The sequence below is a fragment of the Akebia trifoliata genome, chromosome 16, assembly GCF_017979445.1.
Source record: "Akebia trifoliata isolate Shusen 1 chromosome 16, ASM1797944v1, whole genome shotgun sequence".
Classification (NCBI taxonomy): domain Eukaryota; kingdom Viridiplantae; phylum Streptophyta; class Magnoliopsida; order Ranunculales; family Lardizabalaceae; genus Akebia; species Akebia trifoliata.
Window position 1 is genome coordinate 17,677,587 of NC_141390.1, and position 60,948 is coordinate 17,738,534.

Consider the following 60,948-nt stretch of genomic DNA (forward strand, 5'->3'; position numbering starts at 1 on the left):
TCAGTTGCATATGCTTTCTTGTTAGGGGACCAGATCCACACTGAAACGCTGAGACCATAATTGGTGTTTGGAATTGAAGCCAGAGCGTGCTTCTCACACTTTTGGTACTGAAAAGTCCTTTTAGAAGCTGAGTTGTTTGGTAACAAGAATCGCATCATAGCTACATGCATCGCATTATAGCTACATGCATCGCATTTTCATTGGAAGCTGGAAATGCATTTCCACAAAGTGTCGTAGAACATAAGTTGGTCTCAAATTATAACATATTCTCCTTGAAATCTTTCTAGAAATTACACTCTCGTATTCATTAATTGAGTGACAGAATTATTAGGGAATTTTTTTTAACTTGGGGAAGAAGACTTACAGGCTTGGAATTTTTTTTCTTGCAGCAAAACCTACTTCTATGGAAGGAATTCGAATCTTATGATGCTAGTAACTGAACCAACTGTTGTTGCTGGTGGTGGTGTTGTGAGTTGGGAGTGAAAATGATGTCAACTACTCTCGCAGCAATTGCTTAAAATATGTGAGCTTTATAGATAGGTGCTTATTGACACACCATTGGCTCCATATTTCTCAGAATGCATTACTATGTGGTATGAGTTTTACAATTAGATTTGTTATTTCTGCAATTTCCTCATTATCTCTGTTGTGACCTTTATGTTGGACTTGGATGACATGAATATTGAAATCATGTGGAACACTCCTTTCAAGACGTACCTTCTATGGGTTATGTAACTTTTTCATAGTGGTCTCTCTTTTTTATGTCTGAATTCTCTCTTGGTATTACTGCATCTAATGCAGTGTTTTCCTATAGAAACTAGGGGGGAACAACTACAAATATTATTTCTGACCTCCTACCCTTTGAAGCTTATAGGTTTCTACCTATAATTATGGTTTGTCTGTTAAGTATGCAGCACACTGCTCATTGATTACATGAATTCTCAAAGACATAATAGAGGTAATTGCAATTGCCAACATGCTCTTTGATGGTAGATTTTCTCTCCTTTAACCTTCAAAAACTACATTGGTTTTGAAGATAGTTTGTAAAAGAGAAGTCAAGGTTTTTGGAAATTGGAAACAAAATCAACATATATCAACAAAAACAAAATCCACCTAGAATCTAGATATTCATTCCTTTTTTTTTAAGGACGCCACTTTCATTTCTTTTCCATGTAACTTATTAGATAGGGAGGGGCCAAAAGAAAAAAAATGAGATGGCATAAATAACAAAGTAGAAAAGAAATACGGATTGCTATTATTGGATTGCCTACAAACTTGAAAATGACAATGAATTCCCATCATTTTTTATCTTTCTTTTCTTTTTATTCTCTCTAACCTTTTCTTCTTATTCTCTTAATATGGTACCAATTATATTCAAAACTACACTCAGTTATAAGAAACACCCCACCTCTTCATCTTTCTTTAACACACTTTTTTTTTTTCATACAATCAGTACTTTTTCTTTTTCCCTTTTTATGTGTTTCACATGCAGGTTTTGGGTTCCCCAACAAGGGGGGAAATCAAGTGCATGAATCCCCACAACAAAATATAAATTCCCTCAAATTAAAAACTCACCCATGGCACAAGGTACTTATAATTCATTACCACTTGCGGGACTGGTTAAATGATTTAGAATGTCAACAAGACTGATGTGAAGGTTGATGCAAGGGACTGGTTAGGGAGGATGTAGAATTTCAACAGACTCGTTAGTTTGTACTAATTTACAAGTACAAACTTATAAACATAATTTCTAATGAAATTACATTCCTCTAATGCAATGAATTTGAAAGTGTATACAATTGCTAATGCATTGAATTGGCACAACTTCTGTGATTTTAGTTTTGTGGAGGCATCGAACGCATTACTAATAAATGCAAAGCCAGTTTCTGTGTTATAAGTTGTTCCACTATGAACACTTGTCTTGTTAAAAAAGGTTCCTGTTAAGGGCATGTAATTTTGGGATTCAAGCAATCATCTGTACCACTAACATCTTTTGTTACTCTTTTGATCCATCAGTGAATTTGCTTCACCGTTCTTAAATTCATTACCTAAACCATTGGTATCTGACAAGAAATATAATGGGTGAATGGAGTAAGATATTGCAGCAGGTATGTAGTTTCCACAATGAAATTGAATAATTTTAAATGATAACTTGTTTCTTCATTTTTTCATAATTATGTTCTTAAAAATGGAATGTAGATACACCATGATCTTACAATGTATGTAGTATTGAATGTTGGGAACACATCAATAGATCGATTTGTGTTAATTTTCACTCATTTTATTTGGAATTTTCTAATTTTCAGGTTAATTGTTTTTAATTATCTAGGGAATTTTCTAATTTTCAAATTGCAATTTTATATAGGGATTTTTTTTTTTTTTAATTATTTTTATTGCCGGCGGTTCGTAAACCGCCTCTAATTCATGATTTACCAGCGATTTCAACGAAATGCCGTTAATATTATGTATTAACGACGGTTTATTAAAGCGCCTCTAATTCATAATTTACCGGCCATTCCTAAGAAATGCCGTTACTATCATAATTTACCGGCAGTTACTTAAGCGCCTCTAATACAATATTTAACGGCGGTACCACAACAATGCCGTTAATATAGTATATTACCGGCAGTTTTGTAAGCGCCTCTAATACATTATTTCAGTGGCGGTTCATAAGAAGCGCCGTTTATAGTATGTATTGCCGGCTGTTCCTAACTGCCAGGAATAGAAAATACACGTGTACAAAAAAAGTTGTATCGGTATTTTATAACCGCCGGTAATTTGGTCCTAACATCGCCGGGAAATATATATTATTTCTAGCGGTTCTATAACCGCCGTAAAAAACGCCGCTATAGCTTTCCTCGACGCCACAATTGCAAGCTAAACGCTAACCGCCGTTGATATATAATACCGACGCTTTCTTAGCGTAAGGCGGCGATTTGAAAACGCCGGTGAAGACCGTTTATTTTGTAGTGAAATTTGGGCAATTTTGAAAAAAATGTAGATTTTTTAGTCAAAGACCTTAAGCCTTAATCTCTAACTTTTGTGGTATGTGCATTAATACAAGGATTTTAAGAAATATTTTGAAAAGGGTTTTCAACCTCTACTTTTTTAACCTAATCAAAGCCCAATCTATCGGAAGTAAAGGAGAATTTGAATCACATCTTAAGAGTCGATCTAAAAGAAAAATAAAAATAAAAGAAAGTGAGGGAAAAAGTAGAAAGAGAAATTATGGAAGAGGGAGAAGGAGGGATTATTTATTATTTTTTTCTTTTTTAGTCCATAATATACCTTGTTCTTCTTCTTTTTTGACTTTCTTCTTGATCTTCAAGTGATGAGCTTCTTTAAGTTTAGTTTTGATATGTGAGATATGTAGGATTGGTAATGTAGGGTAGAAATCTAGTGAAGCCTTGATAGACTCTGCTCTACTGACCCGAAGTCGCTCCCTCATCCCTTCAGTGTACGTTGGTGCAGTACCTATCAAGAATTCTTTGACGCTCAAGTTAAAGTTGCAGAAGAATCGTAATTACTGATAAAACTTCTTTCCCTTTCTCGATTGGCCAAAATATTGCCTAGCCTCCTTCCATTCATTCATTCATAGATATCTTCTTCGAATCAGGGTTTCCCTCTTCATCTAGCTGTGATCCTAGACAGAATTAGGGTCTCTAAGATTGGGTCTATGATTCCAATAAGATCTCCTCCGAGATTCCTGGACTTAGCATACATAAGTCAGGATTACACAAATATTCAAACCAAGCCTTCCCTGCCAGGCAAGTCAGGTCTCTACCAATGCTACCCTACCCTACCAACTAGGTTAGATGCCTTTTCTTGGCTTATCCAACTACTGAGCAGTGCTAGGAATATTGACTTACACATAGTACCAGATATCTTGTCATTATTATCCGCTACAATTACCCCCTTTCAAGGAGATGTGAAGTTTTGTTGTCTCCTTGAGACTTGTACTCTTCTTATGGTTGGTTACAGTGATCTTCTATCATTACGTCCGCTGCCAACAAATCAACGCATTTAATACAATGTCATTTTAAATCTTGTTTGACGACTAAGACGAATCATCTCTCATCTGTATCCGTCCACATGTCTCACTAATGTCTCTACCTAACCCAAATGTTGTGACGGTTAGGTTTGTTAAGGATGTCTTCGCAAGTGCACGTCATCCTCCTCTTCTTTCTATAAATAGGGGACTTCTACCATTTTTACTTTCTACTATGTTTTTGTCTCTACAACTTATTTTCTTTGTGCCTTCGAAGTTTTCCAGTCTTCTGGCCATTTTTACCTCTCTCATAGTAAGGTAATTTATGATCTAAATTTTCCTTTACTTCTTTGTAATTTTCATTTCTCAATGGTTGTCAACATCACACCACTTAATAGGGAACCATTTATCCCTATCTCTGTATCTGTCAGTGTAACACCCCGAATTTTTAATTCGTATCTCGAGGAAAAAATAAATAGTGGAATATTAAGAAAATCTTGAAAGTGGGATTTAGGGGTAAAACTTTAGGATATTTTTGATCATTTTTAATGGAATCTGACCTCACCAGTAGATTCAAAATGATCGAAAAACATAGTTTAGCCTGTAAGCACGCTCAAATACGAGTCCGAATATAAAAGTTGCAAAATCATCGATTATCGGGTCGGACTAGGCTAAAACAGTGACTTTTTGTTAGAGTAATAATTTTTAAAATTCGATCATACCATTGGGTTCATAACAAAAAATTATTCAACATAGACTATTTATTTGTCATTTTTGGAGATCAGGAAGTCGAATTATCACCAAAAACGAAAACGACATCAAGTTTAGGGGTCACATCAGGCTAAAAATGTAAATTTTTTATGGAGACATAATTTATAGAAATTTACTATACCATTAGATCCGGAACGAAAAATTAGGTGAAATAGAGTATTCATTTGTCAGTTTTGGAGTCCGGATGATCAAGTTATCATCGATCGAAACAATTGACAAAATATCGAATTCATCCCACATTTTATTTAAATAATAATTTAATTTTTTTTTAATATATGTCTGAAAGCGCCCTCGATCCGCGGGGTGCGCGGATCCGCTTTTGACCCTTGAGGTTGGGAGTCGCCACCTAGTTATTACGGTCTAGGAACCGATCAATGACTCTAAACGGATAAAAACTAATCTAAAACCAAGAAAACTGAATTCGGGGATCATGTTACGGGATTGGAAGGTGTTAGGCACCAATCCCGCCCGGTCAAAGCCGGTCTCTACTAAATTCCCAAGTAAATTACATTGCTTAAAACCTAGATAAAAATAAATAAAAAAAAATACCTTTCGACGATGCAAGGACTTTATTCCCTCAGATCTGACAAAAAGAGCTCCTTGTACCGTGCTCCCTTGCTTCGTTCTGTTTCCGGATTTGACTTCGGATCTCCGAGGCAAGGTATCTCCTTGTTTTTGAATCTAAACTCTTCAAGTTCGTTGAGGATTTGAGAGTGTTTTTAGAAGGCTTTTGGGTGTTTTCTAGACTAAAATTGAAAGGAGGGATGTTAGCTAAGGAGTTGGGGCTCCAAAAACTAGGCTTTATGGGGGGCTAGGGGGGCTTCTAGACCTACTTCTCTTAGGGTTTATGAGTTGATACGAAAATAGGGTGTGAGCACCTCTATTTATAGATGTTTTTAGGGGTTGATTTGGATAGAGTTAGTGTTTAATTAGAGATCTTTTAATTAGAGTTGTGTTTTAGTTAAAATTGTTTTAGGTAGAATTATGTTTTAATTAGAATTGTTTTAGGTAGAATTGTGTTTTAATTAGAATTGTTTTAGGTAGAATTATTTTTTAGTTAGAACTCTATTAGATAGAGTTATTATTTAATTAGATCTCTATTATGACTTTTGGTCTTATTTGATTGACTTTTTAATGTTTTGACTTTAGTCTTAATTGATTGACTTTCATATCTTGACTTTGGTCTTGCTTAATTGACTTTAATTTTGACTTCAGTCTCACTTGATTGACTTTAATACATTGACTTCAGTCTTGGTTGATTTACTTTTAATTTTTGGAGAACCCCCCTCCATTATTTCTTTAATTCTTTGGACCCCCAAAGGAGCGGTCCTTAAAGAAATATCCCACGAACCCTCAACAATTTTGCCTGAGAGTCCGATTAATCGATTTTTATGTTCAAAATTTTAAATTAATTTCATTAATGTTTAAATTTAATTATTTAATGTTTTATTTATTAATTTCGAATTTTTTAATTATGAAAATTATGAAATTACCGTTTTGCCCCCGGAGAGGATTTTTCACGTTTTAAGTCGGTTTTTAATGTTCTAAGATGTTTTAGAATCGATTTTTCGTAAGGAATTCAATGGAAATATTATTTTGTGTTATTTATGAAATTTTTTGGTGTGAAATGGTCGTGAACTTTATGAGGGGCATTTTCGTAATTTTGTCGAATTCTGTGCTGCTGTGAAAATTGACTAAATGATTTATTTGGTTTCGATTTGTTTCTTTTATGTGTTTGAATGAGTTTTCCTAAGCGTAACGTAGGCTCTAGGGTTGTTTTGAGATTAGGGGTATTTTGGTAATTTGATAGTTTTAGTGATTTTTATCGTGAAACTTCTTTTTGGTTTGCAAGATGATGATTTCTATGTTTCTGGGGTCGTATTTACCTAGCGTAGCGTGGTTTCTAAGGTTTTGTTAGTTTGAGATACCTCATCCAGATTTCTGAAACACATCTGGTAACAAAATAAAGCAATGGAATACACATCCATCATTGGGAATCATTGCGATCGGGTTGACGAGTTGATTAATCAGGCGGGTGCAAAAATGGGGTGGCTACAGATGCCCCTCTTTGGCAGAGGGTTGAAGCAAACTAGATGGCAAATCTATTTTGGTAGATAGTGCGATATCCGAATGCCAAAGCTAGTGACAGTTCATTTTGCAGCCTGATTTAGCAATTCGTCAGGGTGTTTGGATCCTTGAGCGTAAAACTCTCCCCGAACTAAAAGGTTGTCAGGTCCTCGAGCTTGAACTCTCACGGACGATGTCAGATCCTCGAATTTTAGAAAATTCTCCCTGACTGATGCAAAAGTGCACGTGTGTGCAATGGTGTGATGCTGTGTGTGAAACTGAGTAAAAAATGTGCCAGGTCTAGAGATCTTCTCTCACTGACAATAATGATTCAAAATTGATATGCACTTACGCAACGAAAACAATCATAGCAAGGTTTAACAAAGGTAATTGGAGTTATAACATTGTAGGAACTTCGTTAAATCCTATTTGAAATTTTTTTTAGAGTTCGAAAAAGTTTGAGTCTCATTTATCGGACTAGAGCCTATTGTAGCCAAGCTTCTCAGGCTAAGGAACTTAAACAATCCTATTAATTCAATATGATTTCAAACAAAGCTGGAGTCTCGTTTCTCGGACTCTGGCTAAGGTTTGCAGGAACTTAAACAATCCTATTAAAATTGAAGTCTCGTTTCTCGGACTCGAACTAAAGTTAATAGGCACTTCAAAAAGCCTATGATTCAAAATGTTGGAGTCTCATTTCTCGGACTCGAACTGAGGTTTATAGGCACTTCAAAAAGCCTATATATTATTCAAAAAGTTGGAGTCTCGTTTCTCGGACTCGAACTTAGGTTTGTAGGCACTTCAGAAAGCCTATTCATTCTATGATTCAAAAATTGGAGTCTCGTTTCTCGGACTCGAACTTAGGTTTGTAGGCACTTCAAAAAGCTTATTCATTCTATGATTCAAAAAGTTGGAGTCTCGTTTCTCGGACTCGAACTTAGGTTTGTAGGCACTTCAAAAAGCCTATTCATTCTATGATTCAAAAAGTTGGAGTCTCGTTTCTCGGACTCGAACTTAGGTTTGTAGGCACTTCAAAAAGCCTATTCATTCTATGATTCAACAAATTGGAGTCTCGTTTCTCGGACTCGAACTTAGGTTTGTAGGCACTTCAAAAAGCCTATTCATTCTATGATTCAAAAAGTTGGAATCTCGCTTCTCAGACTCGAATTTACTAAGCCACATTTCTCGAGCTTAGATTTATAGGAACTTAAACAATCCTATTAATTGATTATATGATTCAAAATCGAGCTCAAAGTTTGAAAGATCAGGCCTTTATTGGCTTATCATGCATCTAGATTCGTAATTATCATTGGGTTTCGCCGGACTTTTAAGCTTTTGTATGATTTTCTTTTTATCATGTGATTAAGAACAAAAACTTTGGAATTAAATGACCTTAAAAAATGCCCCTAGTTTCAAGGTTGGCTTTAACTAGGACTTGACTACGAGACTGATGGAATGGATTACGCTTGAAAAATATGGACTCTGATGTATGATAGATAGAAGAACTGACATTCTCTTAAATTTAAGACTCTTAAGATTATCATATGTGCAATAAAGAATTGATCATTTTATTTCGAATTTCTTTTGAAAAATGCTTGAGCTGGACTTAAAAAATCTTGATAAATTTAGAATAAAAGATCTTCCTCTTCAAAGTGGTTGATGATTCTACATCTTCCATTAGCGAACACTTGAACAAGTAAACATACTTTTGAAGATCCTACAATGTTCAAGATGACTTCTGATTTTTTCGACTTCAATATTGTCTTTGTCGGATGTAACCTCTTGGCTAAAAGATAAATATCGTGGCTTGAATGGTTCTGCAGTTTCTGCACAAGCTTCCTTCTTATTTTTCTTCTTGACGGGACCTTCCTCCCATTTGATGATGCCCTATTTTTGCCTAGATCGCCTCTTTAGGTTTTCAATCTAGCGGGCTTTGTTTTTCTTTTTCTGATGATGCCTTGATTTTTACCTAGGTCGTCTTTTCAGGTTTTCAACCTAACAGGCTTTCTTTTTTATGGTTATGCCCTAAATTTTGCCTAAGCCGCCTTTTCAGGTTTTCGACTTAGCGGGCTTCTCTTTTTTTTTCTTGATGATCTTGTATAACCAACTCGACAACTTCTCAGTTCCCTGCACCTTAACCGAGTCAATTAGCCTACAGGAGGACTTAATAGGTGGGCTTAGGATATGCTTTAGAAAGAAAAGATATAAGGCTCAACTTCCCAAAATGCCCCTAGTTTGATATTCTCTCTTTCCTATCAATTATTTTGATTTTTTTTCTAAATGCCCCTAGTTTGGCATTCTTTTTTTTTATCAATTCTTTTGATTCTTTTTTCTAATGCCCTTAGTTGGCATTCTTTTCTTTTGAACATTTCAATAGTAGATTTTTCTTTTGGATGACACTTTCCTTAAGAGAATACATTTTTCTTTTAATGACCGGGCCTGAAGTAACTTCTCAGGTTGCCTACGTACCCCAAATATTTCTTTTTTTCCTTTTGGGATCAGGTCAAAACGTAGTTCATACTAAGATTCCCTCCCAAGGTTGGTTGGTGTGGTTTAGAAAGAAATAGGCTATTTGATTTTTTTAGAGGCTGCAAGGGGCTAAAGAAGGTTTTCTTTTTCTTGGTAAGACAGGAAAATGGTTCGACCAAAGAGGCCTCCTTTGGTGAATGTTGCTTGACTTGGTCAAAGTTTCAGGAATTCGATATCTGAATTGCTCTGTCGAGCAAGGTCTTCTTTTGAGAATGAATATTCTTCAGTCTTCTTTTGTGAAATCGAGTATGATTGAGTTTTCTAACTCTAAAACTTCGAGAAAATCTTTTATTCTCTTATGAATGAAAATTCTCCTCTTTTGAGTGAGAAACCTGGTAGATCCACTTGTAAGTCTTAGTGTCTTTGTCGATGCTTTCAGCTATATCATTTTTGACCAATAATCTTTGACTTTGAAATCACTCAACTTTATGTCTTGATCTATATTTTTATACAATCCATCCATATATCCTTATGAGACCATGCAAGAAATATTGTTGAATTTCTCAAGTAAGTTTACTATGCTCTCATGTTCTCCTGAGGATAATGTATCACCAATTTGCACTTCTTGAGTGTACTCTTTAATTCCAATATTTATCAAATTTGATTAGTGAGCTTTAAGTCATTTCTCATGTTAGATTTTATGTTCACATCATTATTGCACACATGATAATCAAAAGCTTCTTTATTAGAATAAAAAAGAACACAAACTGACAAACCTAAAAAAAATAAAGATGGCTAACTGAATTCAAAGACTGACGCAATTGAAGCTAAAAAAAAAAAGAAGAAAACTTAAAAGATGACATCATTATGAATAGAGGGACACAAATCTAGAGTCTATGCCACTTCGGTTATCTTCGATGGATGACTTGAACTTGCCTGCTTTTACTATCTCTTCATATTTTGATTCAAGCCTCTGTCATATGCGCGACAATCCGTTGCTTCAATAATTTCCCTGTTCTTCAGTTCTGTCGTTGCCTTAGGTAGTTGTGCTCATTCTGGCATGGAGCGAATGCACTGTTAAGACCCATTGGGTGAATGAAGGAAACTGGATCAATTGATTCGGGTTTGGATATGGATATTAGGTTCAGAGTAGGAGGGGGTTGATTTTGAAAAGTAGGCAAAGGGTTAGTCTTAACATTGGGAGTAGTAGGAGTGGGTATGGTGACTTTTCCTTGCTCAATAAGGTCTTGGATAGCATGTCTGAGAGTAATACACCTGTCAAGAACATGACCAGGCATCTGATGGAATTCACAGAATTGCCCATTATCCATGTTTGGAGGAGGAGGATTAGGCAAATGCTTAGGTTGTAAAGGCGTCAACAATCCCCTTTTCATCAATTTTTGATAAGCAACACTAAGGGACATTCCAAGATTGGCAAACTGTCTCCTAGGCTTAGTTTGTGAAGGTTGAGTAGCTTGAGGAGATAGTGCGAATGAGGTGTTGGCCACTTATAAGGAATTGACATTAGGCTTGAAATGTTTGGGTTTTGACTCAGACGAGTTACCAAAAAGTCCCGAAGAGTAGGCATCCTCAACTTGATTTCCAACCTCAAGGAGGGATTGAAAAGTAGGAAGGTACTGAGGCATCAAGTACTTGGCATAATTTGGAGTGAGATTCCTAAGGATAATCTTAACTTATTCATTCTCTTGAGGTCGGTCCCACAGTTGAGCGGCTTTAGCTCTCCATCGAGCAATGAACTCAGTGAAAGTTTCCCCAGGTTTTTGTTTAGTAGTTTCTAAATCTCTTCTTGTGAGTTCAATATCCGTGTTGAATGAATATCGACCAATAAACTCTTTCATCAATTCATGCCATGTTCTTACCCGAGATGAGTCCAATGACATTAACCAGCGTAGTGCAGGACCTGTCAGGGTTCTTTGAAAAAGTTGAGCCATCTGTTCTTCATTTAGACCCTGAGATTGCATTATGTCGACATATACTTTTAAGTGAGTCCTAGGGCATCCAATACCATCAAACTTCTCCATATCTGGCATTGTGAACTTTTCTGGTAGACGGACCGTGGGAAACAAGGTCATTGACCCTAACCCAAGAGTAAGATCATCAGGGTCTTTGATGTTCTTCAAAGCAGTTTCAACTTGAGTTATTTGATGAGCTAGGACAGGGTCAACGTGTAACTGATCATCTTCTTGGTTTTCAACGAGGTCAAACACATCCTGAGGTTCTATAGCTTTATCTTTTCCCTTTTCAATTTTCAGGGATTCAATTTGTGTTTGGACAGAGGCAATAATCTGGGCTTGAAAAGATTCTAAAATCTGACGGAGCGCGGCTTCATCCATGATACTCGTTTCTTCTTGTGGCAATGACTGACTACTTGGCAATGGTACTCTAGAAAGACGACTCTTTTCACGGACCCAAAGTGGTACAGATGGTGGTTTAGAACGTTTAGGACCAATTATCACCTGATTGGAAGTAAACCAAGGTTAACCATTGACTCTAAAGGTTAGACTCTTAACCATATGATTAAAGTTTTGACATAAAATAGTCCAGTCTGACGGAAAATCGAATCCAAATGCACCATAAGTCTATAGTGACCAAGAAAGTGAGAAAGGTTAGATGCGGGTCTACCCCTGATTGGGATTGAACCTTTGATTAATTTGATCTTAAGATAGAATCTTTCTAGATAAAGTGGTCTGGATCTTTAAAAGTGAAACCAATTAGTCCAACTGATTTGGTATTGATCAGTTTGATCAATTGTCCATTGGGTCAACTGGTTTAAGTGGTTCAAATTAATCAGTACATTTCACCGATTGGGTAGGACCGATATTGCGGGTTTTGTTTGATTATTCTGGATCGGTCCGCCCACCTACCTGTTGTTGGATTGAATAAAGCAACCCAGGAACACCCATAGTCAATTCGGGTCGTGACCTATTGGAAGGCTTCTAGACTCTAGGTTTACTACGTGCAATGCATTTTTTTATGTAGCCACCCTTGCCCAAGCACACCTATATACCTCTCGATACGTGGTGACTTGGTTTGATATACCGTATAGGTGATAATCTAAAACCTCAACTCACTCTCTGAAGCCAAAAACAGCCAATTTGATCTCCAGTTGAGAGGTGGCGCACAATGCTGAACAAGGGCCCACTTAAATACCTCTCGTCTAGAATAGACGTAGTCTATCCCCCTCGTACAGTAGGGTACAGCGGGGCAAGATCTTGCTTAAGCACCGATTTTGACCAAGAAGTGCAATTGATATACTTAGATTACCTTTTATACCTACGGGTACGAGTCAAGAGTTGTAGCTTTCATAAATGGTTTGGCATCCCACGAGGGGACCGACCACGTACTAGTACTACGTTGGCAATCGGGATATGTGACTGTGTGGCTTACAATAGGACAAAGGCTCAGGTCCCCCCAGCATGGGTGCATCAATATGTCTCTCAGAATCACCTGATCAGACGGTATTGATGCCCCAGTTCGATATACCCTAAGGTACGTGACTGGAGTTGTGGGTTTCATGAATGACGTCGCATCTCCGAAGAGACCGGGCCACGCACTAGTGCCACGTTGGCTAAATGGGACGTGTAAGTGAGTAAAGCAGTAAACGTGCATGTGGTGTGTGCAAAGCAAGGGTGGGGTGTGCCCGGGGCCTTTTCCAAACAAATGGGCCCATGGCCCAATCAAACCAATTATAACATGAACTATATGGATATAAGCACTATTCCAATCACATAAACATTTAATCATGATCAACATTATGACCAACATCAAACATGTATTCCCAATGACATTATAGCACATTAAATAGGCAATCATCATGAATCTATAATATGGTCCGGTTCACGATTTAAACATGCACATATACGGTATGTGGCAATCAATTAGACCCGATCATCGCAAATTTTATAGTCCAATCATGGGCGCTTTGGGGTGACCAAAAGATAATTCAAAATTTCTAAGAATTTCGAATTAAGGGTATAATAATGATCAATGAAATAAAGAGGATGGTTTTGTTCATCATTTTTAAAAAAAAAAAAAATAAAAATAAAAAAAAATAAGTTGAGCCCAATCAAGAAACAAACCAACCTGAGCATATGTTGCCATTAGCAACATTAAAAAAATTTGATTTCATTATTTTTTTTAAACTTCCCTTTTTTTTAAAAAAAAACTTTCTACTCTTTATTTTTTTATTTTGATTTTCCCCTTTTTTTAGAAAACAAATTGATCTTAAAAAAAACCCAAGATAATTTTGTGAGACAGATTATATGCCGCGGCCAATAATCGAACTCATCCGGCACATGTCAAGATCGGCCTTGCTGTTTTAAAACAGCAGGATAACGTCGAGCTCAACAGCAGCTCAACGTCGAGCTCAACGTCAAGATCACCAGCTTAACGTCGAGATCACCAGCTTAACGTCGAGATCAGCAGGTGAAATCGTCGAGATCAGCCTATAACAGCAGGCTAGTCGTCGAGATCAGCTTAGAACAGCAGGTTAATCGTCGAGATCAGCCTAAAACAGCATACCAGCGTCGAGATCAGCATGCAACATGGGATTTTTCGACGAATTATTCGCCATTCCAACGCTGTGATGAGAGAGATCTCTTCATGAAATTCTCTAATGGCGATTATGTGGAAATCGGAGTCGAAAACTCGCGTTCGAAATCGGAGTCAAAACCGCTTGGTAATGAAAAGAATGATCGGAGAAAACTCCACAACTACTTGGAAAACGATGTTCGACTGAAACAAAACGCATGGGGAAGATCAACATTGAGTGATCTCTGATTTCCATCGAGCATCTCATCTCACACAGCAGATCGTATTCCCTGCCTGATCTTCAATCCATCGTTCTCGTTCGATCAAGTGGTGAAGGGTGTCAGCAAACTCGATCGTCCGTTCGAGTTTCACGGAAACAACGATCGGTTTTGGAATTCTCGAAGAGTAGAGTTCTTCGGTCTGCTGAGAACGACAGAACTAAATGGGGACGAAGAGATATATTCGGTTCTCTTAAAATATTTAAAAAAACGAAAACCAACGAACTTCACTATCGGCACCCCATTGAAAATCATTGGATTTTAAATAGTTCAAAACGACTTATACTAAAGCCACACCATCACAAGTTGCTGTTGAGAGAAATTGAATTTTTTTTTTTTTTTTTTTAATTTTTTCCTTTGAAATTCTATATACTGCCAAAGGGCAGCATATATTGCCTATAAAAACATCTTAAAAGAAATTAAAAAATAACTAAAAAAAAGTTAAATATCGAACATGCTTCCTTTTTTCCCCCTTAAAAAAATCCTTTGTTTTCCAAACACAGATCGACATTCCTTAAAATAAAAAAAAAAAAATCATTTTCGTTTCATTGTTCCATCCTCAATAATTATCCCTTGAAATTTTGTATTATTATTTAAAGTCACCCTAAGTGACTCTTGACTGAACTATATAAGAATAATAACATGCCAGATTAACATGACCACAACCGTACCGAAATTAATGATTGGACCCCCCCAATATAAAAACTAGAATAACGTATTCAAAGTTGAACCGAAATTAATGGTTAAACCCACCAACATACGAAAAAAAAAAATCAGATAAACGAACACTAAGAATTAACCAACTAGCAATTAAATAGAATCAACTAAAACTAAAAAAAAAAATAGGTCATTGGCAATGTTCCCATACTTGGGGTTTTTCAAGTCTGCTCCTCAATGTCCCCAGTGGAGTCGCCACTGAAAGCGCCCTCGATTCGCGGGGTGCGCGGATCCGCTTTTGACCCTTGAGGTTTGGGAGTCGCCACCTAGTTATTACGGTCTAGGAACCGATCAATGACTCTAAACGGATAAAAACTAATCTAAAATCAAGAAAACTGAATTCGGGGATCATGTTACGGGATTGGAAGGTGTTAGGCACCAATCCCGCCCGGTCAAAGCCGGTCTCTACTAAATTCCCAAGTAAATTACATTGCTAAAACCTAGATAAAAATAAATAAAAAAAAATACCTTTCCGATGCAAGGACTTTATTCCCTCAGATCTGACAAAAAGAGCTCCTTGTACCGTGCTCCCTTGCTTCGTTCTGTTTCCGGATTTGACTTCGGATCTCCGAGGCAAGGTATCTCCTTGTTTTTGAATCTAAACTCTTCAAGTTCGTTGAGGATTTGAGAGTGTTTTTAGAAGGCTTTTGGGTGTTTTCTAGACTAAAATTGAAGGAGGGATGTTAGCTAAGGAGTTGGGGCTCCAAAACTAGGCTTTATGGGGGGCTAGGGGGGCTTCTAGACCTACTTCTCTTAGGGTTTATGAGTTGATACGAAAATAGGGTGTGAGCACCTCTATTTATAGATGTTTTTAGGGGTTGATTTGGATAGAGTTAGTGTTTAATTAGAGATCTTTTAATTAGAGTTGTGTTTTAGTTAAAATTGTTTTAGGTAGAATTATGTTTTAATTAGAATTGTTTTAGGTAGAATTGTGTTTTAATTAGAATTATTTTAGGTAGAATTGTTTTTAAGTTAGAACTCTATTAGATAGAGTTATTATTTAATTAGATCTCTATTATGACTTTTGGTCTTATTTGATTGACTTTTAATGTTTTGACTTTAGTCTTAATTGATTGACTTTCAATATCTTGACTTTAGTCTTGCTTAATTGACTTTAATTTTGACTTCAGTCTCACTTGATTGACTTTAATACATTGACTTCAGTCTTGCTTGATTTACTTTTAATTTTTGGAGAACCCCCCTCCATTATTTCTTTAATTCTTTGGACCCCCAAATGGAGGGGTCCTTAAAGAAATATCCCACGAACCCTCAACAATTTTGCCTGAGAGTCCGATTAATCGATTTTTATGTTCAAAATTTTAAATTAATTTCATTAATGTTTAAATTTAATTATTTAATGTTTTATTTATTAATTTCGAATTTTTTAATTATGAAAATTATGAAATTACCGTTTTGCCCTCGGAGAGGATTTTTCACGTTTTAAGTCAGTTTTTAATGTTCTAAGATGTTTTAGAATCGATTTTTCGTAAGGAATTCAATGGAAATATTATTTTGTGTTATTTATGAAATTTTTTGTGTGAAATGGTCGTGAACTTTATGAGGGGCATTTTCGTAATTTTGTCGAATTCTGTGAAAATTGACGAAATGATTTATTTGGTTTCGATTTGTTATTTTATGTGTTTGAATGAGTTTTTCTAAGCGTAACGTAGGCTCTAGGGTTGTTTTGAGATTAGGGGTATTTTGGTAATTTGATAGTTTTTAGTGATTTTTATCGTGAAGCTTCTTTTTGGTTTGCAAGATGATGATTTCTATGTTTCTGGGGTCGTATTTACCTAGCGTAGCGTGGTTTCTAAGGTTTTGTTAGTTTGAGATACCTCATCCAGATTTCTGAAACACATCTGGTAACAAAATAAAGCAATGGAATACACATCCATCATTGGGAATCATTGCGATCGGGTTGACGAGTTGATTAATCAGGCGGGTGCAAAAATGGGGTGTCTACAATGTCATCTTCCCCAACGCGTCCATACAGTCGAGACATATAAAAAAAAACGAATTTTTTTTTTCTCTTCGATCTTCCATCTCAGATCTCTCACAAACGGCTCGCCGTCGATGATCGACGCAGAAGGGAGAAATGTCCGCAGCTACGTTATCTACAAAACCCACCCAATCTTTCTTTGTTTCACTTTCTATTTTACCCGATATCGTCAAAAATCAGCCGTATTTGGATACGGAAGTTTCGAAACTTTGACCTCAGATTTCGTCCGTTTCCGGGTCAAACCGTCTTCCGACGTAGAAGGGAGAAACGTTCGCAGCCTCATTCTCTACATAACCCACCCAAATTCCTTTCGTTTTCTCATCTTTTTCACCCCGTATAGTCAAAAATCTGCCGTATTTTTATACGGAGATTTCGTAACTTCGACCTCGTTTTTCATCGATTTCGGAGTCAAACCGTCTTTCGCCGTAGAAGGGAGAAGAGACGAGCACATCAAGATCTTCGAAACTACCGGGTCGGTTTCGAAAATCAACCTCTTCGAAGTTCGATCCATCTCGATTTCCGCGCACACGCTTTGATCCTTTCGCCTAGGCATTGTAAGGAACTCTCAATTTCTATTAGTAATCGTAGATTGTGAAAATTGCATTTAGAATTTTATCTGAAAATTTTTGATGTATTTCCGAAATGTAGAATTCTTTTGTTATTTTAAAAATTCACACCAAAAATTGCATGTTTAATATGTTTAATTGTATTTTTAACAAATTATACGTGGGTAGGGTATTTGAATGGGTTATTTCCATAAATTGGGTTTTGTGCATTACTCGGACCCTGTTTTGATATAAAATTTGTTTTCTTTTTCAATATTATTGATAAAAATAAATTCTTTAGTTGGAAAATGTGATTTAATATTCAATGAACTCATTTTGAGTTGATGAATATCAGAAAATGGATGTTTTATTGAAGAAATTGAAAATTGTAAAAATCGGAAAGAAGGAAAAAGGGCATGAAACGGTAAAATGTAAGAGTCACACCCGAGGGGTGATGTCTGCATTTTACGTTGTTGTGTTGTGTGCAGGTTGGTGAACAGATATCCAGGGATAATATTGTTGGTTGCATGTTTATTTAAATTTCTGTTAGCGCGAGGCGCTCCGTTATGTTATTTATTTTAGGCCGGGTGGCCACACTTGCATGGTAGGAAACTGGATATCTATTCTCAACCTTGTATTGTTAATTTCTCTTTTGTTTTCAAATGAAAATAATATATATATGTAGCTATTTTGTGAGCTGTTAAAGAGTTTGTGAATGCCTGAAGGGATAGTGCGTCATATCATCCGGAGTGATGTACTATCCTGGGATGTACGGTAGGGACCACCAAACTCATACGTGGTATGGGACGCGTATGAGAGTGGAGTCACAACTAGAATCCGGGTTTATTCCTCTCTATCTTTACCAGTGAACTTGTAATGTAAAGGTGGTCGTATACGAATGGTTTGTATATTTGGGAATCACATGCACACCTGATAGGCATAGACGAAGATGATTGGTCAGTGATCACTAACAATCTATAGTAGTCAAACGTTCTGACACATCGAAAAGAGACCCATTGCTTACGGTCACGTCAAACGGCCAGCCTGAGCCGGATAAATGGTCAACCAAGCGTGGTAAGTGCAGCGACCGGCCACAAAATCAGGAACTAAAAGCCAGAGAGAGAAATTGTAACATCATGTCCCGACTGGGAGCGATCCAGTCGTGAATCCCAACACTCTAATTCCAATACTCCACCATTGTGTATTATGTATCTACTGCTTTACTTTGATATATAAAATGAAATACATGTTTAATGTTTCCATTTGATCAATTAGATTTGTACATAAAGAAAATGGTTATAGTGAGTACTGTTGATTGATGTAATGTCAGTTTTAAAATGTTTAGTTGCTCATCCCTGGCTCTATGTACCAGTTAATCGTAGTTTATTATGTAAAACTTTGGTCATTTTAAAATGATTCAGTATGCTTATTCGTTCATGCTAGGAGGGGTTATTGGCAGAAGAATTGTTTGTTTCCCTACTAGGTAACCATTGTTACTCACCCTTTCCTTCTCTATTTTTTAGTTTCAGATTCAGAGCTTGGCGAGGCAAGTATAGAGTACGAATGAGGATCATTTGGTTGGTCAGATAGACAACCAGAGTTCGTCACCTGGTAAGTACTAGGGCTATACCCCCTAGTGGTGTCAATTCCCCCAGGTAGTTTTATGGATTCTGTCTTGAGTGTTAGAAATTCTGTTAGAGTGAGAAATTCTGTATAATCCTGTATTCTGGTTATTCTTCCGCACTCTGATCTTTCGTACGTTATTAGACGTGTATAAGGTTCCGCTAGTATTATATTTTGTATATGTATGCAGGATTGTATGTCGTTTATCAGGTGCAGGTTGAACGTCTTGGAATGCTAACATAAACAGAGGAGACCATGCCGAAATTTCGAGGTGCCACCTAGTACCTCGAGATCTGACATGGGGATTTGTGTTAGCGTTTGGCGAGGTGCCACAGTCAGGGTTTGTCAAAACCTCAAAAACCTTAACAAATGTTGTTCAGGGGAAATTTTGGTCTACACTGGCCAAATCAGGGTTGGCTTGAGTTTTCCTCTCTCTCACTAAGGAAGTGTTGAGCAAAATAAACCGGGCCCAGGCCAAATATTTGGCAATTTTTATCGCCTAGGGGAGCAAGTAGAAGAAAGGGGGTAAGCCTTGATGTCTCTTGCAATAGATTTAGGGTCCTTCAAACCTTTCAGGGTAAGTCATGCTCTTAGGCCTCTGGCAATATCTTGATTTTTTGTTTGTACAAGTTAATTTAATTTGATCTTAATATTCTTTATAGATTCTTCCGTCCTTTCCATTGTAAAAGCTAAGAAAGAGCATCGTAGAGTAGCCAAATATAATAGGGTAATGAAAGTGAGTCCCCAAATAAGGGTGGCCAACGGGGTGATCGAATGAGAATAGATTTGCTCTTCTTCTTCTTCCCTACCTCAGCTACTTGCATGATGGGCTCTTGTTAATCAGGCCGAGCAGATCTCAGAGAGCACGTCTTCTCCACTATCCTACTACTTATCTCCCCATTTCCTTTATTTCCCTTCTCTTCCTCCTACGTCATGAATATTGACCTCTTGAAGTACCCCTTTTCCCTCTCTTGTACTATCGAGACTGCTCCTCCCTTTGAATAAGGCATGAAGAAGAAGAAGAATATGTCCCTTCGTAGGCCCACCCAATATGTTGGGGCTGAGCTGTTGGCATTGGTTCGCGTTGACCAGGCTATTTCTATTCCTACTGAGCATCCTGAAGGGACCTCTACCCAGGCAGTACAGAACTTCGAAACCATCAGTGATGTCAAACATACTCTTAAGCTCCAACCACACAAAAGGCACAGGCTTATGAAGAAGAGCCTAGGGAGCCCTTCTCCCTCAAAAAAGTCAAAGTAAGAGGGACTCAACAACCTCAAGACTCCATTGGAAGATACAACCTTCTATTGGAGGAGCCGTAGGGTACTCCTCTAGGATGGGAATGAGAACAACAATTTCTGGCCCAACTTCTCTCTTAGCATTGGCAATGTCTACAATAGAAGTAACGGGGTGAGAGACCTTGTCACTGTTGTCTATATGCTTTTTCACTTTATTCCTCCCAAGAACTGGGATGTTGTTTACCAGGCCAATACTGATTTGGGTTTTGCGAGGTTCGTCCATGGCCTTTACCAGGTAAAGAACTGATATTCTATCGTTATACTCTTTAGTCCATATCTTATCCTCTCTTTTAACTATTTTTCCTCTTTGCATGCCAACACCTATGGAACCTTGACCTTTCTAAAATGGCGTGGAGCTGGAAATCATGCTGCTAACCTGGCCAAGGAATACAAGAAGAAGCTAGCTCTACTTCAAGGCGAGCTAGCCTCTTCTAGCCACTTCACCTAAGGGGCCAAGGAGAAGATGGAGGCGAACTTGGCCTAATTTGACAAAGCAAATGAAGCCTTGGAGGCCACAAATGAGAATCTTGTCAGCTCTGTTCCATTTGGAGCTTGAGAGCTACAAGGAAAGGGTATAGAGGAGAGGTGTAGAACTAACAGATTTCAAAGAAAAAGTAAAGTACTAGGATCTTCAACTAGGCTCCCTCAAGACCAATTTTGAGCAACGTTTGGTAGTTGATCTCAACTCTATTCTAATGACTTAGCTTAAACCAGTTCAGGTTGAAACAAGGGCAAAGCAGGCCAAGGAAGATGAAACAGATAGCAAAAAGCTGTTGGATCAACTACAGGCTCAATACTCTTGGGTAGTAGTGGAGGCTTCTACCAAGCCCGACCATGAAGGCTTCGAGGCTGCTTGATTCCAATACGAAGATGATGTTGATGAGGATGAGGATGATAAGGGAGGACTACGATGTTCCTAAGGGTTATCCTGTTAGGAATGTCCCCAGTTGGTCAAGTGACCATGGGTCTCTTTCTTTCAACTGGACTAAGAAGGGAATCTGATCCCCCATCCTAGATTGCGTTCCTGGTGAGCTCAAAGATTTTGAACAAACCATATACCTGGACTAGCCCAAACGGACCAACTCGTCCACCCCTACTGGGGACTTGCCTTTTGTTCAAGTTATTGATGTTGACGAGCTGACCATCCATCCCAACCCTGCTGAGGTTTCACCTCTTGCCAATCAGATTCCTCCTACTGAGTGAATACCTTTCCTCTAATCCTTGTTGTACTATGTTTTTGCTATTTTTTAATGTCCTCTCCCATTTTTGGGATTTCTTTGTAAATATTTTCATTCGTAATGAAATTTTTTTGCTTTATATCAATGGTGAACTTTCTTTAAGTACTCAATTCTTCATAAGGGAAAATTTTCATATGAACGATTATGTTCTTCATTATAACTTAGTTGAATCGTTGTAATGCAATTAATCAAAAAAAAATTTCATACAAAAAATCTTAATCTTTTTTGCAACACTCTCTAACAAACTTTCTGACTTAAATTTGTTTTGAAAAGGCTTTGCACTCAGCTTAATGTTCTTTGCAACATACTTACACATTGCTTTAACAAACTTTTTGACATACGTTTATTTTGAAAGACTTTGCACTCAGCTTCTTTGTGTAAGTACACACGTTTGTTTTAGTTTCTACATCCCTACTTCTTCCCCTTAGGTTCTACCTCAAGTTTATTATTTACTTAGGTAGAACCATTTTGAGAGTAGGTTATTAAACTATTTACCTAGTATAGCGTAGATCACTTAGGGTTTTAAGTGATGCAGGTCTAGGCCATATATAACCTTGCCATGCAGAGATATCTCTACGATCCTAACCTCCAAAAGAACTGTGTCACCCCTAGAAATGCTAACACAAAGTCCTATGTCAGATCTCAAGGCATTAGGTAGTGCCTCAAATTTTAGTATGGTTTCCTCTATTTATGTTAGTATTCCAAGGCACTTAACTTATTTCACCTTATAAACAATATACATAATATCTTGTATATATACAAATTAGAATAATAACATAAGCTTATATACATCTAACAACATAAGACAGATAAGAGTGCGAAAAAAGTAAATAATATACATGATTTTACTTTAATTCCTCTCTCTAACAAAAGTCATAACACTCAACCCAAAATATATATACAACCTATATGAAATTGACTACTAGTGGGTGTAGCCCTAATGTTAACCAAGAAATGGACTTTAGTCGTCTATCTAACCCACCAGGTAATCCTCACTAGCTGGTTCTACATCCACCTCACCAATTACAAGGTCTAGAACTAAAACAATAGAAAGAAATGGGTAAATAATAATGATTATCCAGTATGAAAGCAAACAATTCCTTCCAATAACCTCTCTTAACATGAATAAATAAGCCTACTAAATCATTTTAACATATGAAAAGTTTTACAGAATAAACTATGATTAACAGATACATATAGCCAGGGATGAACAACTAAATATTGTAAAACTCACATTACATCAATCAATAGTACTCAATATAACATTTTCTTTCTTATACAAATCTAATTGATAAAACGAAAACATTAAAACATGCATATCTTTCCATATATCAAAATAAGGCAACATATATATAATACACAGTAGTAGAGTAGTGAAATTAGAGAGTTGAGATTCACGATTGGATTGATCTCAGTCAGGATATGATGTTACAATATTTTACTGACTTTTATTTCTTAATTTTGTGGTCAATCGTTGCACTTACCATACTTAGTTGCCCATTTATCTGACTTAGATTAGTCGTTTGACGTGACCGTAAGCAATGAGTCTCTTTTCGATATGTCTGAACGTTCGACTACATTATTAATGACCACTGAGTAATCATCTTTGTCTATGCCTATCAGGCATGTATGTGATTCCCATTATACAACTTTATTTATGTATAACCACCTTTACATTACAAATTCACTAGTAAAGATAGAAAAAACTAAACTTGCAATTTAATTATGACTTCATTCTTATATGCATCTCATACCACGTATAAGCTCGATTGTCCCTACCATACATCTCAGAATAGTATATTACTTTGGATGATATTACAGATTATCCCTTCAGATATTAACAAACTCTTTAATAGTTCACAAAATAGCTATGTACATATATATATCATTTTTCTTTTAAAAAAATAAGAAATTAACATTACAAAATTGATAATGGATATCCAATTTTCTACTATGCATTTGTGACAATCAACCTAAATTAAATAACAATACACAACGTATAATCGTAAATAAATATGCAAGTCACGACATAATAATAGAAAGTAAATTGACCTTGGATATCCATTCATTAAGCCACACATAACATCATAATGTTAAATGCAAACATCACCCCTCAGATCTGATTATAATATTTTTCCATTTTTATGGTAATTTCACTTTTTGTCTTTTCGAATACAAAATTCATTTTTCGATATTCATCAACTCAACATTAGTTCATTTCATATTAAATTATTTTTTTCAAACTTTAAAATTAATTTCTATTATTTAAATTGAAAAATTATAAAAATTAGATCAAAACGAGGTTCGAGCAGTGCACATGACTAAACTGGTAAAAATAATCTGGTAAAATGTCTTACCCACGTATAATTTGTTATAAAACATAATTAAACATATCAAACATAAAGGTTTTGGCGTGAATTTAAAATAATAAAAAGAATTTTATGTTTTTCAAACATATCATAAATTTTCGTTAAAAATCTTAAATGCAATTTTCACAATCTACGGTTACCATTACAATTGAGAGTCCCCTACCACTCTCTGAGCCTTTGAATTGAAGAACGTACGTAAAAATCGAGGTAATTGGCGTAGAAATCAAGACGAATCTAATGTGGAGATGGTTGATTTTTGAATCAGGCCTAGTGGCTTTGAAGATCCTGATAATGCTGTCATTTTTTCCTTCTATAGTAGATAACAGTTTGGGGACGAAGTAGATAAAATCTGAGGTAGAATGGTTGAAACCCCCATATCTTATACGATTGATTTTCGATGAAATACGAGAAAGAGAAGAGAAAAATAAAAAGAAATAAGCGGGATTTTTAGAGTTCGACACTGTAGACTTTTTTTGCTTCTTCGTAAAGTGTTGTCGTTATCCTATTCACAACGAAATCGAATGAAAAATGTTGAAAAAATCAACATTTTTAAAAAAACTTGTTGGTTGATGAATTTGATAGATAATGAATAATAATTTCATTTAAAAAAAATTTATATAAGTTAGTAGGATAAAATTGATATTTTTGACATTGTTTCATTGACGATAACTTGACTTTTCGAACTCCAAAAATAATGAATGAATACTCCATTTTCTATAATTTTTTATTTTAGATCTAATGGCATGATTAGATTCTACAAAAATTTTGCTCTAACTAAAATTCACTTTTTCAGTCTCGTTCGACCCGAAAATCGAAGTTGTTTCCATTTTTTACAATAATTTGACTTTCTGGACTTTGAAAATGACAAGTAAATACTCCATTTTATATAATTTTTCATTTCAGACCTATTGGTACTATCTAATTTTAAAAATTATTACTATAGAAAAAATTCACTTTTTTAGCTGACTAAAAAATCGAGGATTTTACAATTTTCCGTTTGGAATGGTATTTAAGTATGCTTACAAGGTAAAGTATGTTTTTCGACTATTTTGAATCTAATTCTAAGGTCATATTTCTTTAAAAATGATAAGAAAAATCTTAAAATTTTATCCTAAGTCTCATTTTTAGAATTTTTCTCAAAATTCCACTATTATTTTTTCTTGAGATACAAATAAAAAATTTGGGGTATTACATTCTCCTCCCTTAATAAAAATTTGAATATCGTATCATATTCTTCAAATAGTCCTTATCGTTAATATTCATATAAAATTTAACATCTCTACCTCTCGTTCCATATTTTACTTATCATGATATTTCCTGAAGACTCTTGTCATAAACCTTATGATTTAAAATCTTACTCAATATAATAATTCTTATATCACAACTTTTTTCCAATCATAGTCTCCCAATATTGTATACAAGATCTCTTCATATAAACTCATAAACCAAAATATAAATACTGCAATCAATTAACTATAATATAATGCACTTTCTATTACTAATATAATTCAATAACACTATATCCAATATTTTACTACTTCCACATCAGTTATAAATATACTACAACTGTCTTTGGTTGTTTCCACGACAACATGACTTCAACTTTAGAAAGGTCTATTGTCATCCCTTCACTTAACACTTCGTGTCCTAAGAATTTTAGCTTACGAAATCATAATTCACACTTGCTAAACTTGGCATCTAATCTATGTTTTTGTAAAATCTATAGTGTGCTTCTGAGGTGCCTCTCGTGATCCTTCCTTAACTTAGAATAGTTCAGGATATCATCCATAGATGTCATTATTTCATAAATGACATCCTGTCGAGGTGCTCCCAAAATATTCGATGTATAAGATCCATATATGTTGCTTGTGCATTCATTAGACTGAAAGGCATCACTAGATACTTGAAGTGTCTTGGTCTGGTTCGAAATGCAATCTTTGGAATATCCACCTCTCAAATTCTCAATTGGTGGTACCTAGGTCGCAAATCGATCTTAAAGAAATATTAAGCACCTTGTAGTTAGTCGAACAGATAATCAATACATGAAAGGGGATATTTATTCTTGATGGTCACTTAATTCAACTTTCGAAAATCAATACACAGTCAAAGTGACCCATCTTTTTTTTGACTAACCAAACCGGTGCTCCCCAGGGTAAAAAACTCGATCGGATAAATCCAAAGCTCGTCAACTTATCACTTTGTGTTTTTAATTCTTGGGTTTTTACCAAGCCATTCGGTATGGTGTAATAGAAATAGGCCCCGTGCCTGGCACCAATTCAATCGAGAATTCTATCTGGCAACACAGTGGTAAACTCGATAATTTAAAAATATATATATCCCTAAATTCTTTAACTACCTCTGCCATATCTATTGACGTCTCTATCTCCGGTATTCTCAAAATTTTCAATTGTTTGTACAGAGAGCAATCTATTCTATATCTGGATCCTTGAATTTTAACCCTCAGGTATCCCGATCTCCTCAAAACAACCGATCTCATAAAACAATCGGCATGAGCATGATTTTGTACTAACAAATCCATCCCCAAGGTAACATCGAAATCACCATAAATCTAATATCATGAGATTAGTAATCCATTCCTAATCCTTTACTATAATTACACAGTTTCGACATAATTTCTGAGTTTTATGACGATCTCTCAATTATGTGGGTAGTTTCATTACTCGACCCGTGTTAGTAATTTTTAACTCTAGCAAGTATGCAATCTCATTAGAAATATATGATTTAGAGGAGCCAGTATTAAATAAAAATCAAAATTTATCATGATAAATAGAAATCATACCTTCCAAAATTTTGTCGAAAACAGGTACCTTCCCCTAGGTCAAATGATATACTTGTATTAGGGTCTAGGAATAACCCCTGTCTTCGATTATGATAAAAGGGCAATCCCTCCTAAAATGTCCCTCCTGACCATACATGAAATACTTCGACGATATCACCTTCATAGGTATTTGTGAAGCGGGGGGTTGGTAAATTGGAACCTATGGTCTCTGAGCTTGTCTTGTTGTTTCCCTTGGCCCTGATGATATTACTAGGCTCCAATTGTTATATAACTCGATGGTGGGGAACTCTATAACTCGGTGGAGGAGGAACTCTATACTATGGATACACTGACCCAAAAATGCTCGGCCTATAATACATCGGCCTCTTGGTTGAATCTCTTCTGAGAGGAAGAAATGTATAGGGTTGACTGGTCTGCCCCCTAGAAGTCTATAATTCCATTTCCTCTAGCTTACGACCACTAGTTTTGTCTGGTTGGGGTGATATGAGTACGTTATCAACCTTATTAAAACCTTGTGGCTTTATTATTCCTTGAATGACTTATCTAACATCTTTCTGAGCTACATATCTTTAATCGGGTGACGTCGACCCGAACATTGCTCATTTTTAAGTCCCAATTCATCACATTCATAACATGCCATAACTCTCTTTTTCAACTAATTTAATAGTATATTTTGTTGTTTCTTGTAAAATCCTTCCATCCATTGAGTTGGTATTCCTATAATTTCGCTTCTTACATATGGTTGTTTTCCCCGTGACTTTCCTAGCTTTGTAATCGTTGGCCTCTTATTGGATTTTAATTGCCTTTCTTTTGTTGGGATTTAAGGCGGTGATTGTAATATTTCTATTATTTTTTGTAGTCCTCCTTGCAATGGGATATTTACTCATTGATCTCTTTGGGATTTATCCCTAAAATGGTGGTCAAGTCTCTCTTCTATCCTCTCTAATATTTTTGTTAGTTGACCCACCATAATCATTTGGGCTTCAAATATATCTGACTATCTTTTTTCCATGCGAGCCTAACTTTAGGATAACTTGATGACTGTTTCTATCAACCATTCTATCTTGGTAAGTTTACTTGACCTAGGTAGATCTTTTCCACCAGTTTGAATCCTTATCACGAGTCTAATTGTACTTCTATTTCCTTCCATTTTACCTAAACTGCAAATTCAATAATGTTTTGTCTATTAGAAATAAGGTACTTATCATAATAAGGCTAAAAATCGTTCTTACGTAATCATTAATTACTACTTTAACCCATAATTTAGTTATGGACATCATTTGCATTACTAACAGAGTAGACCTAGAATCTTATCCTTGGCTTACTAGACTCTACGAACTTCTAGACACAGGAAAAATCTCGTAAAAGTTCCTAATATCGCTTTAATATATGAGGTACCATCCAATTCTTCAAAACATAGTAGATTTGTATCCCATACGGATCTAATGTTATGCTCTAATACCATCTGTGACACCCCTAGAAACGTTAACACAGTCCCATGTCAGATCTTGAGGTACTAAATAGCACCTCAAAATTCGGTATGATTTTCTTAGTTTATGTTAGCATTCTAAGGCACTCAACTTGTTTATGAATAGTTAAAAATTTTAAATTCTTTTATATAATTTTGTGGGACGAAATCAATATTTTTGACATTGTTTCATTTGAGAATAACTCCACTGTTTGGACTCCAAAAGTGACAAGTAAATACTATAGTTTCTATAATTTTTTGTTACAGGTCTAATATTATTGTCCAATTTTACAAATTTTATCTTTAATAAAAATTCACTTTTTTGGTCCGTTGGAACCCAAAATTTGACATTGTTTTCTTATTTTTACGATTATTCGACCTTTTACGCTTCAAAAAATGACGAGTAAATACTCTATTTTTATAATTTTTCATTGCGGACCCAATGGTATGATCGAATTTTAAAATTCTTGCTCAAGTGTAAAAAAAAATTAACTTGGCTCGATTTGAAAATAGAGGATTTTGCAATTTTTCTATTCAGATTCATATTTGAGCGTGCTTATAGGGTAAAGTAGGTTTTCCGGTCATTTTGAATCAAATGGTGAAGTGAGATTTCATTAAAAATGACCAGAACAAAATCCAAAAATTTTATCCTTAGTCCCATTTTCTAAAATTTGCTCAAAAGTCCACTATTTATTTTTTCTCGATATACGAATAAAAATTTGGTGTTTTGCATGAGCTTTCCAAACAACTTGGAATATTTTGTTGTTGATTGACCACCAATTTGGGAAGCACCACATGTTCTTGATGTTGTGCATCAAAGGGTGGATCCAAAATATTGAATTTTTCGAACTGAATAGTATCAATAGTTAAACGACTTGCCCAATAAACAAATGGTTTCCTTGGCTTTGATTCACCAAACTAGAGATGTTATAGCATGACAATGTTGGATAACTCATTCTATTTGGTTAATGTCATGGACCTAATTCACTCGGGCTTTATGCTCTCATTTTGAATCTCGAGAGTTCACAAATCCGGGTGTAACATTGTCTAAACTCAAACAAGCTAATACGGTTGTGAATTTCAAGGTCTATTTGAAAAGTTTACCAATTTATCATAATCATTTTTAATTAGTTTTTTTGTCTCAAGGTTACGTGGTGACATACGTGCTGGAGTTTAGTTACTTAGGCCTACTTTACTAACTAAAGCATTCAACTTAGCTATTTACCAGAAAAAATGATTAAGGTAACCCAACAATTTTCTTCACTGACCAACACCTCTTGAGCCTAAGGCACCTATTGGTCTTCCTTTTATTTATTGTCTTTCCCTGGCACACCAAGCAGAGTGGAAATGAAAGGTCTTTATTTCAATTACGATGAACTAATCAAACTAGGATATAGTTGCAAGAACCCCCAACTGCTAATGAAATTTTTTTGACTTGATTTGGAGAAAGATCCCCTTTGAAGTAAATCAAATTCATCCATATGATAAAGAATCATATCAGTTGTAGGAAATCAATTTATCCTTTTTTTTCTTATCCATAATCTATTATCAATTGAATCCTTATTGGAACCCAAATCATTGATTCAAATTGAAAGTTATGGGACTTGGTTTATAGTATGATCCAATCTATTGACACCATTCATTTGTCTCAGTTTTTATATTTTATACTACATAAAAAATGTATCTCGAAGATTTCTTTTACTTCCTTTCTCTTCTTCCCTTTTCAATAGTACCAATTTTATTGTCTTTGTAAGAATATCCCTTTAGCTTTATCCTCCTTTTTCAATTGCTTACCCCTTTAATCCTAAAGAGGATTTCTCTGTCATAGGCCTGGGCAAACTCTAGTATATATATATAGTTGGGTTTCAGTGACTCATAAGAAGACATATGAACTGAGAATTGAACCAAATTAGTTTGATTATGCATTTTCCTGTCTCAGAATTGAATTGAAACTTGATCAAAACTAAACCACTCCAAACCTATCGGTTTGAATTGGACCATGTTGCACCCCTAAGTACTATAGTATTGGGTGGGGAAGGCAGTTGCTATTAACGTTTGGCTCTTAGTGTTCAAACTTGTTAGGTTGACTTGGCTCTAATATTCATTTGTATGTGTTTCCTATATACAATTCTCTCTAAAACATTGATCTTTGTATATGCATCTCCTAGATGCAATGTACCACACTAACAACTACATCTCCTTTTAGTCTTCTAATGTCCATATTTGTAGAAATTATTTTATGACCTCTAAAGCTACAAAAACTTCAACCTCTTCATACAAATGGGGAGGGAATAAGAATAAAATGGGAAAGAAATAATAAATCTAAAAAATTAAAAAGATATAAAAAAAAAATATAATATCAATGGTATTAGACATGTAATATATTTTTTTGACATATATTTGAATAAAAAAAAAAACATTATTGAATATCTATGCATGATAACCAGTCGTTACACCAATCTATATTTTGAGTAAAATAACACACTACTAAAATAAATAAAAAAATTAATCATAACATCAAGGCATTGTCATCAAATCCCACATCAAATAACATTTATGAACTATCCCATAAAAAACAATAAGGCCATAGAAATGGATTATAGGCATGAAAAAAAAAAAGATTTTTATTATTTAATATTTTATGAAAAATGTATTTAAAATGTAAAAAACGTGTTTAAGATGTAAAACCACATTACTTTTAACAGTCAAGATTTTTTATTTTAATCGTTAAAGACACTCATCGTGTTTCAAGCACTTAATATGTTTCAAACGAGATCTTAAAAAATATCAAATGAAGGGGAAAAAATCTGCATATTTCATAGTTTTCATACCTTCCCATTAAAATCGCGCTCATGCAACATATTTAAAATGAATTTTATTTTTCTATTGTCATTAGGGATCTACATTTGGGTAAACCTGAACCGGACCGAACCGAATTTTCGAATTCAGTCTGAATCCTCTACCTCCTAAAAAGCAAATTCATTTTCTTACATTTTTTATTATTTGTACTTCAAGTAGATATGACTTTTCTAAACTTGATATTGTTTCACATTTTGCTGAAGTGAATGTGTAGAGAACCATAGAAACATATTATCGAGATACTATTCTGAAGTATTTAACGATGTTTGCTCCAACATGACTCTTGGTTCATGCTCCAACATGACTGTCGGTTCACTAACGTCTCCTTTCCTCCCCAATTCTATCAAACCATTGCCTTCTTTTCTACTCAAAAATCATCATCTTTGTCATTTTCCAAAACCCCTACACGATTGTTGGTTCACGCATAAAGAAATATCTCATTTCCTCTCCAATTCTATAAAATCGTTGCCTCCTTTCCTGCCCAAAAACCATCACCATCAACAAGCTGTTAGTTTGGATTGCTTGAAGGCGTGAACAAGTTGATTCTTTGAACATGATACTCACTCTTCACAAACACACTATTTGTTTCATTAATATTGTTTCTCAGGTATATTTCGTGATTTTTTCTTGACTTTCCTTATTTCTCATGTTATTTTGGATGATCTGTTTCTTAATTAGGGATGTTATTTCGCTATTGTGGAATGGACCTAAATACAAAAAATTCTCTGTTTTAAACTGTCCCAAAAAAACCCAATTATTTATAATATAGTAAAGAATAAAACTTTTTAACATAAATTCAAAAAAATGATTAATTACATCATTTAAAATTAACCAATGTGTGCAAATCAAACGGTGTTTGGATGAATTCATGCTGAGAATTTACAATCTTAAGTTTTTTTTTTGTATGAATTTTATACAAACTTGTTTAAGTATTTTTATTTTTTAAGATCAATTCATGTTAGGTGTTTGATCAAATTTCCTAATAGAGGTTTGAATAATGACTTGGGTGTAAAGGTGAAAAACCTTAAAGATGTGATGGAATTCGAAGTGTTCTAGACGTTGGTTTGTGTACTAAGTAAAATAAGATCATGAATAGGAGTAGGATATCAATAGAAAAGATGAAAATGTGATTGAAATATGAAGATAGATGAATCCAAGATAATAACTACATTCTTTCCCATTATTATATAAACAATCAAAGTTCTCACATAATGCGGTTCAAAAGGTGTTTACCATGTTTTAAACCTTGACTTTCCAAACTCTACATTGATTAGCAAGAAATGAACTCTCAAGTAAAAGTTAATTGGATATGAAAATATGGTGACAAAAGTAAGACATTATGTGTGTGTGTGTGTGTGTGTGTGTGAATGTAAACATATAGACCAGTTGACATCTAAAGCATAATTTAAAAACTCAAGAGTCAACCATAACATAGCAAAATACTCGATGTGAGTTGGGTACCTCAATGAATTGGACCACTTACAATATCCCATCGACATTGTGGGACCAACTTTATATAAAGAACATGAAAGCTCTTGCAACAGCTTTTCTTGTAGCACCCAAGAGCTGTCCCTTTTATTCCATAATAACTACATCTATTCCTTCTACTTTTTGTTAATTCAATTTCAAGATTGATTGCAATATCATCTTCAAAATACACAATAGGGCCATGCATTTTAGTTTGAAGAAATAAATTCAACACTAATTAGAAAAATGCACAAACATGGAAAAAAAATATGAGACAAAACCAACTTGGAGATCTAAAATTTGACTCTAGAAGTTAAGTTGTTGACTGGGAGGATTCATTGACTCTAGAAGTTAATTTATTATAGTTATTATAATTGCGACAACTCTTCTCGTAACACCTAAGAGTTGCCCCTTTTTATTTCACAACAATTACATTTATTCCTTTTACTTCTTGTTAATTCAGCTTCAAGATTGAAGAAATAAATTTAGCATTAATTAGAAAAATGCACAAAAATGGGGAAAAGTATGAGGCATGTTGGGTTATGTATTCTATTCTTGGTTGTGGATTCAAACTAGATTTTTTTATGATCCATTATCAACCCATTTAATTGGTAATGTGTGGGGTTTCCTTACCATTACTAGGGGTCCGGGGGCAAAGCCCCTGGAAAAATATTGGGCCCATTTGGTTTGATTTTGGATCTGACTCGTTTAACCTCTTTATAACACTAAGTATGTAAAGGGTAAGAGATGAAATCCGAAAGGGCTATGAGATATATACGAGACAGAGAGAAATTGTAACCTAGTTCTTCTTTGGTTAATATATTAAAATCGTCGTTTTTCGCCTGTGGACGTAGGTCGATGCTTTGACCGAACCACGTATATCTTGTGTCGTGTGAGATTCTTGTGTTCTAGTTTTATTTATACTTCAGATCATAGGGTTTAGTTTAACATGCCAAAACCAATTGGGAGTTCCAAAATTTGACTCTAGAAGTTAAGTTGGTGATTGGGTCATCAAGAAAATCAAGTAAAAAATCTCACCATTGTCGCCAACTCAAGTCACCAATTTTTCTCTAGCCCAATCAATTAAACTTTTTCAATCCATGAGGATAAAAATGGATTGATTCATTTATATAAAAGGATCTTCAAGTATGTTCACCAACAATGCAAAGATATATTTATACCATAAACTTAACAATTTGTAATAGTTTTCTTCTTAAAAGAATCCACACCATTCAGTGTAGTTATTGTGAGAATTTACAATATTGGACCTTTCATTGTAATTTGGAGCAAAAGATTTGCCATTAATATAATGCATCTCTTCCCTAAAGCCTATAATTTTTGGCAAATCAAAAGTAGCTTTAAACAATGCAAACGAAATAGGGAAACACCGAAAAAATTTAGAATTGGGGATTGTAGATAGTAGGATGCCTCCAAGTTTACGGAAGATTGACAAAAGGAACACTTAATTTTCCCAAGAATGCTTTCACATTTCTGCAAAAATCTATCATTAACCACAGAGAGAATCTTCTTTGTTGTTTCTAAATTATCAGTATTTCTGATCTTAAGATCTTTTTGAAGTCCTGTAATGGTTTGAGATACGTTTGCAGATGGCTTCTTAGCCTCCACCAAATATTTATCAATTGACATATTCTTTGCATAATCATTAGAAGAGATTTTCAATCTTTTGCATTTTTTTGAAACTAGGATATCGATTTTTTTTTGCTGTTTTGTTGTTTTTATTCTCCAAATTAAAAGCTTTGCTAGCTTTTGTCACATTTTCATTATCTTGGTTTTCATATTTATGAGTTTCTTTACAATGACTCTTCAGATTTTCAGTGATCTTCTTTATACTTCTGATGATTTTAAGTTTTCTTTTGTCGACATTTTCTAAATTCTCACTCGACAAATCAAGTCATACTGTCCTAATGATCCCATTCCCTTGATTATGAATTTTTCCAATGGACTCATAATTAGCAAGTTTTGTTTCCTTGTTTACATCAATTGTATCAAAGATAACTCTTTTATTCCTATTGCAAGTTTTCTTCCCCAAATTTGGATCAATTTTTCTTGAATCAATAGGAATTCTATAGAAAGTTTAACATGTTTTTTTTTTGTGATCTTCCATTAATTCTTTTATCCCTCCTATTCAACTTATTTTTTCCACTTTAAGTCTTGGCTTTTTTATTTTTAGCGAGGACAATGATCCCATATTTGCATTCACACTTTCTGCAAGGGCCTCTTCTCCATTAGATACAGTCCATTTTGTGAGGATATCTCACATTTATTGTTGTTAATTCTATTCAATTTATCTTGATATGCAATCTGCATTTAAATTTCGATAAGTTGTCCACATAAACAAAATAAGCAAACGCGTAAGTCAAATAAATGTATGGTAGATTTTGCACAATTGAATGAAGTACCTGGTTTTTCACAGGTGTCAACGAAACTCAATGTCCTATGCCATCATATGCATACCTTGTCCTATGCCAATAACATGCCATCGTTCTATTACTTTTTTATGCTTTAAAGATATATGTGGTGAGTATATATGGGATGATTCTTTAGTTTTTCTTTATTGTTACAAATTGGAGGTTTAGTATATAAGTATGTGTCTCTTAAGGCCTATCCATGTCTGTGTACCTTATTGAAGTGCTTTATGAGATTTAGTTACTTTGTATTAAACTATGTAATTGTGATTAAGCTGTGTTCAAATTGAAAATTTCTTTGGTGCTATATGATTATTTTGAGTTTGAAGCATTCATTAGCAAAGAATATGACACATTTATCACAATCTGTAATATCTTTATCTTTTTAAATTTGTTGGTGTTCACTTGCCTTATTTATATGTTTATAAATCCATAAATCAAGGGAAAATTAAAAAAAAAAAAATAGTCAATTTTTTAATTAATTATAAAAAGACATTAATTTAAATTATTTTCTAAACATTAATTTCAATTACGAAAAAAGCATCTGGAAATCACATTGAAGAAGATTTCCACACATGATCTTTCATAAAGATTTAAGCCATTTGGCTCTATCAGACAGTTGATGATGCATGAGTGGTTTTGGGTCTCCATAGAATAATTATAGTTAGAAATCACATGTTGATATCATTGTAAAAGAATAGTCAAAAGGGTTTTAAGGTAAGTAGAATTTATGAGTTTTTATTTTTATTTTTGTTAGATTAGATTATTAAATTTCATTTCTGATGTTGATTATGTTTCAAATTTCAAGTTGCAACTGGTGTGAGAATTTGCTAATTCTGAATCCATAGATCCATATAAATTTTAATTTAAGAATATTTGATATTTGATTATGGATTGCAATTTTTGGGTAGCGCGGTTGGAGTGAATACCCCATGGATATCTAAAGTGGCTAAACATATATAAGCACAAAATGACTCATAAATAGGTATGGGTAATTGAGTTGGAGTTGCTCTAAGACATCTGTCCTATTATTTTATTTTTATTTTTTATATTTAAATGTTAAAAGGATAAAGGAAAAAAACTTTAAAATTTCATAGTTTCTTGAGATTCTTTAACCTTTACAAGTAATTGTCATTTGTTATTGGTGTTTGTCTGTGTGTAATTGATTTTACATAGATGGTATGTTTTATAAATGTTTGTCATTGCAAACCATTTGAAGAATTATTTCATTACATGCTTCTATTTATAATGTTAATTATATGTTCTAATTTATTTATCATCAATTCGTGTATTAGTCTTGTATCTCCAAAATGTCATGATACATAACATGTGCTTTCTTTGAAAATCATTCTCCTTAGATTCCACATTCCACAATTTTTTGGGTCTTCCTTTCTCGTTTATAACATTCAATTTCCTTTCTCATTATTCTTATTTTGATTCTCAATTTTAAACAAACAAATACTATTAAGTTTCAAGCTATTGAAATTTGAAGCCAATGATTGTTTAGTCTTACCCAAACTTGTGTGAAGCTTCCTATGATTATTATTATTATTATTATTATTATTTTAATCAAATTATGTCATTATTTTCTCACAGCATCATCTTCAAACGTAAGACATGGCCATCTTCAAGATAATAGCTTGTAAAAGAGTAGCATATTTTTAATATCGACATTTGGCACCTATATCTAGCACCAATCAACTGATTTTTAAAAAAACATTAATTAGGCAATATGTTCAATTCAATGATTCAAATCTCCAATCTAATCAGAACAAGGAAACATATGAAGAAAAGTATTCTAACTATGATGTTACCGTAAGTCTATCACCCGAACGTGTTGTAGACAACTTTAAGTTATTAGAGTGAGATATGGTCATGTAAAGAATATAGAATAGTAGTAGAGCAAAAATTAGATTAGGCATATTTCATGTTTGTAATATATTATAATGTATATGTATACTTTTGTTTTTAAGGCTAAGTTCATCATTCCAATCACTATTTGTCTAGGAAAATCAATTGGTTTTCATTGTGAAATATGAAAATTTCTATTAATGTTCTGATATAGTTATTATAATTATGATGTAAATTTTATTTTCATCGCATATCTTCTTTTTCTTTTAAATTGTATATTTAGATCATTGATTCTTTGTCCCTGACTATGGTCATATAGGCTGATTGTTGATATTAAGAACTTTGTTGATGTCTATTTTAGGTATAATGGTTAGAAAGACTACTCATCATCAACAAACAAGTGACAATTCTCGTAAAAATCTTAGGAATCAAAAATACAATACAATTGAAGGTATTACTAATTATATAATGTTAATCACGTAAATGATATATAATTCTAAGCTTGAGAAAATAGCTTACACGTTTAAATGATCGTCAACAATATGCTAGGAAAAAAATGCCTTGGTCTTTATTCACCAAATCAGGCATCTTTAATCTTTTAAATCTTTATTTTTTGGGGTTAAATGAAGTATTTTCTAATCTTTGATAAGGCTCAAATAGACTTGTACTAGCCATTAAACACATTTTCAAACATATGTATGTGAATAAAAAAGTTGTTCAGATTATGAGAAAATATGATTGACATAAATGCAACAAAATGGATTTTAATATTGAATATAGATAAATTTTATGAAACTTAATAAGAATATAATGAAACTATTATTTATTATAACTATTTATAATTTTAATCATTTAAAATTTTAATCTTAATATTTTAACAGATATATGTTACGTTTATATGTTGTTGATGATACTGATAAAATTTGGGTGACACTATTTCATATTGAGGTAGAAAATTTATTCCAATGTAATGTCAATGTTCTATAAAAATTAAAGGTAATAAATATTTAAATTACAATTCCAATATCAAAAATCAACTATTATTATTAATATCATTATTAATATTTAATTATTTTTAAAATTGTTATTATTAATAATACTACTAAATATAGATTTTAACTTACAGATTTTATATGTGCATTTGCATTTTCAAGAAGAAGACTTTCTAAAATTCAATAAAATTTTGAATAGTTGTCTATTCAAAATTTATCTTTTTGACATTAAAGTTCAGTAATACCAAAGTAGTAGTCGTGTAAACCTATTATGCACTTGTATGGGAATCAAAAATCTTGAAGAATGACTATTTTATTTTGATATAGAGATAATATGACATTACTCTTGTGAGCACCTCGTTGTTTAACTTGATTAGTATAACCTACCACTATTGATGTATACTTTCTAGATATGTCACTCTCTTATATATTTGTAGTCAATGATTATACTTTCATTTGTTTTGGATATTTTGAGTACATAAGTAAATACATCATATATGACAATTTGAAGCATAAATATTACTGGTAGAAAATTTTAATTGTATGTTACTTGGTAGGTTATAATTCAACATATTGTCAATATAGTTCAATCTTTTTATTTGTCATTTCTTTGTCATCATGAATGTCTTTTCAGTTATATGTTAATCAACTATGTGACCATCACCATTACATACTAGGGGATAAACTTATACAATGCTAAGACATTCCCAAACTTTTTTTCAAATTTATTCAAAAACCAATGAGATATATGCAACACAACTACCAATTTGAATAATAACTTAGAGATAGATATGCAACAATATGAAGTATTAGAGATGATCAATTTGAGTATGTTTTTCGTTATGATAGATGGATTTAGTTTCTTCACCATTGTGTAATACCCCAATTTTTTATTCGTATCTCAAGAAAAAAATAAATAATGGAATTTTGAGAAAATTTTAAAAGTGGGACTTAGGATAAAACTTTAGAATTTTGTTCTGATTATTTTTAATGAAATTTGATCTCACCATTGGATTCAAAATGACTGAAAAACATATTTTAACCTATAATCACACTCAAATGAGAGTCCGAACGAAAAAATTGTAAAATCCTCGATTTTCGAGTCGGACTAGGTTAAAAAAATAAATTTTTTTTAAAACAATAATTTTAAAATTTTGATGGCACCATTGGAACCGCAACAAAAAGTTATAAAAAATGGAGTATTTGCTAATCATTTTTTTAGCCTGAAAAGTCGAATTATCGTCAAAAACGGAAATAACGTCAATTTTAGGGTCCTATCAAACTAAAAAAGTAAATTTTTGTTAGAGATAGAATTTGGAGAATTTGAACATGTCATTAGATCCGAAATAAAAAATTATATAAAATAGAGTATTTACTCATCACTTTTGAAGTCCAAACGGTGAAATTATCTTCAAACGAAACATGTAAAATACCGATTTCGTCCCGCAACTTATATAAATATTTTTTTTTATAAAAATCACTATTCACTTTCTCCTTAACCAACCAAAACCAGCAACATACGTTTGGATTTTAGAACGTTAAATTTTAATGACTTATCATTGTAGACAACCCATTTTTGCACTCGCCTGATTAATCAACTCGTCAACCCGATCGCAATGATTCCCAATGATGGATGTTTATTCCATTGCTTTATTTTGTTACCAGAAATGTTTCAGAAATCCGGATGAGGTATCTCAAACTGACAAAACTGTAGAAACTACGCTACGCTAGGAAAATATAACCCCAGAAACTTAGAAATCATCATTTTTCAAACAAAAAGAAGCTTCACGATAAAAATCACTAAAAAATTATCAAATTACCAAAATACCCCTAACCTTAAAGTATCCCCAGCGTCTACATTACGCTTAGAAAAATTCTTTCGAACACATAAAATAACAAATCAAAATCAAATAAATCATTTTGTCAATTTTCATAGAATTTGACAAAATTACGAAAATGCCCCTCATAAAGTTCACAACCATTTCACACACAAAATTTCATAAATGATACAAACCAATATTTCCATTAAATTCCTTACGAAAAATTGATTCTAAAACATCCTAGAACATAAAAAATCGACTTAAAACGCGAAAAGTCCTCTCTGGGGGTAAAACGGTAATTTTACAATTTTTATAATTAAAATTTTCGAAATTAATAAATAAAATATTAAATAATTAAAGTGAAATATTAATAAAATTAATTTAAAATTTTGAACTAAAAAAATCGATCAATCAGACTCTCAGGCAAAATTGTTGAGGGTTCGCAAGATATTTCTTTAAGGACCCCTCCATTTGGTGGTCCAAAGAATTAAAGATATAATAGAGGGGGGTTCTCCAAAAATTTAAAGTCAATCAAGCAAGACTAAAGTCAAGATATTAAATTCAATCAAATAAGATTAAAGTCAAAATTAAAGTCAATTAAGTAAGGTTAAAGTCAAGATATTAAAGTCAATCAATTAAGACTAAAGTCAAGGTATTAAAGTCAATCAAATAAGACCAAAAGTCAAAATCCTAATAGAGTTCTAATTAAATAATAACTCTATTTAATAGAATTCTAACTAAAATACAACTCTACCTAAAACAATTCTAATTAAAATACAATTTTACCTAAAATAATTCTAACTAAAATACAACTCTAACTAAAAGAATTATAATCAAACACTAATTCTATCTAAACTAACCCTTAAAAAAATTTATAACTAGGGGTCCCTACACCCTATTTTCGTAACAAATAATAAACCCTAGAAAAAATAGGTCAAAAAACTTCCCTAGTCTCCCATAAACCCTAATTTTAAAGCCGTAACTCCTTACCTAATACCCATACCTCAATTTTAGCTCAAAAAACACCTAGAAGCCCTTCAAAAACACCTAGAAACCCATAAACAATCTGAAGAATTCAGATCTAAGAAAGAGATACCTCAACTTGAAGATCAGAAATCAGATCCGGAGACAAAACGAAGCGAGGAATACTGTACAAAAAGTTATTCTATCAGATCTGAGGGAAAAAAATCATTGCGTTCGGAAAAGATAAGTTTTTTTATTTTTTTATTGATTAGGTCTTTTTAGCAATGTAGTTATATTTGGGAATTAGTAGAGACCAGCGTTTGCCGAGCGGGGTTGGTGCCTAACACCTTCCAACTCCGTATCGTGATCCTCGGATTTAGTTTCTTATTTTTTGTAGATTAGTTTCTTTTGCCTTTTAGAGTCAATGTTCGGTTCCTAGACCATAATAACTAGGTAGCGACTCCCAAACCTCAAAAGTTAAAAGTGGATCCGCGCACCCCGCGGATCGAGGGTGCTTTCAATCATCATCAATACATTACAAACGGGACGACATCGACGTCTAATGAAGAAAAGAAAAATGTCTGTAGCATCAAACTCGACAAACCCGACCTATTTCTTTTTATTATTCTCCTCTCTTTCATCAAATTTCGTCAAAAAATAATCGAACATATAACGGGAGTTTCAAACCTTTGACTTTAGATTTCATCTACTTCAAACCCAAATCGTTATCCGCTGCAAAAGAGAGAAACGACAACGTCATTGACATTTTTGAAACCATCGGGTCCAATTCAAAAAATAGCTGCTTCGACGTCAAACCTGTTTCAATTTTCACACTAGTCATCTCGATTTTCATGCACGTGCTTCAATTCTATCACATAGAGATTGGTAGGAGACTCTCAATTTCTATTAATAATCGTAGATTGTGAAAATACATTTAGAGTTTTTAACAAAAGTTGGTAATATGTTTTAAAAAATGTAGAATTCTTTTCATTATTTTAAATTCATGCCAAATCTTTATGTTTGATAGATTTAATTGTATTTTATAACTAAATTATACATGGGTAGGACATTTCACTAGGTTAGTCGTGTTAGTTGGGTCATATACACTTCTCGAACCCCATTTTGATCCAAATTTTGTAATTTTTCAATTTAATTGACCAAAATAAATTTTTAATTTGAAAAAAAATTAATATTCAATGAATTCATATTAAGTTGGTAAATATCGAAAAATGAATAATGTGTTCAAAAAATTGAAAAATGCAAAAATCGAAAAAAATAAAAAATGGGGTGAAACGATAAAATTTTAAAATCTTATCTAAGGGTTGATGTCTGTATTTTACATTATGACGATATGTGTGAGTTGATGATGATATGTTCTATTATTTATTTTAGGTTGCGTGACCATAGTTGCATGGTAGGAAATTGGATATACATTCTCAACTTTGTAACATTAATTTCTTATTTATTTAAAAAAAATGATGTGTATATGTAATTTTTTTGTGAACTATTAAAGAACTTGTGAATACCTGAAAGAATAGTCTGTCATATCATCCTGAGTGATATATTATCTTGAGATGTACAGTATGGACAACCAAACTCATACGTGGTATGGGATGCATATGAAAGTAGAGTCACAACTAAAATTCGGGTGTATTCCTCTCTATCTTTACCAATGAACTTGTAATGTAAAAGTGATCATATACGAATGGGGTAATATGTAAAGAAATCAAATACACGCCTAATAGGCATAGACGAAGATGATTAGTTAGTAATCACTAACAATCTATAGTAGTTAATCATTTTGACACATAAAAAAAGAGACTCATTATTTACGGTCACGTCAAACGGACAGCCTAAGTCAGATTGTAAAATCTTGAGTTTTCGATTCGTATCTCGAAGAAAAATAAATAGTGAAATTTTGAAAAAGTCCTAAAAGTGAGACTTAGGATAAAATTGTAGGATTCTGTTCTGATCATTTTTAATAAAATCTAACATCACCATTGAATTTAAAATGGTCAAAAAAACATTCTTTAACCTATAAGCACGCTCAAATGAGAGTCTAAACAAAAAAATTGCAAAATCCTCGATTTTCAAATTTGACCAGGCTAAAATAATAAGTTTTTTCTAAAGTAAGAATTTTTAAAATTCTATCATACTATTGGGTTCGTGACGAAAGGATAACGACATCAAGATCTTCAAAACTACTGAGCCATATTAAAAAATCAACCTCCTCGAAGTTCGATCCGTCTCAATTTCTACATCGATCATCTCAATTTTTGCCACGTGCTTCGATCTTATTGCATAGAAAATTGTAAGGACTCTCAATTTCTATCGATAACCATAGATTGTAAAAATTGCATATAAGGTTTTAACGAAAATTTGTTATATGTTTCAAAAATATAGAATTTTTTTCATTATTTCAAATTCACACCAAAACTTACACATTTGATATGTTTAATTGTATTTTATAATAAATTATATGTGGGTAGGATATTTCACCGGGTTATTTTCGGTAGTTGGGTTCTGTGCACTATTTGAATCCAGTTTTAATATAAGTTTTGTAAAGTTTTAATTTAAATGATAAAAATAAATTTCAAAGTGTGAAAAAAGATTTGATATTGAAAAATGAATATTTAAGTGAATGAATCCGAAAAATGAATGATGTGTTTGAAAATGCAAAAAGTGTAAGAATCGGGAAAAAAAAAAGATAAGAGGAGATAAAACGATAAAATGTAAAAGTCACACCCGATAAGTGATGTCTGCATTTTATATTTTAATGTTGTGTGTGGATTGGTAAATAGATATTCAGGGATAATGGTATTAGTTGCATGTTTATTTACTTTCTGTAGCACAAAATGCAAGTTATGTTATGTTCTATTATTTATTTTACATCGCGTGGCCACAATTGCATGGTAGGAAATTAGATATCCATTCTCAACTCTGTAATGTTAATTTCTCATCTGTCATATCATCTGGAGTGTTATACTATCTTGAGATGTACGGTAGGAACAACTAAATTCATACGTGGTATGGGACGCGTATGAGAGTGGAGTCACAATTGGAATCTGGATTTATTCCTCTCTATCTTTACTAGTGAACTTGAAATATAAATGTGGTCAAATACGAATGGATTTATATTTGGGAATCACATGCACACTTGATAGGCATAGACGAAGATGATTAGTCAGTGATCACTAACAATCTATAGTAGTCGAACGTTTTGAAAAATTGAAAAGAAACTTATTATTTACGATCACGTCAAACGGTTAGCCTGAATCGGATAAATAGTCCCGCAAGTGTGGTAAACAACGACCAACCATAAAATCATGAACTAATATTTTATTATGAAACATCATGTCCTAACTGGGAACAATCCAGTCGTAAATCCCAACTCTCTAATTCTATTACTCGACCATGGTATATTATGTATTTGTTGTCTTATTTTGATATATAAAATGAAATGCATGTTTAATTTTTTCATTTGATCAATTAGATTTGTATAAAAAGAAAATATTATAGTAAGTAATATTGATTGATGTAATGTGAGTTTTAAAATGTTTAGTTGCTCATCCTTAAGTATATGTACCAATTAATCGTAGTTTCTTCTGTAAAATTTTGCATATTTTAAATTGATTCAATATGTTTTTTCGTTAATGTTATGAGAAGTTATTGGCAGATATTGTTTACTTCCATATTGGATAACTATTTTTACTCACCTTTTCATTTTCTATTTTTTAGTTTCAAATCTGGAGCTTGGCGAGACAGGTATAGAATACGAGTGAGGATTATCTGGTAGGTCAAATAGACGACCAGAGTCCATTACCTAGTGAGTATTGAGGCTATACCCCCTAGTGGTGTTAGTTCATCCAAGTAGTATTATGGATTTTGTACTGAGCATTAGGACTTGTTAAAGTAAGGAGTTGTATATAATTCTGTATTTTATTTATTCTTCTGCATTCTGATCTATCATTCGTTATTAGATGTATATAGGCTTTCATTATTATTATATTTTGTATGTATATACCAAATATTATCACTTTTTTTTATCAGGTAGAGCAGGTTGAACGCCTTGGAATATTAACATAAACAAGAGAAACTATGCCAAAATTTCGAGACACCACCTAGTGTCTCGAGATCTGACATAGAACTTTGTATAAAAGTTTGGCGGGTCATCACACGGATAAATGGTCCTGCAAGTGTAGTAAACAACGATCAGTTATAAAATCAAGATCTAATACTTTATTATAAAACGTCATGTCCTGATTGGAAGCGATCCAGTCGTGAGTCCCAATTTTTTAATTTCACTACTCCATGATTGTGTGTTATTTATTTGTTGTCATATTTTGATATATAAAATGAAATATATGTTTATGTTTCCATTTGGTTAATTAGATTTATATAAAAAAGAAAATATTATTGTAAGTACTACGGATTGATGTAAATGTGAATTTTAAAATGTTTAGTCACTCATCCATGATTATATGTACCAGTTAATTGTAGTTTATTATGTAAAGCTTTGCATATGTTAAAATGATTTAGTATGTTTATTCATTCATGTTAGGAGAGGTTATTAGTAAAAATTATTTACCTCTCTACTGAATTACCATTGTTATTCATTATTTTCTTCTCCATTTTTTTTTTAATTTCAGATTCGGAGCTTCGCAAGACAGGTGTAGAGTACAAGTAGGGATTATCTAGTAAGTCAGATAGAATTGAACTATACCCTAACGACGTCAGTTTGTCCAAGTAATATTATAGATTTTGAGTTGAGTGTTAGAACTTTTAATAGAGTGAAGAGTTTATGTATAATCTTATATATTAATTTCTTCTTCCACACTCTAACCTATCGTACATTATTATATGTACATTGGCTTCCGTTATTATTCTATTTTGTATATGTGTGTGTGTGTGTGTGTACATACAAGATGTTATATATATTGTTTATCAGATGAAACAGGTATTTAATGCTTTAAACTGCTAATATAAACAAAAGAAAATCGTGCCGAGATTTGAAGACGCCACATAATACCTTGAGATTCAACAAAAGACTGTGTTAATGTTTCGAGGGCGCCACGCAATACGTCAACCTTCACACATGTTTTTTAAAAAAGAAGAAAATGTATTCTAATTATATCATCAATAAGTCTACAATTTGCTATTAATTTGAACATATTTAAAAATGAAAATGTATCTTATTCCTATATTAAGGGAAGTTATCATTGTGTATTCTAATTGGTATTAATGAGTTAAAATCAATTCATATTGTCATGGTTTATATATTAATGGTAGTTATGATTATATCTTCTCTTCATGAATTCTGAAATTGAAGATTTAAATTTACAATGATGCATGTTCTTTGATTCCAAAGAAATGAGAATAATTATTATAAAATACCAGGTGCTCTTTTTCCTCTTCATGGATATTTCTCAAATAATTTATTTTTTTAACAATTAATATTTATTAATTAATAGATCTTTGTAACTTTCTAGGCTTTTGTTTTTTAATTATTCTATCATGGCAATAATCTAATCTACTTTTTTTAAAGGATTTGTTCTTTGAACTTTCAAAGTGATATGTTAAAATTAAATTCCTTTTGATTAGATCTATTTTTTTCTTATCAATTTATAATTTAACTTTTGATACATGCTTTGTTACTAAATTCTGTTTTGGTATTATATATTGTATCAAAACCATTCGCCCTTCTCTAAAATAATTAGATTGAGACTTAAAATAGGCTATTTATGAAAAAAATGACAATCAAGAAGGATTATATCCTTACAAAAAATCAATTCATTCCAAAACTATTAACCCTTATTTTGAAAAATGTTTAACTCTTTTTAGAGCCTCTAAACACTTTTTCATATAATACAATATTTCTTTTAGTATCAATATCGCAATGCCTGAGAGTTATGTTTTTTTTTACTATTTAGATATGATACTCTTGCCTCTACAAAAAAATAATTAGTACATTTCTCCCAATCAAAAATTAAAACTCAAAATGTTGAATATATTTATCACCATGTATTTTGATTGATATTAATGAGTTAAAATCAATTTAAATTATCTTGAATTATATATTAAAGACCATCTATTATACTCAATCTTGTGAAAAGATTAGAAATCAGGAATGCAAAACAATTTTATCATTATTTTTACGCCTCTAAAATTCTCTTTAGTTTTCACTGTTACAATTCCAAAAGTTTTTTTTTTTTTTTCATAATTAGTCTTACCTCCTTAAAGATAATTAGCATATATCTAGCATTCAAAAATTAGGACTCCAAACATGTTATAACTCATACAACCCCGCACGTGCAGTAACCACTACTATGACTAAATCAAGACCAGCCTGAATTCGAATAAAATAAAATCCAAATTCAAAAATTTGTATCGAAATATTTTTAAATAAAATAGGATTTATGGGAGTCAAACCTCGGATGCGTTTGTTCTCGATTTGGGTTTTGCTCCTTAGAATAGGTCACAGACCCAAACGAAACGGTCGAACAAAAAAAAAAAGGTAAAATTAAAGTGAAATGAGAGAAGATAGATTCATTACTACGCATTAAAAACTTTACAATCAGGAAAAAAAAACAAAACAAAACAAAACCTAACCCTAACAACATACGAATCGATTTCACCGCCACCAATTCATCCCCCAAAACCCTAAAATACAAAAAGCCCAAATTACAAATAAGATCGCATAATAAAACACAAACCCTAAATTTCAATAAAAAATTCAGATTCAAGAACTCGTAAACTTCGTAACCGCCTTTGTTCCTTCAGACACGGCGTGTTTCGCAAGCTCTCCAGGCAAGACGAGACGAACAGCAGTCTGGATCTCCCGAGACGTGATGGTCGGCTTTTTGTTGTACCTTGCAAGCTTCGAAGCCTCTTGTGCAAGTTTCTCGAAGATGTCGTTGATGAAGCTGTTCATGATCCCCATGGCTTTGCTGGAGATACCGATGTCCGGATGAACCTGTTTCAAAACCTTAAAGATGTAGATCTTGTATGTCTCAACATTCTTCTTCGATCTCTTCTTCTTCTTGTCAGAAGATGTTGCTTCTTTGGGGAGTTTCTTCTCAGCTTTGGGTTTCTTCTCTCCAACTGGAGCTTTCTCAGCTTTCTTCTCTTCTGCTGGCTTCTTCTCTGCAGGTTTCTTCTCGGCCTTGGGCGCCATTAGAAAGACCTTGAAATATAGAACAACGGAGAAGATAAGACAGATGAAACTTGAAAAATAGAAGACTTTGTGAGTTAGAGTTAAGAGAGAGATGTATTTATTGAGATTGGGAAGTGAGATTTGATTCGTCAGGTTAGTTTGACACGGATCGAAGGGTATGAACCGTTGATTTTCGGGAAAGAGAGTGAACGGTGTAGATGAGTTTAGCTTAGCGCGATTTAAGGAGAGAGAGAGAGAGAGAGAGAGAGAGAACGCTTTATATGTAAGTATTTTAAAAGAATCGTGATAACCTGACTACCACACGTGGCAAACTCAGTCAATTACCAGACGTGACAATTTGGAACTGTAGATCTAAGTTCCTCGGGATACACTAACGCACTTCCCCATAAAAAAGTGTTTCTTAAAATCTTTAAGTATGGCCTGACTAACTAGCATGTGACGTAATTATTGAGCGACAGGGGAACGATAATTTTGATGTCCCACAGCAACAAAATTGTGTGGTCTCTTAAATGCCACGTGGTACAATTTATTATTATTTTAGGGAGTTACTATTGCCACGCGAAATGTTACTAATGCCTCACCAATTCCAATGCAAATTACCAACGCATTACAAGCAGTTGGTGTGGCATTAGTACAAGTTGGTATGGTAATAATAACTATCTTATTTTATTATATATATATATATATATATATATATATATGCATTTTTTTTATTTTTTTTACCAATATTGTTTCTAGCCAAGCTTGGATTATAAATAAATAAATAACTCAGAATGCAGAGTGCCAAGTTCAAAAACAACTTATAGTATTGCATTATATATTGATCTATATTTAGACCACAAATCAATTTCCATTATAGAATAAATGTTTTTTACTTAATTTATTGAGAGCTTATATTGTACACCAACAGTCGCTAATGCCACCCAAAGATGTTTATATTTTATCATTTAATTTGTTGTAAGGGATTTTCTTTTTTTTAAATTTAAAATATTAACTAAGGTCATTTTGGAAATAACATAGGAAAAATGCCTACATTTTAAAAAATAAAAATAAAAACTAACTAACATGGTTATAGAGTCATTTTATTTAATCCCAAGAACAGTTCAAAATCCCATGAAACAATAAATTTCTTGGGATTAAGCTCCTAGGTTAGGTCAACCCTCGACCCAACCAATTGCATGTAGGACTTTCCAAGGGGGCGATACGTGAGACTATGGGACTTGTCTCACTCAAAGTGTGGGCATACCCACAATAGGGGATGGGGATGTCTTTTTATTCACGTTGATAAAGATGACCTTGATTATAATAAGCTTAAATGTAAATGTGAAGCATTTTTTGCTCTTTTATATTTTGGAATCAAAATCTATCAACTTATCTCATTATAATAGTAAAGATTTGAGAGGAGCATAACTTATTAAATTACTTCCTTACATGCTAGCTATGTTAAATTACAATCCCATTTAGTTGTTGATAACTTAGTATTATTATTAGTAATAATATATTAATAGAGTTGTGCTACAATGACCTCAGCGAGGGACACACGGGAACACTTTGAGGTGGTGGTACACACGTGTCCATAGATGTGTTTTACTTGTATCTTGAATTTTAAATTTGCACGTTTGGTGAGAGTTTGGTAACCATCCATTTTCAAAATCTTAAGACTTTTTTCTTAATTTGTTTTTTTATCTGAGAGCCGTGGTGTTGATTTGCCAATGTAGTAATCCATTTGAGCAAATCGGCCCTTAGAAAGGTATAAAATCTTTCTCAGTTAGTAAGGAAATTGTTGTGCTCATTACATCATTAATATTTGTTTTTAGGATGTACATGATCAATGACTATTTAAGAAATAAAAGTAAAACTTCATATGATAGATGGGGTGAGATTCTTCATGAAGAGCTGATTTCCAACATTTTAAATTGGGCTCTCCCGTATATTAGGACCAAGGATTGAACAAGGGTCGCTGAACTTCTCCATAATCTCTCTGCAAGCTCTAATTAATGTTCTTCACTCTCTTTAAGTGATTTATCATGAAATAAATATGCAGGACCATACATCTAGACGACCCTCAATATAACTTACAAAGTATAAATACAATTTTTTATCTTTTGGATAATCAAAATTTTATCAATGGAGGACAAGAAGTCCACAATAATGTCTGTCCAGAAATATCGAAGAACCAATGATTAATACTAATATTATTTCATCACCCTTCAGAAATGTTTGTCCACCCAAACAAGCACAACATAACGGGTTTTGATGTTCAAAATCTTGGTGGCACACTCATGATAACGATTTTTTGCATTTTTGTTCTATTTGAATGCATCGATCTCAAATGCCAAATATATAGATCAAATACTTTTGACTTCAATAAAAAGTTCATTATCGAAAATAAAGATAATAAGTTTCACATGCATGAATATGTCCAACATTCGCCAATGTATATACCCTTCGACAGAACATCTCAGCAGACAATTGCGCCGAACAACTATATTTCTATAGTGGAAAGGGGCTCCAGTACCCCGTGCAAGAAGCCCAACCCTATAAAATCCCCTTTTGCAATCATTCTTTGATTGATCAATACAAATATAAGCCATTCTCTTGATCCTTTCTATCCAAAATATTTCTCACAAGATTCGTTTCTTTCTCTGCTCCATTCTACTAAATTCCTCTTCGTTCCCAAACACATGCCACTTCTATTTTGAAATGCATCAGGGGTCGCACAATGAAAGCAAGTCTTCCATCTATATCTTGGCCCCTTTCACACATGCCACGTCAACTATCTTGACCTCCTGAGATCAAGGAATGAGCTTTCCCTACATCATATATTTGTTGTGTAATATTTTCTCAAGAGTTTCTACTTTGGGGGGGTTTCTTATTAGGGAAGATTTACAAGTTTGGGTTTTCTTAACGTGTGTCCTTACAAAACATGTTAAAGTGCAATAAATTCACATTGGGAATAAGCATCTAAGGCATTTTCAGTACAAAACACAATTTACCAAGTGTATTTATTGCACTTTAATGTGTGCCCTTGGGGCACACATTAACACTACCCTACATGTTTTGGAAACTCCCAATTTAATAAATAGAGATATCTAGGACTGTAAAACTTAAGAGAAAATAATGATTGTTCTTGATCTAATCCGTGGACATAGGCACATTGCCGAACCACGTAAATCCTTGTGTTTTTGTGCAATTGTGTCATCTTTTCTGTTTCGTATTTTCACACTTTGATCACACTCTTTGTTAAAAGAAAACTTCTTCTAACCTGATTTCGGAGCGTCTATTTCTTTCATCTTCATCTCCTCGACCAACATATCAAGAATTTCCACCAAGATCCAGATTCTCCTTCCTCCTACGTAGATCAGAATCTCTAGAGGGTTCTGTTTTGACACACAGACATGCTTTGTCAAAGACCTTCATACACTTGATACTCTTGTCCAGCTTCACTATACCTCCAAGAATGATTTGACTAACCATAGATGAAACAACATACCCACAATCAAGTCCAAAGGAGAACCTTTATTCCTCCGTGGGAGGGCAACCATTCCAACACCATTTCTCAACCTATTGATTGTCACTCTCATTATGCCTATTAGGAGTGAACCCAATTTTTTTAAGAAGTCTGTTGGAAAGAAGCAAGCACCTAATGTTAAGGACAACCACTAATACCTTGAATGATCCTCTTTTTTAAACGATCTATCATATAAATCTCCCCCCACCATGTGATTCGATGCTGTATATTTCTGTATGACAAATACAAGAAAAGAAACTAGAAAGACTCGGAGTTCATATTTTCTACTTGTGATAACTCTAGACAATTCTAAGTTGGTTATCTTCTACAAACAGAAACAATGATACTTTCATCACTAATTGTAATATGGGTCACCTAGTATTTATTAGAACAAAAACAAAGTAACACCGATAAAAAGAAAAATCAATTCAATTTATAATCATCCAAGTAGAAAAATAGAAATCTAACAAATTCTCGTACCCATTTGCAAAAAAAAGTAGCCAAAACAAAGAAACATCAATAAAATGATAAATCAGTTCTATTCATAATCATCCAAATAGAAAATAGAAAGCTAACAACTTCTCTTACCCATTCACAAAAAAAATAGAGCCAAAAAACTAGATTTTTTAATTTTTATAACACTTGTTAGAATGTAGAAACCTTTCCATATCAAAATAGTATCAATTTCACTATGAAACATAGATTCAGAAACAAACCCAATATGTTATTTTGTTAGATAAAGATTACCTTGTCGTACCAGACTTTCAATCAAAATTCAATCCCACCATTACTACAATCAAGAACACTCTGCAACTCAGAGAAGTAAAGAAGATCAGCAGAATCCTTCTTCCCATCAATTACATCTTTATAAGATGCCATCAATTTGTCCCATTTCTCCCTACATTGCTTCCCATCCCTCCTAATCCCACATGAAACCAAACCCTGGGCAAGCTCATCCCAAACAAACCCTCTTCGACTCGTATTCGAAAACCTTTTCTTCATCTCTCCCCTCAATTGTATCAATTTCAAAACCTCCCCTCTCTTCCAATTCGTACCCCTCTTCTTCTTCTTCTCCGCTCGTTCCCGACCCCGGTCGAACTTCCCGACCACTGTTTCTCTTCCATTTCTTCCACGTAGAAGAGTTTCGGTAAGGACGAGCATTGCATTGTCCATAATTCTTCGGTGTGCCCTCTCCTCGGCACGCCATTTTTCTTCCTTATCGGCACGGATCCTCTCTCGTTGTTGTTCATTCTTCTCTAGGGTTTCGAGGAGATTCATAAAGAATCTGTGCTGTTGAGCTACAACTGTTTCAAGTAATTGTTTTACAGAAGATATGTCGATAGTGGTTCGCTTCTTTTCTTTCCTCCCTCCATTTTCGTTCTTAAGGAAAGATGAAGAACAAGAATCTTCTTCTTCTGTGTGATCTTCGTCTCCTTCATTGTTTCCATTTTCGCTGCTCTCGTATTCGAATTCTTCTTCGTCTTTTTGTTGTTGTTGTTCGAATAGATGGATTTTGTGAGGGCGAGGGTGAGTGTGAGAAGGATTGAAGTCTGGGTTTAAGCGTTTGCGGTGTTGAGGTGTGAAGTTCGGGTTAAGGGTTTGGTTGATAGATTGAGCGTTTGGAGAAGGAACCCTAACCCTAGAAAGAGTAGGAGATGATGGGGTTGGGGTGGATTCATTGTAGATGAGATTGGGATTGTTTTCGTTTCCAGAGACAAGAAGTTGAAGATCTGAGTACGGGAAGGTTGGGGTTTCAAGTCGAGATGGACGAAATGGATGCATCTCTCTCTCTCTCTCGCGATGTTGGTGGAGGAGTAGAGAGAGATGAAGTGGAGGACTGTAGAGAGTGACTTTTTGTTTCTTCTTCTACATCATAAGAGAGGGTCAAATCAATTACCTCGATGTCCCAGATACAGAGTTGACTCGCCTGAGACATAGAGTCAAGAACGAAATAAATCAATTGACTCAGTCTTCAATTATAATTTATTGAATTTGTAAACAATAGGATAAGAGAAACTATCAAATTTCTAATGCAAAGCCTCATGATTACTCTCTATGGATCATTTTAATATTGCACAAATAAAATAACATATTTGAAGAAAAATCGATAAGGATTCCTAATGATTTGTTTGTATAAAATAAAATAACATATTTGGAAAATTTTCAATAAGGATTCATGAATTATCACTGAAGAAAAATTAAGTTGCAAGCAAAATGACCAAATCAAAAAAATCCAAATAAGTGAGGTTCCAAGTCATTCCATTAAAAAATCCAGGGTCTAATGGGCCACTAGCTACGTAAAAAGGGTTAAAAACATATATTTTTTAGACCATCAAATCAACTTGATTTGATCCTTTATACCAATTTGAAAATGTATTTGGTCCCTAATACTAATCTCGCCCACAGAACAAAAAAACAAAACTCATAAATCTGAGTTTGAAAATGTATTTGGTCCCTAATATCAATCTCACCTATAAAACCAAACAAAATAAAACCAAAAAAATAAAACCATAAATCTCACTCATAGAACAAAAAATTAAAACCCATAATAAATTGTGGAAAGAGAGAGTATGAGTGACAAATTGTACATGGGAGGTTGATCGGGTTCCTTCGATAAATCACAATCCTCTCTGATACAATCGGCAACAAGCTCTCAAATCATAGAAATATCATATGTTAGGAAAATCTGAGTCTAAAAAATCATAAAAATTCATCGTTCTTAAAAAATAAAATAGAGAGAGAGGCCCGTACTGTTACAGAGAGAGTTTTTGTGATTTAGGTTCTTCAATCTATGAGAGAGATAACAATGCTTATTCATGAGGTTCCCCATACTTAACTCGTGATGGGAATTACGCACACACACACACAGGGGTTGAAGAAAAAGACGGACTAGAGAGAAGAAGAGATTAGTGAAAGTGACTAATTGGGCTTTTTGTTTGGGGAGGGGGTCTTTATAATTTTGAATTTTGGAATGCTTTGAGCCATTGGATTGTCCAAGATTGTGTGATTCTTCTTTGTAGGGTGAAATGTAAGATAAATAGGTTGATGCCGAGGGATTCCCATATATATATATATAACACATCTCAAGGATACTTATGCCAAAGGTAAATTCCTAGTTAATGTTATATTTATGGCATAAACAGACATGATCATGAATTTGTGGAATAGATTGTCAAGGTTCACAAGAAAGGTATCTCCCGTTATCACACGTGCCACCCCCTTGGAAAGTCTTATGTGTACAAGTTGAGTCGAGGGTCAATCAAACTCTAAAGAGAAATTCATAATTTTGCGGGATTTCAAACACTTAACCTACTTTTCTTGAGGAGCTTATCAAGGCTAGGCTTGACATTTGTATATCTAATCAATTTGAAAATACAGGTCTATCTCAAATATTTACCAAAACATGGAGGGTATGTCTCAGTCAACCTTAAAAATGGACAGTCTAGATTTAATGATATGCAATGTCACACATCTCTGAAATACTTATCTAGAGGATAAATCTGGACATTTTATTTGTTTTTATGAGAACGCTTAAAGCCCATGACGCAAGAAATTCGAATTGAACGGCTATAATTCATCAATTAAAGTGCGGAGTAAAAACGTAATTTAACAAAAAGATGTCAGAATCCTAATCAGTTCTTCTTGATAACGAGTATGGTGCATCATCTTCAATAGTCCTATGGTACACAGAAGCATCTCACTTTCATAGAAACGTAGCATGAGAGGAAAATTACACTTGTTCGAGACTTTCCATCAAAACTGACGGCTGAGATTGAACGCTACTCCGAATAATTCCAATTTAGACAAGGTTTCCTATTCGGGAAAGAATCGTGCTAATTTATTTAGGAGTAAAATTAGAGAAAAACTATAATTAAACTCTCTCTCTCTCTCTCTTTAATTATTCTATAAATTAACTTCAAAACTCCTGATTTTTCACTCATTCTTTCTGGAGGTGATGGAGACGATGATTCCGTCCAAGAACTCTACTTTCACACTTTATAAGTCTGAAAATTTTAAAGAAGCTTCGAATTTGTCACGGCAAGTTATCAAAGAATTTCTTGGGAATCCTACAAGATTGTGTTCGAATCCTACAATCTCAATTCATCCTATTTCATCAAATCCTGGATCAGAAATAGAGGTTTTAAGACCGAAAGAAGAAATAATAGAAAACAACAATTTGGGGCGTCAGAGGAAACCAAGTGTTCTTAAAATAGTTGGAGCTGGAGATGAAGCTCGCAATTCGAATTCGGAATCCCAAAAGTATGTTTTATTATTATCTTTTTCCTTTCTTTCTTTAAGTATTAATTTGATTTGCTGCAAATTTACGTTTTGCAGTAATTTTTTTTAAAAAACTATAATGGTCTTTCTAATTATCTCCATTAAAAGAGTACTCGATATCAGATTCTCGTTTTCTAATATTTTCCGATGTGATCTATTAAAAATTTGACAAAATTCAAGAACAATTTTTTGCAGAAATCTTCTAATAATAATATTGTATTATGATGAAACTTTTCCGAATTGCAATATTTTTTGTTAGATTTCCCTTAGAATTTTATTTTCTTGATCTTTAAACCTCAAAGGAAATTATTTCTTTTCATCTCAGGAAACCAATAAAAGAGAAGATGAAAACAGAATGTAAGGAGGGATCAAGATCGACATTACAAGTATTTAATGCAACCAACTCAACATCTGCATCATCAATTTTTGAAGAACAGTCTTCAAGATTGAACAATACCATTGAAAGTAATAATTCAACACTACTTGTGGTATCAACCACCGATAACACGGAAACAAGTCAGAAGAAGAAGTTGTTTCTCTTTGAGAAAACATTGTCCTCGAGTGATGTAGGTGACTACAACAGGCTTGTCATCCCTCGGAGATACGCTGAAGCTTACTTCCCTCCTCTAGAGGTAAACGGAGGTAAGAATAAGATAGAGATACTCAAGTTCTTCGATAAAGACGACAAATCATGGGAAATGAAGTTTGTATTTTGGCCAAAAAGCCAAAGTTATGCGTTAACAAGAGGGTGGAAGGCGTTCGTCCTGGATCATGGGTTGAGATATAGAGATGTAGCACGAATATATAAACTTAGCCAACATCCCAAGGAAAAACACTTTGGGATTGATCATTGCGGACCTCCTCCAGTAATTGTAACTCGTAACTTTAGATTGTTTGGTGCAAACATTACTTGTGAGGACAAATGTGTGTTAATGGTTGAAGAGGATGAAGCCAGTAATAGCAATAGAAGAAGCAATGGTGGACGTCTAAGACTTCGCAAAGAAAGACACCAACAAAAGAGAAAACTGTGCTAATTGTTGGATGGTTATTATTTGTTATTAGTGAGGATTCTTACTATTTAATTGAGAGAGTTAATGTAGAACCTCCCCACACATGCTGGGTGAGGAAATTTTTGTTTGGAATTTAAATTTTACTTTTTTCTTTCTTTCCATATGAGAGGGATGTTTGGTTGAGAATTTTATAACAAAGCAGCATTATCCCTAAGAGGCATATCATGAAGAGTAGTTTTCAGTGATTCAATCACTAAAATGGCTACAGCATAGTTTCGTCCATCCCTCTCACTTTCAGTGAGATTCGAAGTCTCATGAACTATTACTATACTTAGTTTTTTGTTTTGTTCATGGACAAATGATTAGTGTTAATTCATCAATTTGATTAGTGATTTCAATAATGGATGAAGAAACTAAAGAATCATACAAAAAAGAAAACACACAAAATTTGAGTGTTTCATGTGAAATAATGAAATAGCAAAGATAACAAAAATCACACAAAACACAAGGATTTACGTGATTTGGTAGTGTTTCTACATCCAACCAATCTCAATCACAAATAAACCAAGTCACTGCTCAAGTCATAGTCAAAATGGAAGTACAGTTGGGAAAATTATCATTATCCCTAGGAAGAAGGGAGAAACATCAATTCCCAAGCCAAATAATTCACAATCCAAAAGGCCAACCTAAAGGGCCATTCTGAAATTGGTAGCAATTCTAGAGTCACACATGATTCCATCCAAGCTATCAATTCCCTCAGGTTTGGCAAGAAGGCAGACAATCAAGTCCAACAACCATCATAAATTAATGTCATCCCACTAGGGACGAAGTCCGAACAAAATAAGAAGTGTTAGAAGAGAAAAAAAAAAAGATGTTCCCCAAGGGAAAGAAAAACCAGATCATAAGGATCTCCCAGTTATCTCAATTACCCCTAGGATTCCATTTCCACAGCCTCTCAACAAAAATAAGAAGAGTCAGTTTGAAGGAATTCTAGAAGTATTTCAAAACACTCAAATCAACATTCCATTCCTAGATGCCATCAAACAAATTCTCTCATACACTAAGTTCTCAAAAGAATTTTTTTTTTCTTGCATCATTTTGATTGTCTACTTCTAAAATAAAAAATTTCATTATCTCAAATGCTTCACTTTTATGTTTAATTAAATATACGTAAGTATATTTTGAGAAATCATCTGCAAAGGTCCGAAATTACATTTTTTCCTCAACATGTTAAAATCTCTTCCATCTCACAAATATCTGAATTTACTAATACTAAAAGTTTATTATCTTTTTGGACATAGTTACAAGATGTTCTTGTTATTTTGGCTTGACTACACAATTCACAATTGTTAATTATATCATTTCTTGAAGATGGTATTAAACCTAAGGAACTCATATTCTTAACATATCTTTTGTTAATATGACAAAGCCTAACATGCTACACATTCATAGAAGATAAGATGTAAGCAAAAGTAGAACCTTTATTAGGATTAAAAATATTCAACTTAAACATTCCATCACATGCATATCCTTTCCCCACAAAGACCCCATGCTTTGTGATTACATATTGGATAGACCCTATGGTATGTTCAAAACCAGCCTGGTTTAACAAGTAACCCAAAACTAGGTTCTTCCTCTTCTTTGGGGTATGAAAAACATCCTTCAGGATAATTGTCTTCTCAGAAGTAAACTTCAATTCAACATCCTTGATACCTGAATCTTGGTATTGTGTGAATCTCCTAAGAGGACTTTCTTTTCATCGGTAGGAAAATATGACTTGAACCAATTTCAGTTAAAACAAATATGTCGAGAAGCACCAGTATTTTTCCAATACCCTTCGAAATCACTAAGCATGTGTGTTTCAATTATCATAACCATAAGAGGCTCTTTGACCAAGTTTCCTTGCTGAGCAAGTTTACAACTTCAACAATTCCAAGCAAAATGCTCAATCTTGTTACAGGCATAGCAAACGACCTGACTAGTCTTTAGCTTTTCTTGAAGGGTTCTATTTTTTTTTTTTTATATACATATTTTATTCTGGGCATCTTTTTGTTCTTTACCTTTTTATTTTTCAAGGGTTTTGTTTTTAGGTTTAAGATAAACCTTCATCCCGATTGGCTTCTCAGACAATTGATTTATCTTAACTGAAGACCCATGTTCTTCTTTTTGGTCTTAATGATAAGCTTTTTCTTCAATCCGAAGAGAAACTATGAGTCTCTCCATTAAAAACTCTTTGACTTATGTCAAAAAGTGTTCTTAAATCTTTCTAGGAAGGAGGCAATATATCAATCAAAACACTCACTTGGAATTATTCATCAATTACCATTCCCTCTCATGTGTTATTTTATGTAATTCATGAGATTGAGATACCACTAATTTTCATTCACCATCTGAAATTTTAGATAGTGCCTTACATTGCATTTCTTTTGGTCCGGTCTCTTCTATATCATATTTCTTTTGAATCACATTCCAAATTTCTCTAGCCGTCAAATAATTAGCATAGTAATCATAAAGGTCATCCACTAACCCGTTAAGAAGATAGTTCGTATACGAAAAATAACCTCTTTTAACTATCGAGAGATTGAAGTTTTGGCAGGTTCATAATCACCTTCCTTGACAAATTCATTTTCTTGTAGAAATGCAACTTTTATTGTTGTAAAGTAAAAATGAATAAATAATTGATAGCTCCACTTTTCATAATGCAACCCTTCAAACCAAAATGGTTTGTTGTTATCAGAAGAGGCATAATTATTTTGTCCAGCAACAACGATATGCCTTAAAATTGTTGAAATTAATATTAATTAAAAAAAAAAAAAAAAAAAAACCTAGAGCAATTTTCCAATCCAATTTCTGTATGGATAAATTGTTCAATCAGACCTGAAACACAAAAGAAGGTTGAACCGAGTTGAGGGATGTACTTACTTTCTCTCTTTAATGCGTTCCACGCCTCTGAAGAAAATTGAGTGTGCAGGCAGAGTATCATACAACAACTGGTTATTTTTGTTATATTTTATTATATAGATTTTTATTAAAATATTCAACAATTTTGATGATAAATTACAATTGTTTGATTTTGTATTTACACAATGAAGATCATATGTTCTTACATAAATCACTAAATGTATATATAGATTTTTAGCATAAAAAGAACATGAGTATTAGCTAACCATAAAAATGAACCATTATAAACGTAATAGACCGAACCGTTCATCAAGTATGGTAAAACCTATCTTCGGAACGAAATATCTTTGTCAATGTTTTATATGAAAATCCCGGCTAAATTATATTTTTAAACATCCTCCCTCTCCTCCTCTCATCTCTTTTAACTTATCTAACTTTTCCTAATGTGATTGCAATACACTACATCGATTTGTGGCGTTGAATCATGAATGAAGGGCAATATATTTAAGTTTGGAAAATTAAGATCAACTTTCGATATGCCTCGACAATTTATGATAATGAATGAAAAATGAATAAACTTATAATTTTGATGATTTAGTCATAAAAAGTTGTATCCGAGTGCTCATTTGACCACTATAATTTATGCATTTTAGATATTTCAGAAAGATCTATCTATTGTTAATTTCAAAAATATTGAGATTCGATGTTTTAGTTTCAAGCCTCAATAATTTCAATTTTTCCATTTCAACATTGAATACATCATTTTTGAAAAATCCAAAATGCGTAAAACATACATTTGTTTCAAATCTTATCCATTCATCATTCATAATCACAAATCTTTGAAGCAAGGAGAGACTTGAGGAAACCCAAACAACCGTAGAAAGAAAATAATATAGAGAAGATGAGCCATTGAATCAGGCTCATATGGATTACCACATTTGGAATCCATAATCACAGCCCTCTAGACTTCATAGAAAACTCAAATTAAGGGTAAAAAAATGGGTTTGATCCAAGGTGACAAACTCCCAAATATAAAATTCATAATTGATAAACTACTTTTTTGAAAAAAAAAATTTTCAAAATTCTTAAAATTTTGTCCGATATGTCACTATGGCATTGGATTATGATTTTCGATACCACGAGTAATAATGTAGTGAGAATTAAACTTTCTTTGTAATTTAGAAACTTGAAATCATGCTAGCCTGGGTGCCTGACTCCTTATCGCAATACATCACTTTGAGGAAAAACTCTTGCCTCAAATAATGTTTAGTTGATGTTTACCATTTGAAAAGAGAGCTGCTATTGGCACCCCAAATTTTACTTATTACACTCCAACAAAAATGAAAAAAATAAGAGAGTTGATATTGGCACCCCAACTTTTACTTTTTACACCCCAATTAAAAATAAGAAAAATAAATTAATGGTTGAAAATAAGTAAAAGTTGGGGTGCCAATAAAAGCTATGTTGTTTTTTTCACTAGATTTCTATTTTTGGGTTTAGGATTTTACATGAGCC

At 33.5% G+C, this 60,948-nt stretch overlaps 1 protein-coding gene, 1 long non-coding RNA gene and 1 pseudogene across 2 annotated transcripts in view; 2 read left to right on the top strand and 1 right to left on the bottom strand.

Annotated features, from left to right (window-relative positions):
* Positions 1 to 716, top strand: part of LOC147382685 (uncharacterized) — a 4,876-nt gene extending 4,160 nt beyond the window's left edge. The window contains exon 2 of the long non-coding RNA XR_015173965.1: positions 390 to 716. This is a non-coding gene — a long non-coding RNA (uncharacterized LOC147382685). The remainder of the gene's footprint in view (positions 1 to 389) is intronic.
* A 46,374-nt stretch (positions 717 to 47,090) lies between these two features.
* Positions 47,091 to 47,827, bottom strand: LOC147382686 (histone H2B.7 pseudogene; annotated as a pseudogene).
* Positions 47,828 to 55,202: 7,375 nt separating this feature from the next.
* On the top strand, positions 55,203 to 56,728 carry LOC147382687 (uncharacterized). The gene is made up of 2 exons (XM_086429176.1): positions 55,203 to 55,504; positions 55,848 to 56,728. Exons 1-2 carry the CDS (start codon positions 55,209 to 55,211, stop codon positions 56,554 to 56,556), a joined length of 1,005 nt encoding a protein of 334 aa, XP_086285302.1. The 5' UTR covers positions 55,203 to 55,208; the 3' UTR covers positions 56,557 to 56,728.
* Positions 56,729 to 60,948: the final 4,220 nt, after the last annotated feature.

Bases quoted from the DNA above. Each gene is read 5' to 3' on its own strand.
- LOC147382687 (XM_086429176.1), top strand. From the start codon at position 55,209: ATGATTCCGTCCAAGAACTCTACTTTCACACTTTATAAGTCTGAAAAT. The intron at 55,505-55,847 runs GTATGTTTTATT...TTTTCATCTCAG, and splicing joins TCGAATTCGGAATCCCAAAA to GAAACCAATAAAAGAGAAGA.